Consider the following 72,089-nt stretch of genomic DNA (forward strand, 5'->3'; position numbering starts at 1 on the left):
ATTTTTCTCTTGCAGCATTCAATCTTTTCTCTTTAGCTTTGGCTTTATGCAGTGTTGTTATAATGTGTCTCCATGTGATTTCCTTTGGTTTGATTTTATTTGGAGTTGAATGGACTTCTTGGAGGTATAAGTTAATGTTTTTTCTCAAATTTGAGAAACTTATAGCCATTATTTATGCAGATCTTTTCTCATGAATCTTTATGCTTATTGTTGTCATCTGGATTCATTTTAACATTCCTTCTGATCCTTATTATCTATTTAAATTGTGAAATCAGCTACATTTCTCTTTTAAAATAAACTTTTTAAACTATGGATAACCATAAATGATTTTCTCTATGTGAGCAAATCTTTTCAATCATACTTCCACAATTATGATAAACTTTTTTCTTTGCTTTAAAAATGAAATAAGGATAAAACTTACATTTAAAAAAATGAGACATTGAATTCCTAAACATAGTTCTTAATATTTACCCCAGGATTCAAATAGTTAGGCTTACCATCTCTTTCCATTCTCTCTGTTCGAAACAAATAAAGACATATTTTGCCTAGAGTAAAAATGAAAGTGAAGCTTTTGCTGTAGAATGACAATTATTGTCTAGGATGAGTCATGTAGTTTAAACAGCAAATTCATCCTTTTGGCTGTAGGCATAAATAAAAAAGATAATCACACACTATTAAAAAGCAGTAAATTTTTCCTGTGTTCAAGTTGAAGGACAGTTTATTGTAAAATAGATGAAAAGGGAGTTAGAATTATATCGTGGGAAAAAAATCCATGATTTATAAAGTAAAGACATCAATGTAATGACTGATTTAGGTTAATAAATGTGGCTCAAATTTAAATACAAATATTGTGTTTATATTTGCCATGGGACTTGATATCATGAAGATATAATAAATTCTGTCATTGGATCGCAACTTTTCTGAGCAATTTACTAAGAAATCAGTTAGTTCTCTGTGTAGTTCATTTTTAGATATGTAAACAAATGATTAGTGAATATTCCAGTGTTAAAGACAGAACATAATTATAATTTTCATATTATAATCATTTTATGTATTTAATGTCCATAAAAATCTATTTCATATTTATTATTATCATACCTTCATGATACAGATACTGAGTCACAGAGAAATTAAGTGACATAAAGAGAAGGTGTCAAGCTAGGATTTAAACTCAGCTTGTTTCCAGACCCTACACTCTCAGGCCTCTCTGCTTTAGTATACAAGAATTTTGAAAATTAATTGTAATATGAGCATGAAGATGTCTTCACAACAACATTAACTCTTGTTAATGCTAATAATGTATATGATTTTTCATTTTTAATAACAACTTACCTGTATTCACCAATTATATTTAATTGTTTAATGTAGTTGATAATTCTGTTTTAAAATTGTGAAATGGGAGGAGGACATTCAGGAATCATATATTCAAGCTCACTTTTCACTATTGAATTATTTAAATTTATTCATTTGCAAATGTATTGATTGTGCTAGTCACTGGAGATACAACAGTAATGAGGATTAAAAAATGTTGCCTTTATGAATCTTAAATTCTGATGGCAAAATCAGAATAAAACATGTAAACCTACATGTTTCTGCTACAAAGAAGAAAGCTACAGATTTTAATAGAGTCTTTTCAGGATGATTAAAGGGTGATATGAAAGACCACACAGGGGGAGGATGCTAATTTCAACAGAGTAATTTACCTGTGAAATTTCAGCATGCAGAAAAAGATCCCCCCTGATCCCCTAGGTTAAGTGTGGCAATAAGCATAGAAGGACATATACCAGTTAGAAGAAACAAGTGAAAAGCCCACAGCTGAGAAAATAGTTGCATATGGTTAAGAAACTGGGAGACCAGAATATCTGCAGAATGGTGCGACTTGGAAACTATGATACAAGGTGAGATAGTGGTCAGAAAAAGACTCAAGGATATGTATTAGAAGAAACCAGTATGTAATTGCTGGAAAAGTCTGCCGTATTCACAATAATGGCTTCCTCTCATATTCCTGATTTTGGACCTGGTCTCCCAGAACCAATTGATGGGTTCACCTTGAACATTCATATTTACCTTTCTAGGAATTAAGATTAAAAATACAGCGCACAACATCTGGGCATCACAGAGAGCTGAGCCATATCATCAATGGCATCCATTCCATGAGCCTCTTCAGCTGAGAACCCTGGAACAGGTGGAAGTATGATTTTTGGATTTTAGGCATTAAAAGGAAGTTAGGAGGAAATAACATGATAATTAATTTCCCTCCCAAAGCCCTCACACTGAAAATATCAAGATAGTTTCCAGTTATATTTTTAAATGAGATTATAATAATTCATAAGGCATCTGAGAATAAGTATATTCTCCCCCTTAAGATTCTTTTCTGGTAACTTCCAGACATATGGAATGGATGTCTTCTAGATATGATATATTTATGTAAATTAATAGCATTACTTTTACTCTTCTCATAATTTAACTATAATTTTTAGAGTGCTTATGACTCAGGTATTGGCTATTTTGCCATACAAATTATATTTATCACTACTTTTTATCTATTATTACCTTATAACTCATCTCATTTCTTTTACATCATTCTTGTATCACATCACATTTTTAAAAATCATTAGCTACACTCCTTAAACTTATTTCGTAGAGTAAGAAGAAATTAATTTTCTACCTTAAGCTGACAACTTTTGTAAAGAACATTTTGTTTCTAAATATCTAGAGATAGAGCAAAGTTAGCTTTGGAGTTAGAATAGTTACACAGCAGGCAAGTTCCCAGGTTTTATGCAATGCTTTATACAAGAAAATTTAAATAAAAGGAGGTAAGACCACTGGACTTGGGATAAATCCATTGCCTTTAGGTTTTCATGCTCAGGATATATATTTTATTTGTTAATGATTCCAATCCTAAAGATTAGCACAAATGAACAGTCCTGGATAAGGATGATTGATTTTATGTTTGGTATTCTAATTATTATTTCCTTGCCTAGGCATTCAAACTCAATTAAAATATGCTCTTACAAAAAAATAACCAGAGCCCTGTGCATGCAATTATTTCTATTAATCTTAAAATAAGAATTCCCAGTACATCAAATGGGCAGTGACTTTATATGTATAGAAAAACCACCATAAAAGTTAACGGTGCCTCATGAAATAATAATAGTACTTATTAAACTATAAACAGAGAATTACACACATTTATATAGTCATTTAAAGCTTTGCTTATATCGTTTTATTATGGCTGGAGAGAAAACTAAATGTTTTTTTTTTAATTTTTAAACAGTGGCAAGTTTTACAACCTTTCATACTTTAAGTGCACAAATTATTTGACCACATCAATAGTGCAGAAACTATAAGATATACAGTAGCATTTACAGTTAGAACTTCAGTCAAGAAATATTTCTTAAACTAGATATTATACTAGGCATGTGATATATAAAGAAAAATTTTAAAATAAGTAATCCTTTTCTCTCAAGGAGTTTATTATACAACAGAAAGTGTGTGGGGGGGGATGTATATCATACATAAAGCATATGTATATGATGATATACTTGTTAGATTCAACTCTGCTTAATTTTAAGCACTATTGTCTTCTTAAATAGAAATAGATATGTATGTATACACACAATTATATATGCAAAAATGGCATCGAATTTTATTTTCTGAATCAGATAATTTAAGTACATTTCTTCATAGAAAAATTATAAGAAGGAAAATCCCTTTGAGCTGAAAATAGGGATTGATACTAATCATTTAGCATATTTTTGTAGAATTTCTTCTAGACATAATGCATATTGAATACATGCAGGATGCAGGATTGTATAGTCTTCTTTAGGTGGGGCATAATGAAATATTTCTAACCATTCTGACATGCATAAATATTGTTCAAAGCAAGCCTCATAGTCATATCTGATTTGAGGAGAGTAAAGGAGTGTAATTCTACAATTGCAGAGAAAGAAGCCATAATTATTTAATTGAAACTCTGATGTATATAACATATACACAAGAAATATAAATATAGGTAAGAAGGAAAAAAATGATCATTACTCATCAAAAAAATTGATTTACTAAGCACAAAGCATAGAAAGATGAAAACCACTGGAAAATTCTGAGATTTAGTAAGGTGGTCAGTTGCACCAATAAATGTGAGAGAAGAAATATTTTTCTTAAATTTTAATAGCACATAGCAAGTATAATTATTTTTAAATTCCCACTTACATTTTTAAAACATAAAATCTAGAAGTATAAACTTCTTTAGAAATGTATAGAACTTATATAAATAAAATTATAAAATTCTATTTTAAGACCTAGGATAAAATTGGTTTATTTTCAATTTTGTGAAGAATTTTAATGTCTCTAAATGTATCCATATATGTAGTGTAATCACAATACAAATATTAGAACAATATTTTTTAGAGATGGAAAAATGCTCTAAAAGGTGTCATGAATATAGCTAGGAAATTTTATCTAGAGAAAAATTGAATAATTGTAAAGAATTGGTCTCGTGTACTATCCAAAATACATGGCTTGGGCTTTAGCGTTCTGAGTAGACACAGGAACTAAACCATAAAACTAGAGCAGAGTTCTGGACACTTCCTACCATGCTAAGTTTCAGTCCTCTAATTTTTGGATCACAAGAAAATCTAGAGGTCCTGAGAGAGGAAAAGGGAGCATATCAGGACTTGGAGTAGTGACCAACCAGTATAGAAGTATTGAAATTCAACATTTACACAAGTGGTTTAGATGTACAAGACAATAGCTATATACCAGCCCTGACTGTGGTTTTGGTGCCATATCTAAAATGCACAGGTGGAATTTGCTAAAACGTATAGAAACTCATCAAGTTTTTTTAAGATGCATGACAAATATGACTTCTTATAATCAGATGGATTATGAAATAACCAACTTCCTAATCAACCCCCCCATCATTATAGTAATAATCATGAATTGCAAAGGGATCAAAGAATTACCTTGTTCATCAGCCACATACATTCAATCTATCATTTTAAATCTCTCTGTTGTACGCTCAGATTGTATTTTTAATCTATGTTTTTAATCTAATTCACTTTCTCTTCACCTCCCCAATCAGCAAAATTCCAATCAACCACCCATGAAAGCAACTTTTCCCTGCTTATCTTCTGCTAGTTTCATACTCCCTTCTCCATTTAGTACAGAATGACTTTATTTTTAAAATTTTAAATCATATTTCCTTACAAAAAATCCAGTAGATTTTTCTTTCTCATACTTAAAAGTCTAAATTCCATACCATAGAGATAAGGATATTTATGATCTGATCCCTGTTGAGCTTTCCCCTTCATCTCATGCTAGTTTCTCATCATAATCTGGTCACACTGGTCTCTATAGTCTGTCTTTGCATAGTTTGTTCATTCTGCATGGAAAACATTCCATCAAAGTGTAGCAAAGTGACTTTGTCTCATCGTCATATCTGTACTTAAATGTTACGCTCTCCAGTAGGCTGTCTCTGAACATTGCATGAAGGAGGGGCATACCTTCATAATATTTGTGTATTTCCCCAATGGCATTCATCTCAATACGTACTTAACTTTCTTTTTTAGGGGATCGTTAATGTTTTAATGACTCTAATTTAAATTTTTCAATTGAGTTATAATTGACATGCAATAAACCATGTATATTTAAAGTGCACAATTTGATAAATGTTTGACATATGTACATGCCAGTGAAACTATTACCACAGTCAAGACAGTAAACATGCACAACTCCCTCAAGAGTTCCACCACACCCCCTTGCAATCCCTCCCTCCTGCATCCGCCACCTCCAGGCAACTATGGCCTGCTGTCTGTGACTCCATCAGTTTGTGTTTTATAGAATTTTGTGCAATTGGAATTTTATAGTATATATATATATTTTTTCCAGTCTGGCTCAGCAAGAAAGAGCCAGAGCTAGGCATTCACACAGCAACATGGATGAGTCCCAAAATAAATATAGCGCTTACTTTATACGTTCATGTCTTTTGTATTTATTTGTCTGTGTCTCAAACTGGAATACTAACTGTTGACTGGTAATAATATGTTTAGATTCAAATAAATGAACAAGATAGGGAATAGCTTGGTCAAAGATTGTTTACAGAAGGAAATGTCACCTATTCTGCTTGCTACCTTTTATGCTTAAAATTATGAAAGATTATAAAATGAGACCATAACTATGAACTTATTCATCAATAATGTACCTGGGTGAAAAAATATGATCAGAAAATGAAATATTTGAGATTCCAGTATACTAAATGAGTTTGTATGTTTCCAGTATGAGTACTAGATGGTAGACTGCTAAGCATTGCCATGTTTTATAATGAATATAAGTAGATACCTATATTTTTATATATATGCTCCAATTCAAGTTGAGAAACATGTGTAAACAGTTATGAGAATAATAATTTCACATGACTAGTTTTGGATTCGACTCTAACTTTGATGACCATTATATACTGGACCAAAAAATAAAATGGTTATTTGATGGAATTGGAATGACCTAAATCACACAGAATCTGGAAGAGTTCAGTCCTTGAAAGAAGTGAACTGCAGAGGGTGAAGTCCACATTTATGTGGCTTGGCCCCTAACACCACTCTCCAGTTGATTAGCAAGGGGTGGTAAGAGCTCTCTGGGAAATCTTCACTGTCACTGGCTTAAGGTGTCAGAGGGATTCAGAGCTGTCACCGGGGGGAGAAACCTGGAAAGGAAGGTGTCATATAATGTGAATACAAAAGCTCTGAGTATAAACCCCCTCACATCCTTGGCTGGATGTGCATGTGCACAGGATACTCCAGTGAGCCCAGGGTAGAACAGCTGAGGTCCCACTCCCTGTGCTTTGATCTGGGATTCTTCCAGGCAATAAACTGAGACAGACACTGGGCTCCACTTGCTTATTTTCGCTCTCTCAGTGATCACTGCCTTGTGCTGCTTGTTACCTTGTTTCTAAAAACAATTTTTCCATATATTTTTCCTGGATTTTTAGTTATTTCAGGCAAGAATTGTTACTTCATTGTGGCTGGAAGTGGCAGTCCTCCACATTATGCCTTTAACATTGCATAAGAAAGAGTTTTAGGAAGTTTTTGAGTAAATTTCATAATATTCTCCACCTATGTTATAGGTTATTTTAAAACTACATTCAACATATTATACACATACCAGGAGAGTTTATATCATGTAAGCAAAGAAGATGCATACTTTTACAAGATCAAAAGTAAAGTGATTCTTTTTATTCTTTTATTTCAGAGTTTTGTTAAAATAATGAACTTTTTACTTTTTGGAAACTAGTTTGGGATCATTTCCTAAGTAACACTTTTATATTATTTTTACTGGAGCCAAACAGATCAACAAGTGGTTATTGTGTAGCATGAAAATTTATCTCTAATTCCCTTCCAAATGACCTTGCTGAGGTTATGGACAAGAATTTACAGAGTACAAGCATATATGAAACTGGGACCATTGAATGGAAGACTGTCAGGTTAAATTACAAAAGTATATACATAATAACCTGCCAAAAATGAGTCCAGTGATATTCTTGTTGCCTAGGGGATACCTAAATTTTAACATATTTTCTCAGCCCTCAAAGTGAAATAGATTAGAAGGGAAAAAGTCAGAAAAAAGATTATAACATATTCATCTACCACTGGAAATAGATGGAATGAATAGTGCCTCCCCAGGTAGCCTGGAAGGGTTCCCCTTTTACCTTTGTTTCTGAGCTGTTTGGAAAGTCCTGACTACCCAGGCAGGGATGCCTTTTGTTCCTTCAGCATCTTGAAGTGAAAGCTCTGGAAGACTCCCTTAGTTTCTATGGATTATCACAGAATTGAACGCCAAACATCAGAGACACTGGGGATGTGTTTAAGATACATGTTTCAGCTTCTAAGGAATCAGTGATTTCACTTGCTCTAAGTAAAGAGTAAATCAAGGGCTTCACTATCACCTTCCAGGGATCAGCAATTCACAAGAGTCGTGGGCCTTGTCTCTCTCTGAAACATGCAGGAATCATTCAAAAATTAGTGAAAGTAGACTGCATTGCCTCTGAGTTCCCTCTTCTGACAAACAACATTTATTGGCTCTCCAGACCAGTGTTCTAATTTTCTTTTGTTTTCTCTCCTTCTGGGAGGTTGTTTCACATCTTTCTTCCAATATTTCTACTAAGTATTAGTTACTGCCATCATACTTTTAACTTCCTTTTTTTTTTGGTAAATAATTATTACAGCATTTTTTTCTTTTATTAGGGATACTCAAAAGGCTAAAAATATTACTGGTGATCTTTTTTTTTTTTTTTTTTTTTTTTTTTTTTGTGATACGCGGGCCTCTCACCGCTGTGGCCTCTCCCGCTGTGGAGCACAGGCTCCGGACGCGCAGGCTCAGCGGCCATGGCTCACGGGCCCAGCCGCTCCGCGGCACGTGGGATCCCCCCGGACCGGGTCACGAACCCGCGTCCCCTGCATCGGCAGGCGGACCCCCAACCACTGCGCCACCAGGGAAGCCCTACTGGTGATCTTTTAAGTTTGATTACTCCAGCTTTATCTAAGCTGTTTCCTTCAATTTACATTTGTTTCTTGTTTTTCTTTTGTTTCTGCATTTAATTTTAGATAATTTTCTTAAGATATTTTCCTTAGATTATTTTTTTCTTAAATGTGTGGTGATCCTTACGGGTCACTTTGTATTTGTGATAGAAAACTAAGAATCTGATTGAAAAAGACCATTCCCCATCAATTCAACATACACACACTCCATTAGAATATCTTTGTGAATTTTCTTTTGGGTTCATCACATTTCAGAGAGGAGACTATTCCAATATCATATATGGATTGTAAACCACCTGGTTACCAATTTTGTGCCTAGCACATGGGGAAAGTAAGTAGTGGTCTATACATTCTGTAAACAGTCCTTTAATGTCCAGTCTGGGTCCTTCATTGTGCCTGATGTCCAGAAATATTTTCTCTCACCTTCTGCAGAGATTAAATCTCCAGACTTCTCCCAAAGGGTAGAGGAACATTAGGGTTCAACACAGGGTTGTAGAATTAACCTGGTAGATACATTGGTCTTTTTCTTAAAAGACTGCCACATAATCCTATCATGCTTAATCCTCCATCACATCTCCCCACTCATATCTTCTTCAATCTTCTGACGTATTTATGATATAAATTGGTTTTCTTTTTTTGAGATTTTGAGATTTGAGATTAGAGATTTTTTGAGATTTTTAGAGATTTTTTGAGATTTTGAGATTTGAGATTAGAGATTTTGGTTCAGGTAAGCCCAGTTTCCATTCATCTAACGTCAAACCAGATCTCAAGATATATACTGCTGTTCTTTCCTTTGTTATGTCCTTGTGGGAAATACCTTTAAAAACTCCATTATGGTCATTTGGGGATTTGCAGACATAGTGGAACTTAATGTTCAATTCACTGATTTTAATCAGAAGTTTTACTTTTCTTAAGTACTTTTGATTTTCATGTTACACTAAGTAAAAATAATTCAAATGTGGTAAAAAAAAAAAAAAAAGAGAAGTGTAACACTTTATAGCTATAGCATAACTACTACACATATGCATATAAAGGAATACATTATGAAAATGACTCTCAGACACACTATAAGCTCATCCAGCTATAAGAAGTCCGCTAAATGGAAGGTTAAATATAAAATTTTTTTGTTATTTTCATAGCATATTTTTAGCACAGTGGGTCAATTTGTAGTAGTATCTTACCAGCATAGATTTAAAAATAAAAAGAACAATGTGCAGGGCTTCCCTGGTGGTGCAGTGGTTTAGAGTCCGCCTGCCGATGCAGGGGACACGGGTTCGTGCCCCGGTCCGGGAAGATCCCACATACTGTGGAGCGGCTGGGCCTGGGCGTCTGGAGCCTGTGCTCCACAGCGGGAGAGGCCACAGCAGTGAGAGGCCCGCGTACTGCAAAAAAAAAAAAAGAACAATGTGCTGAAATATAAAATGGAGGGTCCCTATTTATTTTCCAACAATATACAGTAAAAAACTTATTTTAAATGTGTTGTTATATTTTCACTGTTATTATTCTGAGACAATCATTACAAAGAGCCAAAGGATACATATATATTTCTGGAAGTTTACATTTTCTTTGTAAAGAACTGCCCGATTTTATGCTTACCATTTACTAGACACAGGCACTATATCCTGACTCTAGAAGAGAGAAGTAATTTATTATTAATAGAGCTTTATACAAACAAGCATTCATGACATCAATTTGCCCTTTTTAAGTGTACCTCTGGGCACCATGTGAATCGTTCATGAGGTAGCTGTATGTCACACGATTGAAAAGATTGCAAATTTACAAAGTATACCACGGCATACACACACACACACACACACACACACACACACATATTATGTGAATTTCTCTTCATGAGAAGCAGTTCCTCATTTGTATAAGAAAAAGTATTGCCCTATTAATAAGGAAAGGTTTTCCCAGTTAAATAGATTTTAGCCTAATAGCAGGGAGATAATTATATTGAGACATCATGATTGGTTATAGATTGTATTAATGATAAAATACTATAAGAGGCTTAATCGTTAAAAACAAGAAGAATGCTAGCAAAATATCAGATTATCAGACCCGACTATCATATGTCATGGATATAATGGAAAAAATCTGGAAGTATTAAATCAGGCAAGCCATTCTTACCAAATTTAGAACACTAAAAAATACATCAGTGACTACTATCTTGCCTCACCACACAATGTTTATTACACCTGACATAGGAATGCATCCTGTGAAGGAACAGCCACATGTTAATTGTTATAAAGTTGACTAAATATTAAGAACATATTTTATTTTAGAATTTTGTTTCTTTTTAATTCTATTCATGAACTTCAGATGTATATACAGAGCAAGGCATGTAACAGAATGAATCACACTGCTAGACTTCAGAACTCTGCTCAGCTAAGTCTTAACGTCATATATTGTTCATAATGTAATCTGGCAAAATACGATAATGGCAGTAGTAGATAACAGTAATTTAATACTCATTTCTGTCTGCTCTAAATGTGAGATATATTTGCTATACATGAAAACAACAGTTGTTTAGATTGACTAAATATATAATTAAGTCAATCTACATATCCTATCTCCCTCAGAAACTCTTTTTAAAATGTAATTTATCATTGCCAGTAAAAATAAATTTTTCTCATTAGATGTTTGCTGTCTTGAGAGAATATTACAATAATCATGTTTCTAGTTCTTTAGCAGGAGAATAATTTTAATGGAGACATCACAATAAAATATCTCATGAAAAAATAGAATGCATTGAAAAAGTTAACATTAATAATTCTTAAAATGAGCAAACAATGGCAGAACTATCTTCTAAATGATCCAATGTGAGGAACACTTTTTATGTCTAAGTATTTTCAGACAACCGCATGATACCGTTTATGCTCTAAGTATTCATTGATTTAGAATGTACTTAATTTAATGGAAACAATATGAATTTACTTTGAAAAAAATGATTAATCACAGCTAGCTCTACATATGAAAAATAGCAAAACAAATATCTGTAAGATTATTCAGAACATAGACAAAATTTTTCAATTATATAGCTTAAAAGCATTATAGTAATTCAATGGTCCCCTCGTTGTCCACTGCCCATAAAAGATCTCCCTTTCTTAGCCAATAAAAAATTCAAATTTTTTAGAAAGCTTAATTGACAATTAAAGTTTACCGGGATATTAAAATATGTAATTAATCAATATCACTAGATAATTTAATTAAGCCTATAATTAATACTTTTATGTTTATTAGAAATATAATTCTATAGAAGAAAAAATCATAGCAAATAAAACTACATGCATTAACATATAGTAAAAAATATAAGGGCATTTTTAAAATTAATTTATTTATTTATTTTTGGCTGTGTTGGGTCTTCGTTTCTGTGCGAAGGCTTTCTCTAGCTACGGCGAGTGGGGGCCACTCTTCATCATGGCGCGCGGGCCTCTCACTATTGCGGCCTCTCTTGTTGCGGAGCACAAGCTCCAGACGCGCAGGCTCAGTAGTTGTGGCTCACGGTGGGCCCAGTTGCTCCGCAGCATGTGGGATCCTCCCAGACCAGGGCTCGAACCCATGTCCCCTGCATTGGCAGGCAGACTCTCAACCACTGCGCCACCAGGGAAGCCCAAGGGCATTTTTAAGAGAAATTTATTTTGCATCAACTTTAAGTGAGAGAGATTTGTTTGATTTCTAAATAACGTTTCTGTTCAATTCAGCTTTTAAAATTGACACATTTTAAATATCTGAATTATGCATTAGGGCTTCATTGTTAAGATCGATCAAAAAAATTTGAGCAGGGGGCTTCCCTGGTGGCGGAGTGGTTGAGAGCTGCTTATGGCTAGTTGGGCCAGAGTGGGGTATTATCAGGGAAGTCCCAGCAGCTGCTGAAACTATTCGTTCCTGGGCTGCTCCCTGTCTCTCCCCTGCTCAGCACCAGCTGCCCATTTTCACTTTCAGTTGGTGGAGATGGGAACGTGCATTTGGATGAACTGACAAGCTCCAAGACCAGGTTTTCCCATTGGAGCATGCCCAGGCAGCCTCCTTCTATGGCCAGTTGATTCTGATGTGCATCTGCCATTGAGAATCATTTGTGGGCACCAGGCACCATTTGGGTAAGGGGTGCTCTTTTGGGCCAGTTGGTTCTGACGTGCATATGCCATTGAGAGACACTTGTATTTAAGGGAGTGTCTGATTAGGGCCTCTACTGGTCAACCTGTGATGGCTGTGAATGTGTACTTTGTGTTCTGTGTTGTGACTAAGTTTTTAAAGTGAAGCTATGAGACCTCTAGTTTTGTCTGTTTATATGTCAGTGTACACATTATACATATGCCATGTCTCTACCCCTGGAAAATATTATCAAAATTGAACTTATAAAAGAGCCCTATTTAATTGACTTAAAAATAAGCACTTACAAACTAAACTCTAAAAAATATAGGGGGAACTAGACAGAATGAGTTTCAGGTTTATGTGAACTGGGAAATATTCAATATTAAGTTAATACCTGGTATTAAAGTTAGTTTCTTGATCTAATTAATACAGACATGTCTTTAGAGACATCACTATTAAATATAATACTTTTATTGTACTTAGGTTTAGTAGAAGTCAAATAAGATCTTTTTATTTCTGTTACAAATTTGTCAGCAAGAAAAATAATTTGGTATGATGAAATTCTTATAAGTAAATTGAATGCAAATGAGATAAGAGCTTTTGGGACAAAATAATATGGATACAGAAAGTGATGGAAGCTTTGAGTTTGGTAACAAATATAATGTTGCAAAAAGAGCCAAAAAGCCTGATTGATTATTCCCCACGTGTTTTACTTTGTTTTTTTTTCAAAACATTAAAAGCACAGAAACTAATATTATAGACACAAGTTGTACACAGCACTCAAAATTAATGTGTATTTTTCCACTGCTCCAGCACCCATCAGATATTTCCAGGAAAAAAAAAAAGTATGTATTGTTCCAGTGCATATTTCTATATATTGAATATATGTATAGCCATAAACTTTATGATGATACTTTTTATGAACGTTTGTAATTCACATGAGTCCTGTCCTATTATCCTGCCTCATAGAAATTTGCTGTTTTCATTTAACATAATGAAAACACATCCATGTTGATACTTGTAGATCAAGGAATTTTTCTCTTTTTGCTCCACAGAATCTCATTATATGATTATGAGGAACTCTTCCTTTGATCATTGTTTTTTTTTTATAAATTGCTTGTCATAATTTTACACTGATTAATTTTATACCCATTTTTATACTCATACATCTTTTGCTTATTTGAACATTTAGAATGTCTTTTGTTTCACAAAATATTTAGTTTTAATATGGTAAAATTTATCAGTTATTTAATATACTTGCTTTTTGCTTTTTAAGATATATATCCATATACCAAGATAAGAAATTTTTCTCTAAGTTTTAACTGTTATCATGTTTATATAACTTTGAGTGATTTGAAATCTAATGTGTTCTTTTCATATATTTGGTTTTTCTAACTTTTGGAAAATTTACTAAGTAATCTTTTCTTGATTATTTATAAGGCTTCCTCTCTCAGATTAGAGCAAAATATATGTATATTTTGTCCTCCGACTCTGTAGTCTTGTCCACTAATCTATTTCCATAATTTTGTATAAAACTACTAAATTTTAATTAGTATATTTTATAATATGTCTTGATTTCTAGACAATGTGAAAAACTGCCTTCCATTCTTTGTGTTTCTCATAAGAGACTTAGCTTTGAATACCATTTGTTATAACACTATTGTGTTTTGTTTTGCTTCAAATGAAAATCTACTATGTCTTTCAATCATGCTTTTCAATTTTCTTTCAATTATGTTTTGTGTAATTTTTGTTAGATTCATTCTTAAATATCTTTTAATTTTGTTGCTATTTTAAGTGATGTCTCTACAGTCTTACTTTATTTTGGAATAAGTTATTATTGTTTTTCTTGTATTACTACTTCCTTCTCCCATCCTTTTCTTCCTTCTTATCCTTGCACTATCTCTCTCCCCCTCTGTCTTTCTCTTATCTTATTGCCTCTGAGATTCAATAGTGTAGTGATGGTGGGCAAATTGTCTTGGTGGCAATATTCTTGTGATTGGGATCTCTCTTTTTTTCTTCCTACTTCACCTCACTCGACTCCACATCAAGAGAGTTTACTGTGTTTTAAGAGCTTATGTAATTATATTGGACTCATCTTGATAATCTATGATCTTCTACCTATTTTAAGAGCCTTAACCTTAATCTCAACTGCAAATTTTTTTTTGCCATGTAAGGTAACATATTCACAGCTTCCAGTGATTAGGGCATTGACAGTTCTAAGGGGAATTCTGCCCACTGCACATAGCATAAGAGAGGGAATCATAGCTCTTGACTCACAATATAAGGTACAGAAGTTTATACTTGAATGTTTCATAAGAAGTTGATAAGGATTTGAAAAAATAATATTACAACACTTAAATAACACTACTGTGAAATACACTGTTGAAAACATTTCATTTTTAAAAATTATAATTGTGTGAAGTATGATTGGTGTCCCAGTTTTATACATGAGTAAACTGAGGCACAGAGTGTTAACATACACAGCACAAAAAAGGAAGAAAGAGAGAGAAGGAAGGAAGGAAAGAAGGAAGAAAGGAAGGGAGAAAGAAAGGAAGGGAGGGAGGATGAGGGAGGAAGGGAGAAAAAGAGAGAAAGAGAAAGAAAGAAAAAGAAAAAAGAAAGAAAGAAAAAAGAAAGAAAGAAAGAAAAGAGGAAGGAAGGAAGAAAAAGTTGGTTTTGATTTTGCTGAAAGAGATGACAAAAATAAATTGTTTCATAAACTGTATGGTTCAGCTCTTTAGTATCTGTCTACCTTCAAGAGACAATATGTCTCAAATTGATATAATTTCTCTAGCAAGGTTACATTTATAATCTCCAGTACTATTCATTTTCATCTATACTGGGTTGCAGACAATTCCCTTTCACCAATGATGCTTATCAATAAAACAGGCAGATGTGGAAGAAATTGCTGTCTTAAATTGGAGGAAACTGTCATGAAGGATTATTTTTCACATGCATGAGCCCTCAAAAGGCTGTGCAAGATCATTCTGAGTGACAGGAGACATCCTATCAGACATCCTATCGGTACGAAATATCACAAAAGCTATGATAATAACTTTGTGCTACAGCAGACTACTGCACTTGAATTAGGTACACAGTGTATCGGGGGGGAAATATTATTTAAATATTATATAATTCTTGACTAAATAGATTATTTTTAAAACATAAATTCATTACAAAAGTGGAAAATTAGCATAGGAATTTCTAAAGCAATATCTTTTGAGAATGCAAAGCTAGTCTTTCTTGACTTATATTTTCCGATTTTTCTATCAGTGATTCATAGTTGAATTTATTCCTTACAAAGGAATAAATATTAGATAGGAAATTCTCACCATATTTCTTGGTATATGGTATCTAATTTTTCCTTTAATGCTTTTTGGGTCAAAATTAAATTTAACCCTCTAGATGTTTATATGTTATTTAGAATGCCTTCCTCTCTATGTTTGAATTCATTATATATCTGTCTTCCCATCCAAATAGTAAGTTCTTTGGGAATAAGTGTTTTATTATCATTTGCAAAGTGCTGACACACAGGAGCCATTTAATACATGCTTGTTGGCTGACTGAATAAATCAATGGAAATTTATTACCTTCTCTATTATGAAGAGAAAATGAGACAGAATGAGCAGTTGAGTAGACAGTATTTGGATAAGAAGGTGTCCAAAAGGAAATGGTCAACATTGCTAAATCCTACAAAAATGATTAAGGAGAACAAAGACCAAGAGGATATAGCTGCCAGATTATAATGAGAAAGAGTGTGAAAGCAAGGTAAAGAGAGAGCAGTAGTAGGCGTAAAAAGCAAAATAATATATCTTGTCGAAAATAGAAGTAAAAAACTGGTTATAGATACAGTGCACAGCAAGGGCAAATAAGTTTGTTTGTGAGAGAGGGACTTAGTTTAATGCAAAAGGAAGGAAATAGTACATATGCAGTCAGCATGGAAATAAATAGAAAGAACTTGTTAAATTTAATTTTATGGCAATTCTGTGAAGTATTCTTATACTTTAATTATGTTCTTTATAAAGTGGCATTCTCCTAATTGAATCAATAATTTTATAAAAATTGGCACTGCATATGTTTAAAAAGGAAGGAAAAAACATTTATAAATTAAATTTAGTGATCAATTTTTTGTTGTTTGTTTATTATGCATCATTTCACAAAGCAATTCAGATGGTCAGCCACAGCTAATAAGGACACATCATATTTCTCTTTATAAAATATTTTACATGAATGATATTTTGATCTAGTGAAAGGTTATCAATGTTAGAAGCAAGTAAAAGAAAACTATTTTGCAAACTGGAAGTCAGTTCAGGGCAGAAAATACATATGGAACATACTTTTTGATTGCAGACTCTATGCTAGGTAATATACTACAGAGGTGCCTAAGAATTCCTGTCCGGGATAAGCATATACTTTAATGAGAGAGACAAATGAATAAATGGGTCCACTCCAATATAGGCATTAAAATAAAAGCATGTATAGTGTGATATGATGACAAAGAGGGGAAGGGCATTTTAGAGAAATTTTCTAGAGGTGTCGATAATTGAATGGAAGTGGGAGGAGATGAAGAATTACAGGATAGACCCTGGGTTACAGATTCATGTACCTGGGATAAATTTTTGCCATTAAATTAACAGATATATGCCATTAAATATATATATGAAGTTTAAGTGATATCATAATAAGTATTCAGTTATAATTTGAACTGTATAAGCTTAAGACATCTTTGAGACATACAAACCTGACTTATAAGCAGGTAAATGGATGAGTTAGAAATGCAGGTTGAGGGCTAAAGAGAGGCATTGGGAATCATTAGCATATTGATGGAATATTCAGTCAGGAGAGTAAATTAAAACAAACAAAGAGAAAGAAAAAGAAACAGTGGACTAGTTTACAACTCCTTCGGAGATTCAGTGTTTAAGGGTCAAGTATAAAAGTGGATACAAAGGACTGGGGATGAAAAATCAGACAAAATAGTGTCATTAAACTAGAAGGAACAAAGAGTTTAAAAACTGACCATTAAACAGCATTAGAGAGTCTCAGTAAAATATGCATGCAGGGATCCATGTTAGAAAAACAGCTTTAATAGAGTGGAAGAAATAGAAGCTGTGTTAATATATTTGAGGGTGGGAAATGTGTAGTAAAGCAATGAGTGACTGGATAATTTTGATAATACTTGGCTGAGAGAGAAGTCAAAAATCTCAGAAAACCTAAAAGAAAAATGTAGGGAGGCTATAAAGAGACAATTTAGACAAGAACCCCAAATGACTCATGTATGTAATGGATGCACTGAATGAGTTGACTTTAATGGGGCACAAATAAGCAATGGCTTTATTTTTATTCTACTCCTGTGTTCAGTTAGACTCTGCCAGTTCTCTCACATCTCCTCTTTGATGATCTCAGTGAATCCCAGAGATTTCCTTTTATTTTTGTTTTGCAATTGGTCTAATTTTGGTGATTGCTATTTATCTTAAGATATTATAAAGTCCTGTCCAGTACTCTGTCAAACTTTAATCTCACAGCAAATACAACAACTTATTTTATTCTGGGCTCACAGTAGAACTGTGGCTTAGCATCCTTCCCAAGAGAAAGTATGGGAGCATGATTTATTCTTCTTCTTTATACTCTTTCAGTCATCTTCCCTTCCCTACCCTGAAGCTTGTGTTTCTTACAGAGTTGTATGATGGGTGTAGTTAATAGAAAATGGGAAAAAGCATTTCATTTACGTGGTGTAAGTAGTAGTTCTTTCTGTGGATATTGATGCTCTTTGTGAACAGGAAATACAATTTCCTGTGTGATACAATTTGAGGGCTCATTCAGATAAGCCTATAAGGTTCAGCAGATAATCAGCTAAGTCTCCTCTCTTCATAGTCATGGCAGACTTCACCAAGGATCTGTCTCGCAGACCCTGTGCGAGGCTTGCTTGAGTTGCCAGTAGCAAGAGCCCTGAGGGGTAGGATCACAAGAAGTCAACTTTCATGAAAATGCACTTCCCACATAAGGAATCTGTCTTGCTATGCCTTAATAAGGCCTCCCAAAAATGTAAATTGAAGAAGGGGATCCTAGAAACAGCAACATTTAAATGCCTGTGATAGAGCTCTCATTGAAGTCTAAATTAAAGTAGCGGCAGTCTTATAAGGACTTTACCTGTTAACATCATCCCTTAACCTTTCATCCCAACTTAACCTTTCATCCCACTAGTGTGGGAATGGATGGAGGCGGTGAGAGAGAAGGAATAACCAGAAAGCAGCTTGTGCTTCTCTTCCTGCTGCAGGTTCTTGAGCTTAAGATCAAGTTTCAAACTGGATTTGGAAGCTTTGAATTGGATGTGAGATTGATACCTTAAATTGAACTAGACTGAAAGTTTTAATGCTTGAGAATGTACTTAAATTATCAAATGAGACATTTAATAACAGAAAGTGACTAATGGGCTAAATACAGGATCAGACTTTTCAGTCAGCTAAAATCAGAGATCTCACTGGGTGTCAAGCTTTACTAAATAAATTCAAGGACATAGGCAAGCAAGAGGTGCAGTGAAGCAAAAAGAGGTCAGGGAAACTGAGGCAGTTCCCCAGGCCCTCACCTTTCCATGTCAGATATGCATCTCTGGCACAGGAGAGATGAGGTTCCTAATGAGTTTCTAGAGTGCTTGCTTGCTTCACACAGCAAGAATTTCAATTATGACACATCTCCATTTTATATCAGAGATTGCATAGCTTACACAGAATTCTCCAGGGTATCAAGTCTCAGAGAACCTAAGTTCTACTTAGTACAGGCTATTCTTAGGCAGAGTCATCCTATGAAGTGCATTTTAATGATAAGTTCTCTTCCCCTCAGCAGATATCTTTTTTTTTTTTCTATTTACTTGAGAATACATTTACAAGGAAACTAGTCTGGTTGACCTGTTTTATGTATTTTTTCCTCTGGAGGTGCTCCCCCTGTTTAACAGAATGAATGACATTCAGATAAGCTATTTTAGTTTCTCAACTGGAAAGCTCTGGAATCTTCCCAAGATGTCATTAAAAGGAAAAAAAAAAACACATTAACAACATAGTGTTGAATGAATAACAAGGGCTGAATAGCAAAATGCCATTCACATATACTTAACATGTGTAGTATACACATAAAACAGCAGTATGCATTTTGCAAGGGCACATCGTTTTTCAAATATATACATATGTGTTTAAGTAAATGCCAATGGAGATCAGAGTATCCACGGATATAAAAGGAATACAATTAATATTAAATATTATAACAAGAGGGGCATTCTACTGATGGTGATAAAGTGCTTTACACTAATGAAAATGGTTACTCAATCTTTTATTCCTGTGGTCTAAAAATAAATTTAGGGAGGAAGAGGAAGAGAACAATAGGATAGTCTATTCCAAAGTGTAGATGGTGAATCTGAGAACGGTTTTATTTTTGGAGTGTAGATATAATTGTTACCGTTTTGTTTTGTTTTCCTAAGGATGGGAAATATAATGACATGTTTAGAATGAGAGAAATGGACCAGTAGGGAAAGCAGTCACAGCGTAGAAAGTTTCTCAGAGAGCTAAAGTAGGTAAAAAGCTAATGATTGGACATATGAAAATGGAAACCCCAAAATTCTGACTTCAAATTCAGTATTTTTTGTAGCATATTTGTAATTTTGTACATGAAAATGTAAAATCATTCAATCTATTAGATACATAGAATTATCTCATGTTCAATCCTGATCTGTTTATAAGGTATCAATTTCTGTGTTTATTTTGACTTATTGTACAAGTTGAAATGTTTACTCAAATATGCTTTTAACATGTACATCAGGCTAATGTTATGACTATGCTGTGAAAACTCTGGAAAAGAGTATAGGTATATTGAAAAGTTGTATCAGATTTAAGGCTAGACATCTTCAGCAAAAATTTACGTTCGAGTCACCATATTTCAAATTATTTTTATGATATGTACTGACTTTTACTCAATTACGGCACATATTTTTATTTTTATGGTTAACTCACTGTATACATTAGACATTTTACAAACAGTTAAACAGAATTATAAAACCAGTATTAATTATTGCATGTGCTTTAATTTCTTTTATATTACTTAGCAACTTAGAAATATTATGTCTTCTTAATTCAGTAAAGACTTATTCTTGGTAGCATTTACTATTATGAAAGTGCATAGTTTGATATTCTATGGTATGAGTAAGCCTATCTCCAGTGTCTAAACTCTCAGATATGAAATTTTATTTTTAAATGAAGACTATCCCATAAAATGTTCATATTTTTCCATAACTACACTATAATAATCCCTATAATTTCACATTCAATCTGTAGTCAGTTTTCATAAATATACAATAATTATAATAGAAAATGCATCTATAATCTCAAATATCTATATTGACTTAAAGATAAATTCTAAATCCCTTCTTAAAATAAAAATTGAGTGATTGATCTTCATATAGTCATAGTTCAACTCTCTATATGAATATACAGGTAAGACTATCATCATTCCTAGAAAAACCTACAAGTAATCTTATTGGTGACATCCAAACATGTTTTAAGAAATTCTCCTTTCTTAGTATGACAAACGTGGTATAAAGATGATGAGTTTACTACAATGTATATCTTTCCTTCCTTCCTTCCATCTTCTCTAGTTTTAGTTTTCTTTTTTTTTTTCATCATTAAAACTGCTAACTGCTTAATGAATGATCAGAAGCAATGATATAAGAAATGAAGAAAGCAATAATGGTCAGAGAAGAAAATTATTTAAAGAAAAGTAGCATCATGTAAAGTTACTTTATCACTGAAGTGGACTTCTACTAAAAAAAAAAAAAGTGGGGGAAACAAAAGAGGTTTGATAACTGGATGCAATCAACTACAGATAAATGACCACAATGATCTGACTTGTTCACTTATGAGCTTCTGAGAAACAGTTAATCTCAATGAAGCCTGCTGGGTTTTTCTTTGCTTTTGGTCAAATCTTCATATAATTTATTCTTTCTTTGAACACAACTAGTAAAAGTGAACAAGAATACATATTAACCATTTAATAAAGAGTTTCCAGAAACACATACACAGGTAAACACTTCTTTTTTTCCTCGTTTTAATACAAGTATGTCATCATTGTACTGTTTTCTATATTAATGATTTTATATTTCTGATGTAGTTCTGTTTCCCTATCTATCTATCTATCTACCTACCTATCTAATAGAATTGCTGTCCATGTTATGAATATCTACTTTTAATCAAGTTTCTTTTCTTTTACTGCAGATAAATATTACCATTTAAAATTACTTTCTCAAACTAGTTACTATTTCATCCACATTAGTTCATCTGCTACTTTCCTGACTTTGTGCAAGTTTTACCATTTAAAAAGCCTTTCCCTACTTTTTCTCCTCTTCACCTTTGTATTCATTACATTATTGAGCCTTCTCAAAAAACTTCTAGATTAAATGTACCTTACCATGATTATGCCTTTTTTTTCTTTCTGTTTAGAATGTATGACCCATATAATTTATTACTTAGAATTATAGTATTTTAAATGTACTAATGCCAATCAAATGTGCTTATGTTGTTTAAAATATAGGTTTTAGGATTTTTGAAATCAAGGATCAACATTTCTGCTTTTTTCTATTAATTTTCTTTCTTCCCCCCGAATGCCTAGCCAACACCAAGAACACATTAAGGACATTCAATAATTGCTTATTAAATGAAAGAAAGAATGAATATTTGAGAATTGCCTAGAAAACTGTGAGAGTATCCTTTTGACCTAAAAACATTATACTAGCATCTTCCAGGAATGCCAGAGTTAAGAATATAATTACTAATATCAACAAAAATTCATTTTATCTGGATAATGTTTTGTTTTCTGAGCAAAATCTTGATGTACTTTGAAAGTTAGGCCTGATGTTAACCTCAAGAGTATATGATAGATAGAGAACCAAGTTCATGGAACCAAGTTTGAACCCAGGAACCCAAACTACCCATTCTTATGTCAGACCATCCTTTTTTATTTTTGAGTTCTTAACTCCCTTAGCTTTATCCCCCTTTTCTGTGAAATTAAGGGTTTGAGTAGACAATCTTTAAGGCCGCTTCTAGTTCTAAACTCTTATACTTTATTAACTACAACTTGTTGCCTCAGTTGGCTCAGAGGTTCAGCTTAAACGTCTACTGGGTACATTCTAGCTTTTAACACGGAGCAGAGGTAAAGGAAAAGGAAAAGTGGGTAGGCGTGTTAACAAAAGCAAGCTGAGAACAAGAAAAGGTAAGGGCAATTAAAACTTCCAGAATAATCACATGGTAGTTTGTTTCAGTTCAATTTCTTTTCTGTTGTATTTTGCTGGCAAATATGGCCGTTAATGAAACATAAAGACCAAGCTTTATTTTAATAGTTTTCCCCCTCTTTTCTCTCAAGTCTCTCTGTCTCTCTTTTATATACCATAGCTCAATCTAATATTCCACCCTCTTTTCTTCCCCTCTCTAAAAGGAGGCAAACTATACTGACAGAAGAAAAGATTAAAATGTTGCTAAGTGGAATGGTCAGAAAATTTACAATTACCTGAACATGTTAAGAAAGATGAAATTAGTTGTTGATACAGATGACATGAATTACAGATAATTCATTTGTCCAATACCTAAGCCCTATATAGGCATCCTGGATCTTGGCAGGTGAAAGGGGTGTTTATATCTCAGGAAGTCATAAGAGTGTCTAGTGCCTAGGAATATTAATTTTCTTCCTCTGACAAATATTTCCTCTGACAATAATGTTGTGAACTTTAGTTCAAATTATTTTCCTAACATTCATATACTCACTGCATTTTTTTGTTTTACTTCCAAAAAATATGAAAGTTGAATTGCTAAACAAAAGCAATGAGTTCCATTATACTTTTATATCAATGAGGGTCCAGTTAAGAGACAAAAAATACACTAGTAATTTAAACAAGGAATCTTTAGTATAAAGAATCATTAACTTATACAAAGCCTTTAACTACTAAAAGAGATATAAGGAACTCTATGGAGTCCAGAATTTGCAAGTGCAAATAAACACGTTATACTATTACTAAGTTGAAGGATACTGGACAGTGAAAGAAACTTAGAAAGAGAAAGGACTTAGGAGAGGTTCCTCCACCCAAGGCTAAGATTTCAAACTCTTTGCAGAAGGCATGGCTAGAGAGAGACAAGCAGTCTTCCAGTGGCAACAAAGCTTTCTAGAGGGGATGCAGGCCAGTGCTGATCTACAGAAACGGTCTGCCATTGCCAGAGGAAGTGGGCAGATGTGAGCTGGTCTGTAGAAGTAAGTTACGTGTTGGTGAGGCAGTTGCCTGAGGTCTCAGCTGGACCTTCTTTAGAAGCAACCTCATAAAGGATAGTCAGTTGCTTGATGATGGATGAAGTTCATCTGTAAAAGCAGCCAGCCAGGTAGGAAGAGCATGGCTTAAAAGTAGGGGCACAGCTCCTGTGAAAGACAGTGAGGCTAGAAACTGTCTATAAAGTCTCATGAAGTGAGAGCCACCAAGCCTCACCTCCTGTACTGGATAAAATATGGAGGCAGCACCCAACCTGAAGGAAGTGGCTTCTTGTCACTGTCACCTCACTATGTCGCTCCAGCACTCGTTATTGGAACAAAAGCCCAACAGTGTACCAGCTAGAGAAATAGAAATACGTACAGGGTCCACAAAACTGGGAAAAAGAAGGTTGGGTTTGGAGCGGAGAGACTATAAATGATAGCTGGCCCAATCTTTTATCACTGAACACCTTGCCTTAAAAAAATTGAACTTATTATCCCTAGACCTTACCGGAGAGGGAATCTAGATCAGTGCTTTATTCTACCTTTACTTTGCCATTTATTGTACCTTTTATGTTCCTCATTTAAAGTAATCTGGAGGCATGCTAGCATCATTTCAATACCAAAACATATGATGACAATCTATTAGGTTGAAAGAAGAAACCTGTGTTTACTTGATTTCAACCAAATATTTTAATAAAATGCTTATTTTGGCAGGTTCAGGTACCTCACTAACCAATAAAATCTGTGCACGTGTGCCTTTCTAAATTTCTTCCCCAAAATATATGTTTATATTAGTGGGGACGTGAGATTAGAAATAGGAAAAACATATATATGTATACATATAAAACATATATACATGTATACATATAATGAAAAATCATTCCCAAATGTGATTTTAGCCTATATTTTGGTCTTATTCTCAAGAGATTAAAGTTAACGACATTACTGATTATAGAATTTCAGATATTGTTCATTGCATGTATTCAGTTAAAAGAAGATTTATCAATGTCCAGAGACACTTGTTCACTCCCTAATACTTCATAACTGGATAGTGGCAGATTGGTCTAGAACTAAAGTCTCATGCTTTAAATCTCAGTTCTTTCTTCATATTGTGTGCATTAGAAGAGCTAATAATATGTACAGAGTTTACCGTACCATCCTTTCAGAATTAAATAATACTGCCTCTCACCGGCAGGGATACAGTGACATAATAAAACATTACTTAAAGCTCCATATTATGTACATTTTACTTCACATAAAATAGTTTATTTTAATCTAAGTAATATAAAATCTCTAGCTCAGATTTCTTTAAAAATTAGCAGAACATGTAACCTGATGAGGAAACATTTAAAGGGGAAATAATATGTCAGGCCTATCTTCTAAAATTTAAGCCACTTCATTTTTCCTTTTTTTTTTTAAACTTTCTTTGCTAAATATAGGTTATTTGATCTTATTTTCACACTCCCTTGAGATCTTAAGAAAATAATTTTTCCTTTTCTTTGGTTCATGAAGAAATGGCAGGAGAAAATTAAGACTGATAGCACAATACATCAGAGGCTCAAGAAATTACCTGAGATATCTCTGCACAGCTGTGTGACAAATGCCACTCACCTCCCTTACCTCCTTTAAAATGTTTCTTTGTTTGATATAAATGATATAGTAGTCACTATGTAAGGACAGACTACAACCAGAAGTCAACTGCATTAATGTAGCAGACACTTTATTCCTAGGATATATGATTTACCTCTTCTAAAGAAAAAAAAAATGCCATATTCTGGCATACTTTAATCTGTCAGATTTCTGGGTCAGATGACTTCCTTAAAGTGTATGGGAACAATTTATTCATAGGAAGCCAGTGTACTGGACTTTAAGGTAGGGTGATCCATTCATATTTTTAAAAGTTTTAAAGTTACATTCAGATAGGAAAACGGCCAGCGTAGAGTATAGGAAAGACATTTCAGGTACGAATGTTAGAAAAAATTTTCTTCAGAGAATGTTGTACTTTCTCTCAAGAAAAAGCATACTTAAATATGAATCAAATATATAACCCAACTTCAGAGAAACATTATAAGATCATTGTCTATTCCCTACCAAGGCAACACTTCCAGGCACTGTAAGTGATGTCGGGATCATATAGCATCAATAATCACACTCTTTGGTTAATGTGAATTGGAGACTTTGAAGCTGAGAAAATTAAATAGGGTATATTGATTTAGTATTTTTGAGCCTATATTCCCCAGAATTTAGAGGAAGAATGGAGCCCATAACTTTTATTTGGTGCTACTTTTGGTCAGTATTTTATACACACACGCACACACACACACGTGTGTATATATATATATATATGTATGTATATATATATGTATGTATATGTATATATACAACCATAATATTCCAGGAATTGTGCCAATACTACAGACATTTATATAGAGAACTGTTCTTGTGTTAATACAATTGCCTATGAAAGGATCTTTAGGAAATGCTAGCTATAGGCAAAATACCATTTTTCCCCTTCTAATCCAAACAGGGTATTGGAACCTTCATATTTGAAACATTGACACTTACCTAGATACAGACTCATTAAAAGTCATTCTTAGTTCGGTCAAAGCTGTCAACATAGCATCTTACTCAAGAAGTATTTTTTGATCACTCATAGTGTAACCTTAAACACTTCAACAGAAAGTTACAGAAATAAAGCCAATAAGTTTGATTCATTCAATGCAGAATGCATTTAATGAAGCACTGTGATCATAAACTCTAGTTACTATCTACCTCTTCAAGTGGGTGAAAACTAATACAACTTTCACCCAATATGTGCCAAACAAAAGGTGCAATGAAAACTGGCATTGAAGTGTATGAGCTTTCTGACAACAGTATTAGTCACATCTTACACACTGACCTTTGTAGTGGCAGGGATATTCAGTAAGCTGTTACAAGGAGTTGGCATATTCAGATGTAATGAATCTCTTTAATGTCTGTCACCTGCTTAACAGGACTACCATCTCTTGACTGATGAGTTTCCAGTGATGTAAAAATCCACTCAACTGCTTTATGGATTTTGCCACTATTCAGAAGACACAGTGGCTATCTCAAAGAGTTAATAATGATATTATTTGCAGCCCCAAGACACAATTATCTGTAAGAAGACAATGGAAAGAAGTAATGATTGACTAAGTTAAACTCTTTAGGTATAAGTGCCAAAGGAACATGGCTATTATTCAGAACAAGTGCTTCATATGAATAAAACTTCATTCTCAGGGGGGCTCCAAAAGTTCAGAGGCTAGCATGTTTAAATTAGGCTCTCTCTCAGTTCAATGTCAGCTCCTAATCCTGTTTTTGATTGAAAGGTATATGGCTTTCAGTGTTCATCTTTATTCTGATTTATCTTAATATGCTCAAATTCTTGAATTTAATGAAATGGATTAATGGTGGACAATTGTGCTCTTCATTCCTCCTCTGGCTTATCTGAGCAACTATCCACAGTTTTCATTAAAACTTTTCTAAGTTGGAAATTAGGTTATAATATCTGACTGTGTTATCTAACATACCTCAATAGTAAGATGTGCTGTTTGTTAATTCACGTCCTTCTTTTGTATCAGTGCTTTAGCACAATATGGAATTAATGAAACCTCAATGTGATACATCCTTTCGCTCACCATAATAAGTTGCTCTAGCACATACTGACTGTATGAGAGATTGCAAAGTGATTTATTTTTATATTTCTTTACAATCATTCTTGGAAACCCAAAGATTAGGCATGTATGCACAGGTATTTGTAGATAACTATAGCTCAGAAGTAAAATTTGAAAGAAAAATACTATAGGTTCATTATATACACAAAAGAATGATTGCCAAATCAGAACGTGGTTTTTTAACATATTTTAAATTTATCACCATGTGTAGCACTCAAGCTTTGTTCATTTCTCCCAACACTACAAAATAAATAACAGTATAAATATATTTTTAGATGGGGGTCTAGGAAGGATAATTAAAATGCAAAATTTACAATTTATTTATGATGAGAACAATCCACCGATCTTTATATACATCATAACTTTTCATGTTATTTTAACTATTCATGGTTCTTGCTACTTTGATCTATTGTTAATTTAACAAAAAAAATCTTAAGGCTTGAAGAGACCTTAAGGATTTTCATAGGGGCTAACAAGTATATTTCCTAGATGAGGACTTTGTGGTTAATAGAGGCTACACAGCTTGTCTACAACAAAAGGAAAGCAGCATGTGCAGGCCAAAGACTAGAACCCAGACCTTCAAACTTTCCACTATTTCTTTTCCTCTGCATTACATCCTTTTCTGTGGAATGGTATGGAAGATATATTATGTTATTCTTTAGTCACTATGCTAAAGACTGAATATGTATGCCCCCTCCCCACTGCCCAAGTTCATATGTTGAAACCTGATACCCAATGTGATGGTATTTAGAGATGGGACCTCTGATTAGGTCATTAGATCCCATGTCAAAATACCATCACATTGAATGAGATCAAAAGACACTCTGAAGAGACTCTTACAAAAGAGATTCCAGAGAGTTCCCACTCCCCTGTTACCATGTGAGGACACAATGAAAAGACTGTGTATGAACCAAGAAGCTGGCTCTCACCAGGCATATTTGCTGGTACCTTGACCTTGGACTTGCCAGTCTCCAGAAGTATAAGAAATAAATTTATTTTGTTTAAAAGTTACCCAATCTATGATATTTTTGTTAGAGCAGCTGAAACAGACTAGAAATACACTATCAAACATTTAATTTTCATTTCGCTTATCTTGTTCTGTCCCATAAACCTAATATTTTTCTATTTACTGTGTACATATACAAACCTAACAAATGCTCTTAACTATTCCTCTCCTGATAAATGTGTTGACTGTGGGTTTGCATTCAGTAAGTCAAAGGAATAATTTGTGTATCAAGTAGTAATATTACCCTGGTCCCAACTTAATTCTGCGTCACAAAACCTTAACAAGAGATATAATAGGAAAATATGTTTTGTCACTATTGAAAATGTGTGTGATTTTTAGATTTTAAAATAGTATATATCTTTAAAAATATATCTTATGCTAAAGAAATTGCAGAACCTTAAAAACATAAATATGCTTAAAACGAAAAGAATTATAGGGCGATTGTCCTGGGGCACAGATGGAGGGAGCCACGGTTCGGCTGCTGTGTGGCAGTGCACTGTTAAGAAGAAACTTCCCAATTTGCCTGTCTTCCTGGAAAAATCCTCCTGATGTCTTAAAATCTTCCCAGCTTTGAGAAGCTGGACTCAAAGCAACAAATAATGGCCCACCCTATGCCCCTCTGCAAACATTTACAGATGAAGAGAGGATGATAAAGAGCACGGTTAAAAAATTTGTCCAGGAACAAATTGCTCCTTTGGTTTCAAAAATGGATGAAAATTCAAAAATGGAAAAACCAGTAATACGAGGATTATTTCAACAAGGGTTGATGGGTATTGAAATTGATACAAAATATGGAGGAACAGGAGCTTCATTTTTTCCTCTATCCTAGTGATAGAGGAATTAGCCAAAGTTGATGCGTCTTTGGCTCTGGTATGTGACATCCAGAACACAGTAATTAGCCAAAGTTGATGCATCTGTGGCTCTGGTATGTGACATCCAGAACACAGTAATTAGGAAAATATGGAACAGAAGAACAGAAGGCTATCTATTTGCCCAAGCTAGCTACGGAACAAATGGGAAGTTTCTGCCTTTCAGAGGCTGGAGCAGGTAGCGATTCATTTGCTTTGAAGACCAAACCTGATAAAAAGGGAAATTATTATGTCATCAATGGGTCAAAGATGTGGATTAGCAATGGCAAGGATACCAAGCTCTTCATGGTGATGGAAAATGTAGACCTTACTCTTGGGTATACAGGAATTACCTGCTTCTTGGTAGATTGTCATACTGAGGGCCTTCATATAGGGAAACCAGAGACCAAAATGGGAAGCAGAGCTTCTTTTACTTGCCCATTAACATTTGAAAATGTCAAGGTTCCAGAAGCCAATATCCTGGGACAAATTGGACATGGCTATAAGTAAACCATTGGGGGTCTTAATGAAAGTAGAATAGGAATGACTGCACAGATGCTGGGACTGGCTCAAGGATGTTTTGACTACACTATTCCATATATTAAAGAAAGGGAACAGTTTGGCAAAAGAATATTTGATTTTCAGGGATGCCAACACCAAGTGGCTCACATGGCCACCCAGCTAGAAGCTGCAAGATTACTCACATACAACGCTGCAAGGCTTTTAGAAGCTGGAAGGCCATTCATTAAAGAATCATCTATGGCCAAGTACTATGCATCAGAGATTGAGGGCCTAATAACTGGCAAATGTATCAAGTGGATGGGAGGAGTAGGCTACACCAAAAATTACCCTGTGGGAAAATACTTCCGAGATGTGAAGATTGGTACAAGATATGAAGGAACTTCAAACATCTAGCCGAACACCATCCCAAAGCACATTGATTCAGAATACTGACAGCCATGGGAGTGGGACCCCTCCCTGGTGTCACTGGTGTAAAATTTTAAACTATTGTGCCTGGTTGGGGGCTGTGTTGAATGATTTTATTTAGGCCCTTCACCTTGGATCTGGAGGTAGACCTTTCCTGTTTACTCTTTCCAATCTGCTTAACTTAGACGCAGAAGATCATTTTTAAAATTTGTTAAGAAATGCATCCATATTTTCTCCAAAACTACTTTTAAAACTCTATATGCATTATCATTCTAGCTTCAGGCTATACAGAATTTCACTCTATTAGAATTTGGAAAAATAAAGACAATATAAGTATTTCTTGCAGACATGGCTATTTTATATTCTTGTCATTGTGCATCAGTCAGAGAGATGTTTGTGCTAGTTGGCAATTCTATAGAAGAAATAGATTCAATTCTAAGTTACTAAACTAGGTGAAACTGATAAAAATTGATTTAGAAAAATCTAAAAGTTTTAGTTCTGAATATCTGAAAATGAGTGGATTATATAATCGAAGAAAACATTTCAACAAAGGAAAGCAATATAATTTGTTACTATAATTTACCAGTATGAAAGGTGCATTTCATTATGATTTAAGTAGGTCATTTTAAAAACAAGTCTCTACATTAGTTTTGAAGAATGAAGTTTAAATAATTTGGTTTAATAATTAGAATATACTCAATATTATAATATTCATTTCATCAATGATACAGTATTTTTCCGTCTTTAAATTGAATACTGTTTTCTCAAACTTAGTTATTGAGCCTTATCATGAATAGTAATTCAGAAATAATATTTTGGTTCAGTGATTCTCAAGAGGGGATGTCTCTTCCCCATAAAGGAGTGTATTAAAATCTCGTAAGGAATGAGGGATAGAAGGGAGCTGTAGAGTTCGAAAAGCATATTTGGTAATATAAAAAATGACGTTTCTGGGAAGGCAAAAATAAATCTGTTGTTTTACAGTCAAATTATGGAAAGGCAAAGCTCAGCAAATATACGGCTGGTGATGCCATTTCTTCAGTACCAGGGATTCTCAATCAGGAGAAGAGACCTTGTAGGGTAAAAATCCTCAGTCCCCTCAGGAGGGAGGAGGACAGTGAAGGGTGTTTTATATTTTCTGGAAGGGGGCACGGGTTAGAGATGTTGGAAAATGTTTCAAGGCTCATAGAGTTGCTTAAAGTAATCACTGCTGTCAAAGGGGAAGCACTTTAATGAAAGAATAATGTTTATTAAGAAAACGACATTTTCAAAGTAATTTTGCTTTGCACATTCATGTTCATCGAATTGGATTAATTTCTATAATGGATACTGTAGTTAAATATTCAGAACTGTGTAAATACAATTGAGATAGGAATTACATTAAAATATTAGGAAGAAATATGGACAAATTTATTACTTAGATTAAAAAGGATAAAGTCTACTTGATTTTCAGATAGGGAGCTGATGGAAGCCAGTCATTCAGTGTTTTAGAATAAAAAGACAGTAATCTGATAAGGAAAGTAGGAGATGGAGGAAATGCTCTAAAGGGGGGCTTGGACATCTTTAATTTCTGTGATTATATGAGAGAGCTGGGCTTTTCAGATAATGGAATAGAAGCCAATGTTAGTAAAAAGAATCCCAGCTTCCTCCTGTAGAGTTACAAACACGTGAAACTACAATAAGCCTCCTTCAGATTAGCAGCATGAGAGAGGCTCCCGTGTACATCTAGACTGTGAATTTATAGTTCATATTGATACAGTTCTAATTGTGTGTATATTTTTTGTGCAGGTTCACAAATAACAGTTGAAAACTATGTATTGTAGTTAATATCTGTACCTGCCTTCTTCTATTAGTGAATTGTGTTATTGTACCATTTACCAAAGAGGATGTTGTGGGTTTCCCACATAGTTCTTCCATTATAGCTTTTCTTAATAACCATGACTTTGGGGGTCTTGAGTTTGTGTCTAGTGGAGGACAAGCTTGTTTACCTCCTGAAGCTTGTCATTACTGTTTGTTAATTTGAGGATAGGGCTGTCATGGGGCTCAGAAGGAAGAGACTTGAACACAAGCAACAAGTTGTATTTGTGTGGTAGAGCTGGACTCAACCCAACTGCCAAGTTAGTATTGTTAGACATTTCACTTTACAACACAAAAATGAATCGGTGTCAAAGATTTTAGAATTATGGAAAGCTAAATCTATAAAGAGTTTAGAGAACCATCCAGCCAACTCTCTCATTTTAAGAGTGAATGATTCATATAGCCCAGAATACTTGCCCAAGGTCATCCATCCAGGGTCAAAGATAAGACAAGGATCCAAATGTACTAGCTCCCAATTCAGTGCTCTTCCTACTGTTTACTACTGTCCCTGTTCAACAAATTTTGGATTTCCTCCTTGTTATGTCTCAATACTCTTATTGATTTATTTTAAGTTTAACTGATAAAAAATTAACACTTCAGAAGTGTTAAGATTGATCAGTGTCATTATTTACATATTTTAATCACCTGCCAAACACACTGGCTCTGCTAGGATATAACTGGTATGTCAAATGTAAAGATTATTGTGTGTGATCACTTGGTTTTATGATTATGATGTGTTTTAGTAAATGCACTAGTTATATCCTTGCTGATGTATTTTTGCTGATCTTTCTTTTTTTTTTTATTAGCAAATCTCATTTTTAATTCCAATCACACATACCCATCATTTTGGCATTCAGTGCTACATATTTATTTTACATAAAAATCCCATTTCTTGAAGAGGATGAACAAATCCTTACATGCCTCTAGTAATATCATTTTCCACTAAAAGTTTGATGTCTTTTAAAGAACATTATTTTCCACTTGTTAAAAAAAAATATCTTGCAAAGCACTTTAAAAATACAAAAATTTTACATGTGTTAAGATGTTATAATTTATGGGGTTAAATAAATGCAGTGTACTCTTCAAAAAAACACTTAAAAAAAAACTTTAAAACTATTATAAGGAGAGAGGGCATTTTATAACAGCAAAGTCAGAAATTCCCCATCACTCAGATAATTTAAATTTATCCTAGGCACATAATAACGCAGCTCAAAACAACCTTAACAAAAACAGCCAAAACTTCTACTATCCCCTCCCCCTTCACTCGTATGTCCTAACAACTAAACTTTAACAAAAGGAGGGAAGGAAAAAGATCACGATCTCACAGTCCCAGAATTTTCCATTTCCCCCAAACTTAAAAGCCAACAGTAGCCATAAAAAAGTGAGAAAGTGAGGGGTTCTATATGAAGTTACAGATTAAACTGAATGACAGATGTAAAAAATAAACTGAAAAGTTTAACAATGCTTAAAATGAAATCTGCTTATTACAAAGGACAGACTTTAAAAACGTTTAACATCATTTTAGCTTCATCCTTATGAAGCAACCAAGTTAAAACAATGAAAACAATGACTCATTATATTTTTCCTTATTAAACTCCTGATCATTGTTGACTCCCATCCATTTCTAGTATTCAAATAATGATCTAAACACAGCTCAGATAGAAACAATGTACTTACATTGGCACAACAGGAGACGTCCCAATATTTTATATTTGAAATAACCATTTTTAATAAGCCTATTAAGAATTTTAAAACTAATGTTCACATTTTCAATTCAAAAGTCTGTGGGTTAGTTTGCTTTTTGGTTTGTTTGTTGGTTTTGGGGTGGAGGCATCAATAAGCAGCTTTTTATAGAAGGACTGAAAGAATTAAATAGAAGGCACAGTAGCACTGTAAAGCTTTTTCAGATCGTGGTAATCTTTTTGTGTGTATATATGGAACCCAAACTTTCTTTTTTGTTGTTAAAAATGTCTGATGAACAATCAGAAAATCCTTATTTGTCCTCTTTCCCTTTAGTTTTTCTGTATACCATCTCTCGAAAACTGGCCAGAATCTTGTTTTCTCTCTTTCGTCTCTCTTCTTGGTTAAAGGATGCAAGGGCTCTCTTCTCATCAGCACTATAGATCTGGTTCTCTTTTCGCAGTCGCACAGCCTCCATTCGGCGATGCCTGCTACCACTCATTACGTAACCCGAGCATTCAAACGATGCAATTTCTTCACTTGTCAAGCCAATTTCACCTCTTCGTGGGATACGTTTTCCAGCTTTTACATATTCAGCCATAGCTGCACCTTCACCAGGTAACAGAGCATGGCCATAGTTCAAAGGTTTATCATCTTGAGAGGCAAGTGTTTTGGGAGCCTCTGGACCGATCAAATCTGAGGGTTCTTCAGGCTTTGATCGATCCTTCCAGGGATTCTCCAGAAACTCTTCTTGGGACTCTTTAGAACATGAATCACTGGAATCTTTTCTGCTCTTCTTAGACTTATTTTTCTTATATTTCTTCGATCTGCGTTTCTTCTTCTTTTCCTTTTTCTTGGCTTTCTTTGCTCTCCTTTTTGTATCTTCATCACTGGAGTCTGTTTCAGAATCAGAGTCACTGTCACTATCATCAGAATACTTCTTGTGTTTTCTTTTAGATGACTTTTTCTTCCTCCTTTTCTTGGACCTTTCTTTTGAATGACTAGACTTCTTCTTTTCTTCTTCTGAAGTAGAAGCTGAAGTGGTGCTTTTCTTTGGCTCTTCGTCCTCTGCTGGTGTATGTTCATCAGAGTCTGGTTCTGGATTCTTTGGAGAAAGTCCCCATACTTCAGGAGCTCCTAATTCTCCAATCCTCTCTCTCTCACTTAATCTCTTCTGCCGCAGGCCCTCTTCCCTCTCCTTGTCCAGGAGGCTAGGCCATGGGTTGTCGCTCCCGCAGGGGCGTGAGTAGTCACTATAATAGGCGGACGAGGAGGCAGAAGCGAAAGGGGCGCCCCGCGGCGCGGAGGGCCGCTCTCGAGAGCGTGACCGCGAGCGGGAGCGGTAGGACTGGTTTTGGGAGCCTTGGCTGGGGCCACTCAGTTGATGGCTAAGGCCATTCCGGTCCCCGGACCGAGAGCAAGAGTGCGAGCGAGAGCGGCAGCCACGCAGGGAGCGAGAGGTTTTGCTGGGCTTAGGGCTCTTCGACGAACTGCGACGCTTCCCCCGGGAGCCCGAGACCTCCCACTCCGGGCTGCGGGAGCCAGATACCGGATCCATAGCTGTTGCTGGGTCCCCGAAGCCGTGGGAGAAGGGGGCGCTCTCGCGAGCTGGGAGGATCTCCGTTGCCTTGGCTCCCAGGACGAGCAGCCGCGACACAAACCCGAGCCCGAGAAAACCTTGGAAACAGTTCCGAGTACGTCGGCAAATTCCTTCCCCGGACCTAGGCGGTCCTGCCAATGGGACGGGATGTGTGTATCCATATCTGATCTTTCATAAAGTGAAACTTTTGTTGTAATGGTACATATCAGACTGTAATCAATGTTACAAAATCAGTATTCTATGGAGAATGAAAAAATAAAGCACTAACTGGAAAAAAAAAAAGAATTATAGAGCACTCCTGCTGCAGTATTTTATGACATATTTTGGAAAACCAGAAGCAGAGTCAGAATCAACTTTGAAGACTAAGAGAGAGAAAGCTTAGATTTTCAGAAGAACATACAGCCTACATCCTCCAATCCCCTCATTTTAATGCTAAAAATAAGGAAATGATCCTGATCCTAAATTGCTATGGTCATGATGCTGGACCCTGACATACATGCCAATCTTCCAAGAGTCAACAAAGTCAATAAAACTTCTTAAAGTGTTAAAAGTGTTCACATATTTTAGACTTGGTCTGACATTGGTATACTTATTTTGAATTTGGCTTTGATAAATTCATATTAAGTTTAAAAGACAATTATTTAGTTAAGTGGTCCAAAAGAAATCAACAATGATTAGTTTTTAAAAAGAAGGAAGGAAAACTGTTCTTTTGTTATTACATCTGAAATATATGGCAAATACGTAAATCTGGTACTTCAATAACTTTCTACCCTGATGTGAATTTCTTCACTTTCAATAGCACTTTACTACGTCATCTTTAAAATGAACATAAAATAAAATAGAAAGCAAGTTTTACAGGAGATCACAACATATTCCCATGAGACTCCAAATCCACATAGGCTACTGAAACACCTAAAACAAGTAAGAAAATAGAGAAAAATAAAAGGCACTCCACAAGTAGGCGATGATCTTGAACCAAATTGAAGCCCTCTGGGAGGCCTATACTAAAAATTAAATATTAAGCAATAATTTAAAATGAAGTTTGACTCCATTTGATTCTGATGTATTATTTCAAGTTTATTCCTCTTTTTCTAAATTGAATGTTCTTGATTCTATCATTACAGCTAATTCAATTAGTAAACCTAAAGTCAGGTAGTAAAGAGATACATGTAAGGGATGTTAAGTAGAAAAAAAAATTTGGTTGAATTGTTCATGGAAAAGCAGTATTAGTTGAAAGCCTTTTATTCTATGATGAAATTTGATGGGCTTAAAATTAATCCTAGCAGAAATCTGTTTCCTACAGAGATCTCCTCAGAACCATATACCCAGTATATAAATCCTCAAGAGCAACATCTAATAATTCAATTTTAAAAAAACAAAAAACAGAACAAAGCAAAGCACAACACTGTAATATCTGCTTTCAATCCAGCCATTATGGCTAAAAGAGGATGGGCCAGTTTTCCATCCTAAAATCAGCAAAATAGAAGGAAAGAAATATGAGTGTGTCTGTGTGTGAGTGTGTGATACAAACTTTGCACTGCAAAGATTGAAAGTTAAGCAACTCTAAACATAATTAAGAATTATATCTGCTATGATTCAAGTCATTTACACACCAACGGATATTCAGAAATCAATATTGGCAGTGCACATCACACACTTGAAACACATGAACAGACATGAGAAAAGAAGGAGCAAGACACCAACATCATCCCAAACAGTCCGCAGTAACCTCTGTCTAGGAGGAGTAAAAAAGAGACCGATAATCAACACTAAAAAACAATTGTAATTATAATGGCTATATATGTAGCAATTTGATTAAATGTAGGTCTATATTATTCTTTATGAATGTACAGAAAATTTTGAATTTTGTTGATTCAGAGGTCCTTTATTTTGGTATACTTTTCCATGATGTAAATATTTATAATAATCCAAATATTTAATTCTACACTTATCATATGAGTGAATAGATACATATTTATTTATATGATTTAGGTTTACCTTTCCTATCAAAAAGTAATCATCTTGAGGGAAAAAACTCTCCTATTCATCTTGTTTTAGTACTTAGTAAAATGTCTGACATATATAGTATGTGTTAAGTGAATGTGAAATATTAATGGAATCCATTATATAATACAAGATTGTATAACATACTTATATCCATTTTATATAAATCATTACCTAATATGGAATCTGTTCTTTTCACCTAATCAATTTTTTTCATAAATAAAAAGAAGTAAGAATCATCATTTTTGCAGGTTGTTGCCTGTACATTATCTATCCATTTAAAGCATTGCATTTACTCGCTTAATCAGGCCATCCTCTGCACTAATAATCATAATAATCATTGTTGTGTATTTATCATATTTTAATTTTCACACTGGTTTTAACAACTTCTAGTAAATCAATTCTAAATATCCCTTCTTTGGGAAAAAACATTATTTAGTGTGCTACATTAGTGTTGGTACATCCACTTTCAAAATCTTGACATTTTAATAATATTTTAAATACAACATCAGCATAGCAAACTTTCTAGCAAGAACAAATACTGCTGTTTCTACAAAGCAATTAAAATCAGTACTCAAAAACATGTTGCCACAAATATTTCTTTCACAGAATAAAAAATTATATTTTTGAAAGAAGCATTTAGAAAATTATTTCTGTCCAAATTTGAACTTACATTTTAGTAATGCCCTAATTAGATACAGTTGCCTAATGTTAGGTTTAAACTGCTCCTTCAACTCTTCCTGCTACATTTCAAATTTTGAGCACACACCTGAGTTAAAAGCTCTATCATAGTCATCTTTGCTTCTACTTTCAACAGTTCTTTAAAATAATTTAGCTTTTTGTCAATATGGTTATTAAATCAGGGTCATACTAAAGGCTAATCTAGCCCCAGGAAACATTCGAATGTACTAGATTCAAAGCTGCGTAATTCATGTGTCCTTGTGGAATTTTTAATTGATAAGAAAAAAATCCAGTCTCAGGTATTAGTTTCAATATTATTTAATATATTTATATATCACATTATCATTAACTGTCAATTGGGGTCATATACAATTTGACATGAATTATTACTATATTAAGTATCATGTAACAAATGATTAAAGATAGGTTTTTGATAATCATTGCTTATAGGCTGCCTTTCTTAAAATAATTTATCCTCCCTGAGAAATTGTTGAAATCAAAAGCATGTACTAAACATGATACACTGTGTGATTAAATCTTTACATTTATCTATGTCTGAAAGTTAATAAAACTCTAGAGAAATAATAAGGTTGCTTTCATTAAAAGTAGAGACTTCAGCCATTTCCGCAGAAGCCAAATAATCGGTCATACTGCAAATAAGAGGAGCACAATTAGCAGCAGAGGAGTCCTATAGGCTTTATGCAGAGTGTGCTTTGTTCAATGACAGAAAGGAAAAACTACAGCTTCTCCTAGACAGACGCTCCATATTCATTCCTATAGGGCATGCCAATTGAGAAACACATTTCTGACCTTTCTCACTCTTAACTCTGCCTTGCCACCTCTGGAACCTACTTTATTTGGGGTATATATCACATATAAATTATAAATACTCTATGCACATAATCATTCACTAGTGTTTTTTTTTATTACTATTTTTGTCATGGCCTGGGTCTCTAAGAAAACTTCATTGCTTGACAACTAAAGTTTAACTGTTTAAAAGCCACTTCTTAAATATAAACATTTTAAGGGAAATATATTTAAATTATTAGATTTCTCTGGTTCTTTTTTTTTTGGATTCTGTGTTCATTTTCATTTTTTTTAATATCTTTATTGGAGTATAATTGCTTTACAATTATGCTTTACAATGGTGTGTTAGTTTCTGCTTTATAACAAAGTGATAAGCTATACATATACATATATTCCCATATCTCCTCCTTCTTGCATCTCCCTCCCACCCTCCCTACCCCACCCCTCTAGGTGGTCACAAAGCACCGAGCTGATCTCCCTGTGTTAGGCGGATGCTTCCCACTAGCTATCTATTTTACATTTGGTTGTGTATATATGTCCATGCCACTCTCTCACTTTGTCCCAGCTAACCCTTCCCCATCCCCATATCCTCAAGTCCATTCTCTGTGTCTGCGTCTTTATTCCTGTTCTGCCCCTAGGTTCTTCAGAACCTTTTTTTTTCTTTTCATTTTAGATTCCATATATATGTGTTAGTATACGATATTTGTTTTTCTCTTTATTCTGTATGACAGACTGTAGGTCCATCCACCTCATTACAAATAGCTCAATTTCATTTCTTTTTATGGCTGAGTAATATTCCATTTATATATGTGCCACATCTTCTTTATCCATTCATCTGTCAGTGGACATTTAGGTTGCTTCCATGTTCTGGCTATTGTAAATAGAGCTGAAATGAACATTGTGGTACAAGACTCTTTTTGAAAGATGGTTTTCTCAGGGTATATGCACAGTAGTGGGATTGCTGGGTCATATGGTAGTTCTAATTTTAATTTTTTAAGGAACCTCCATGCTGTTCTCCATAGTGGCTGTATCAATTTACAATCCCACCAAGAGTGCGAGAGGGTTCCCTTTTCCCCACACCCTCTCCAGCATTTATTGTTTCTGGATTTTTTGATGATGGCTATTCTGACCGGTGTGAGATGATACCTCATTGTAGTTTTGATTTGCATGTCTCTAAGGATTAGTGATGTTGAGCATTCTTTCATGTGTTTGTTGGCGATCTGTATATCTTCCTTGGAGAAATGTCTATTTAGGTTTTCTGGCCATTTTTGGATTGGGTTATTTGTTTTTTGATATTGAGCTGCATGAGCTGCTTGTAAGTTTTGGAGATTAATCCTTTGTCAGTTGCTTCGTTTGCCAGTATTTTCTCCCATTCTGAGGGTTGTCTATTCGTCTTGTTTATGGTTTCTTTTGCTGTGCAAAAGCTTTGAAGTTTCATTAGGTCCCATTTGGTTATTTTTTTCTTTTTTCCATTTCTCTAGGAGGTGGGTCAAAAAGGATCTTGCTGTGATTTATGTCATAGAGAGTTCTGCCTATGTTTTCCTCTAAGAGTTTGATAGTTTCTGGCCTTACATTTAGGTCTTTAATCCATTTAGAGTTTATTTTTGTATATGGCATTAGGGGTGTTCTAATTTCATTCTTTTACATGTAACTGTCCAGTTTTCCCAGCACCACTTATTGAGGAGGCTGTCTTTTCTCCATTGTATATTCTTGCCTCCTTTATCAAAGATAAGGTGACCATATGTGCGTGGGTTTATCTCTGGGCTTTCTATCCTGTTCCATTCATCTATATTTCTGTTTTTGTGCCAGTACCATACTCTCTTGATTACTGTAGCTTTATAGTATAGTCTGAAGTCAGGGAGCCTGATTCCTCCAGCTCCATTTTTCTTTCTCAAGATTGCTTTGGCTATTTGGGGTCTTTTGTGTTTCCATACAAATTGTGAAAAAATTATTTCTAGTTCTGTGAAAAGTGCCATTGGTAGTCTGACAGGGATTGCACTGAATTTGTAGATTGCTTTGGGTAGTCTAGTCATTTTCACAATGTTGATTCTTCCAATCCAAGGACATAGTATATCTCTCCATCTGTTTCTATCATCTTTAATTTCTTTCATCAGTGTCTTATAATTTTCTGCATACAGGTCTTTTGTCTCCTTAGGTAGGTTTATTCCTAGGTATTTTATTCTTTTTCTTGTTATTGTAAATGGGATTGTTTCCTTAATTTCACTTTCAGATTTTTCATCAGTAGTGTATAGGAATGCAAGAGATTTCTGTGTATTAATTTTGTATCCTGCTACTTTACCAAATTCATTGATTAGCTCTAGTAGTTTTCTGGTAGCATCTTTAGGATTCTCTATGTATAGTATCATGTCATCTGCAAACAGTGACAGCTTTACTTCTTCTTTTCTGATTTGGATTCCTTTTATTTCTTTTTCTTCTCTAATTGCTGTGGTTGAAACTTCCAAAACTATGTTGAATAACTTTTCTGTTTCTTAAACAGAGTGTGTGGAACTTAATTTAGTCTTTCCTTATTACTCCACTACTATGTAAGAAAATCGCTGCAGATTTAATAATCTCTTGTGGGATACGTATTTAGTGGGGTCATACTATGAATCTTGGATTCCTGAAAAATCCCCTAATGATGGCTTCTTTATCTGTTTTACTTGCTTCCCGTTCACAAAGGTGAATTTCACTTCTTGGTAATAGAACATAGAACTTCTCCTAGATCTATGACTAAATCAAATATCATATCAATGTCTTACCCTCCAGGAAATCTTTTTCACTATTTCTATTACTTTTAAAACTTGAGACTAGCATTTAAAACTTCACATTTTTTTCATGAAGAATTTAATGAAATACAAACACCCCTTCAACTTACTTTAACTAGAATTGTTCCAAGTTTTGTTTTGTTTTTGTTATTATCAGAGCAAAAACATCTGGACCTAAATTTAACTGAAAGCCCAACATTGAAAGCTTTGGAGTTAATGGTATCCAAGATGCAATCTGATATCAATATTTTGATTATTGCACTATTTCTATTGTCTTGATTTCTATTTTCTTGATCAAAAGAGGTCATATTTCGATATGGTGAGGCCTAGAATCCACCTCAGTTACTGTGGAGTATAAGAAGCCAAGGTTTTCACCATGTAGTGACTGATAAAGAAGCAAGCAGATGCAGTCCATAATTGATAACTATGTCTGTTGATAGCAAATAAAGTGGACTAAAACCACAGTGCTTTTAATCAGACCAAAGGCTTACACTGATCTCAGCAGAAATTTCATTTACAATATCTAGACTGCTGGGTTTCAATTTTGGCAAATCTGTATAGTTTAAAAGGATTGGAGAGCAAATTATTCTGAACAGTATTTGAGACATAGGAGATCAGTTAAATGGCTGCTTTCCTATTGTTTTCTTTTTGGTATTACTTAAAGGAAATCATAAAATCCTTTGCTTTTCTCAATAAATCAGTGTGTGGAAAACAGATGTTTATGTGGACAAGGTAAACCATCTGGCCAAGAGTTTTCATTGTGGGAAAGATTTAATTAGGAATTAAATTATATTAGGGCCATAATGGTAATCAAACTTCCTATTTCTTCTTGAGTCACTTTGGGTAATTTCTTTCTTTCAAGGAAGTTGTCCATTTGTAATAGAGAGGCTAACACTAATTTGGTCTAATAACTTATAAAACTCAACCCTCTCACTTTGCTTTCTGCCCCATATCTATGCAAGTTGATATGAAAGCTCAGATGAAAGCTGGATTTTGTTGACATTATCTACTATTTCTGTTTCATTGATTTCCATTATTATCTGTACTATTTCCTTTTTTTTCCTTATTTAAGGGTTAATTTGTCTCCTTCTTCTGACATATTAAGATGGGTGTTTACACAATGTATTTAATAATTTTATCTCTCTAATTTGAAAGCATTTGAATAAGAGTAATAATTTGTGGCATTTGAAGTAACTAATCTTCCCTGAAAACCACTTTAGCTGCATCCCTAAATTTGAATAGGTTATGTGTTCATTTTTATTCAGTTTCAAAATACTTTCTAATCTCCCTGTGATTTTGCAATTAAAAGTTATGGTTGTGGTGGTGGTAAAGGTTTATTTATTTTAAAATGTCTCGGGTTTTTCTAGAGATTTTGTAATTAAATAACATTATGGAGAGAAACATCCTTTAGATGACTTTTTAAATGTTTAAAATTTGTTGATACATGTTTTATGACTCATTTTATGGTTTAATTTGTTGAATGCTCTATTAATATTTGAAAATAATGTTAGCTTTTTTAATGGAGTGTTCTATAAATCATTTTAATTAATTTTTTCCATTATTTTATATTTATTAACATACTCAACATGTCCAATCATCATTTATTTGTGTCAATCTCTATTTCTATCTGGTATCATTTCCCTTTGGCCTGAGAATCTTTTTTTTTTTTCAACATTTATTATTAAAAAAATCTTAAAATCCTACTTTTCCTTAACATATATTGAATTGCAGAACTATTGGTGACAAATTCTCTTTGCTTTTATTTTTGGAAATATTTTTCTTTGCTTTAAAGGATATTCTCTGGATATAATATTCTCTGTTGACAGTATTTTTTGTTTTTCTTTCTTTCATCACTCTAAGGAACTTGTTGTATTGTCTTCTGGTTTGCATAGTCTGGAGTCATCCCTATATGTGTTCCTCTGTACAAAAAAAAAATCTATTTTTCATTTCTTTAAAGACTTTATCACTTGTTTTTAAAGCAATTTTATTGTGATAGGTTTTATTGCAGAATTTTTTAATTTCTTTTTTGAATGAGTTCCTTGATATTTATGTATTTGTGGACATATTTTTCAATGAATTTGGGAAAGTATCACTCAGTATTTTTTTTTTTTTTTTTTTTTTTTTTGTGGTACGCATGCCTCTCACTGTTGTGGCCTCTCCCATTGCGGAGCACAGGCTCCGGATGCGCAGGCTTAGCAGCCATGGCTCATGGGCCTAGCTGCTCTGCGGCATGTGAGATCTTCCCAGACCGGGGCATGAACCCATGTCCCCTGCATCGGCAGGTGGACTCTCAACCACTGCGCCACCAGGGAAGCCCTCACTATTTTTATAAGCACCTACACTCATATGTTAGATCACTCAAAATCACTGAGGCTCTTTTTTTAAAAGCTTTTTTTTTCAGTCATTTTTCTTTCTCTGTTTCAATCTGAATACATTTCATTGCTATGTTTTTAAATGCCCCGATACTTTCTTTATGCAGTGTTTAATCCACTGTCATATGCAGTAAGATTTTAAATTCAGATATCATATTTTTTACCTCTAGGAGTTTTACTTGAGTCTTGTTTTATATTTTCCATTTATTTGCTCATTATGTTCATTTTTTCCTTTAAGTACTTGTAAATAGTTTTTAACAGCAGTTTTAACATCTGTGTCTGCTAATTTCTTATTCCTAGTTTTCTAAGGACTGAATTTTATCTTGATGATTTTTCTTTTTGTTATATCTATTGATATTTGATTAGATGCTAGAGTCTGTAATTTTGATTTTCTGAATGTCTTTATCAATGTATTGATAAATTTTTTTTAATCTGTATTATTTGTTAGGTTAAATAAGAATAACCCATTTAAAAAATATTTCCACTACTTCCTATTAATACAAAGATGAGAATAAAAACAAATTCATCATATCAAAATATCCCTCACAGTGTGAGATTTTTCTACCAAGTAAACAAGTTGTGCCATTTTCTAGGAGTTTACTATTACAAGTTTATTTAATTGCTAAGAAGTGAAGTTTCATTTCTCAGTAAGGAGCAGTTCAGGGCCACCTGGACATACAAATCAGTTATTATTGTTTTCTGTAAAGCTCAATTTCTCTAACAAGTTGCAGGGAGTCATTGCCCGAAAATTGTCAGAACCACCACTGCAACTTCTAGGCCAGGAAATTAGGTAATTCTCTCCTAGAGGATTTTTTTTTTTTAAATGCAAGGCAATACATGAAGACTTATAGGAATTTCTCACAAAACACATTAGAAAGTTTGAGTCTTGTACAGGAGATACCTTCTCAGGGAGTGTTGGAGAAAGGAATACTCTCAGTTTTTGAACATGCAAGTGGGAGACTTATCCCTCTAGTGAAGTTGGTGGAATAAGAACAAGGGAGGCCTAGAATATAGCTCTTATCCAAACTCTGTGAACCCAGTTGGATATATGGATTGAGACCTGTGTATCACTCATTAGGAGACATTAGTAACTGAAGTACACCAAAGTGAGAATTCCTAGCATTGTAACATCTTGAAAATTTTTACTGCATTTATTCTGCATAACATTTGTGGGTAAAATTTGATCAAAAACCTCACATTTTTTCTTCTGGAGCCTTTCATCTACTATGTATACTTCCTCACAACCTATCCTAAACGCCTACTCTTTGCCGTTTCAGAGGAGAAAAACCTCATTCTCTCCCTGACTTTGATGACATTTTAGCTACTGTATAAAGCAGAAAAGGGGCATGGGGCATGCCACATATTAATGGACTTAATTTAGTTGGAGCGAAGGCAATATTATGGCAGGAGAGAAGGATGTTAAGATGGGTACAAACATAGGTAAATATCCCTCATCTCACTGCTTCTTTAAATTAGGTCTTACATAAATAATGTTTTTTGTAAATTCAGAGGTTCGATTATCTATTGGGAATAAGGAGAAAAGGGGAAATTTAGTAAATAAAATTTGAAATAGATGTTATGGAAAATGGGAGATTAAACTAAATGAGAAATATAGTAGGATTGCCAAACATTTTTGATAGTCTATTGGAGTCGTTAATCATTAATTTAGAGTAGAACCAATTTTCCTCGTATATTACTTTCTCTCAGTGTTCTCTCATCTTCTCAAGTAAACTGTCCAATACAATGACACAAAGACACAGCAAATGAATATTGAAATATGGGTTAAAATTGACTTCTTTTCATTCTAGCCCATATGTTTAACAATTTTGTACTAAAATATATGTGTATATAACATATATGTGTATATACTTAGAATTACAGCCCTTATAGTGAAGAGTATTATTCAAGTATGTTAATCTTATATCAATTAATAAAAAAAACCTAGACACATTTAGAAACTCTCACCATCCATCAAGTTTTCTTTAGTACACCTTCCTTTATATACATTAAATACAAAAAAGGCTTTTTACAAAAACAAAATATTTTATAATTCTTCTTACCTTTAAGGTTTAATGTTTACTATTGGAGTTACAGAAAAATTATGAAAATGCTTGAAACTTTGCACCAAAGGCAATGGCTGCAAAAGCTTGTTATTGAAATGGAGCAATGGGTTGCAAAAAAAAACGAATTGAAAATCAATCAGCATCTCTTTCTCTCCACCTTCCCCCAGGCTTGTAGAAGATAGAGTTTGAGAATTACCTACCCTTTCTTTAACATGTTTTGTATAGCACGTATGAAAAGAAATCATCTGAATATCATTATGAATTATTTATTCTCTCTAATCCAAATTTAAACTGAGACCAACTATAATTTACCTAAAAATACTAAGAACTCGTGAGTCATAAATTACACAAAAATCCCATGTAAATGTGAATACTTTTAAAAAAGAAACCTATGGGGGGGCACTGTGGAAAAGACTTCTAAACAAATGTCAGCAAATTTTTGACTAGAGGAGGGATTGATAAAAATGGAATACTCAAAAGCAGTTTCCAAAAGCAGATGGAGATTCAAATTAATAAAAACCAAAACTATCTATTAATTAGAACTCTACAATAGAAAATAACTTGCTTTGCAGAATTCATACTCCCAGCTAACAAAAATATTCATGCAGAAGCCAGAGAAACTGGCTGGAACCTTTAAAGTAGATACCTGCTTTAGATAAGAGTTGAGAATAGAAAATTAACACTAATACTTCATGCCTTTCTAAATTGACTTTTCAGTAATGAAAAATGATTCTGGAATATCAATGTCTGTGTAGGGTATAGAAAAAAACTTTAAGAGGAAAAGACTTACAGCAGGAAAACCAACAAAAGTGCTCATTGTTATTTAAATTAATTATTAAGTCATTAAAAATAATCATGTCCCCTGATTTGGAAATCTGAATTGTGATCACAGCTTTGTGAAAATCAGTCATGTTAGTGTATTATTGATGGTTCGAACTCCCAATTATGAAAGACTCAGAAGACAGCTAATGGCTCCTATCACATGAATTTGTAGAGAAAATTAAATATATTACTTAATGAAGCATAGAGGCTATTAGTGCTATTACCTGTAAACACTTGCAGAAAATGAAAAAGAGGATTAGTTTTGTGTTGCTCCAAACCCTCAAGTGGCATATAGCAAGGTCAACTGGAAAGGATGAGGAAATATTAGAATGTTGTGGACAGACAGTAATAGAGTTGAATTGTAAACAGAAACAACCCTTAAAAAGAAGGAAATATAATTCTACTTAGGACATTCTTTTTAAAGAGAGTACATATTCAAAGATTACCATGAATATTTCCATCATTTCAGACATAAGAAAAAAATAGCATCATGACTTTAATTTTATCTTGGGTCATTCTAAACTTTATGTTACTTAAAGAAGGTAAAATGGATAGTATATTAGTCAAGATTCTCCTGAGAAACAGAACCAATAGGAGATATACAGATCTTCCTTGACTTATGATGGGGTTACATCCTAATAAGGCCATCATAAATTGAAAATATTGTAAGTCAAAAATGCATTTAATACACCTAACCTACTGAACATTATAGCTTAGCCTAACCTACCTTAAACGTGCTCAGAACATTTCCATTAGCCTACCGTCAGGCAAAATCATCTAGCACAAAGCCTATTTCATAGAAAAGAATATCTCATATAATTTATTGGATACTGTACTGAAAGTGAAAAACAATGGTTATATGGGTACAGAATGGGTTTGAGTGTATCATTTGTTTACTATTGCAATCACATTGCTGACTGGTAGCTGCAGCTCACTGCCAGTACCCAGCATCATGAGAGTAGCATAATGCATATTGCTAGCCCAGGAAAACATCAAATTCAAAGTACAGTTTCTGCTAAATGCATATCATTTTTGCATCTTCATAACGTTGAAAGATCATTAAGTCAGGGATCATCTGTCTAGATATCTCCAAGTATTAATAAATATATTTATTTATAATTGGCTCACACAATTATGAAGACCAAGAAGTTTCATGATCTGCAGTCTTCGAGCTGGAGAACCAGGAAAGCCAGTGGTGTAATTAAATCTGAGACCATAGTCTTGAGAACCAAGATGCCTATGTCTGAAGGCAGGGGAAGATGTCTCTACTCAAAGAAAGATCGAATTTGCCCTTCTATCACCTTTTGTTCTATTCAGACCCTGAATGGATTGTTTGATGCCCATCCACATTGGTCAGAGTGATCTCTTTACTTAGTTTACCAATTCAAATGCTAATCTCTTCCAGAAACCCCCTCACAGACACATTCAGAAATGTTTTACCAGCTATCTGGGTGCCTCTCAGTCCAGTCAGGTTGACGCATAAAATCACATCATAGGTAGTTAAGTCAGAACATAGACTTTTAATCTGGATCAACCTGAATCGAACTCATGTCCTGGTACTGGGATGCTGGCCAGTTGAATACATCTCAATAGATCACTTTTAAACAATAATGATGGTAGCTTCTATAAAATGAGAATAATAAAATGTTTGAACTGACACCTTTATTGAAGAGATAATAAAGAGACTATAAAAGTCATCTCAGCAATAAATAACAAGTTTCATCTTTATTGGGAACTCTAAATAATTGATACTGATGGCCCAGAGCATTGTATGGAAAGTTTGAGTCACTATTGAAACTTAACAATGAAAAATATAATCATCAATTAACAGTGTCTGTCCTGGACACAGGATAGGAAGGTGTGTGTACTATGGATTTACCAATCCCAATCTCTTGTAAGGGTCTCTCTCCTTTGAAACTTCTCACCTCTGTCTTAGAAAACAAAAAACTGAAACCTAGAGAGATCATATGTCTGATAAGAAGGAATGTGGGACTAGCTGTTAATCTTTCTATTATTATCATAGTTTATTCCATTTTTGTTGCTACTTCTTGGATTCTTAAAGTAATAAAATAAATTTATTTTTGTATGTATGCCTCTAGAATTCAATCTTATCGCTCAATTTCTCTCTATTCCAGTATTATCAATTTAAATTGAGTAAGCACATTTTATTTATTATTATGCTATTGTAAAAAAAAGAAATATAACTACTAAGGGTTGAATGTTTAAGTTAAAACGCTTATGTTTAGTAATAATGTCAATAAGGCACTATGATTATAAGAACACTTAAAAATCAAATGGAGAGATGAGACATAATCAAGAGACTTGAACTTATCTTTTTAAAAATATTTGATATTTACAACAAGCTAACAAGAAACAATTTCATTTTGACAAAATCACATTATTTCAACCTATATTTAATTTGAGTAACTCCTTTGAGTTAGCTACCATTCCAACAAATTTAAATTCATGATATGGTGTCCCACAGATAGAGCATAACTATAACACATTGGTTATTTCACCTTTTCCTAGGATCAGTCTATGGGTGCCTTCTGCTCTTGCTTTATTGGCAAGTACACTATCCCTTGAAATCCAATAGGAACCATATCTCCTTATGGGCCAAGTGGCTGATTTTTAAAGTGTTAAGTGGCAACTTCTTTCATCATATCCTGAATGACAACCTGTGTTTCCCTTCTCTTATTCCATAATATTCCCTCTGTTCTTAAACACATATGTTTTCTTGTGTTATCCCAGTCTTTTCTGTGGATCTTCTACCATGTATATTGTGAAGTCATAAGGAACCCTCCCTTTTGCCAAACAGTTAAAGCAGTGATATCTGGGGGGAGATTGGAAAAAAATAATAATTTTTAATTTTGACTTTGTTTTATATAATTTATATACTTATATTATTTTAAAATAATATAGTATATTTACTTTTAGAAAAATGGAATCTTTTTATAAAGTTTGCCTTTGTACTTTAAATTTCTATGCAGTTTTTCTTGGCTCTTTATGTAAATATTAATGAAGCATCACAATGAATGGTACATAATATTATTCATGAGATTCTAATGAAAAGCATGATATATCTATTACTTATTTGATATTAAAAAGATATTTTATAGACTTATATTCAGAGCTTAACATAATTTTGTTATTTCATTTTCATATCTCTTAGCTTTACACTTAGGCAATTTCTTTTAGATTTTGCTCTCAGAATCATAATATGCATCCTTAATTTATCATAATATATTTAACGTTAGTACTGTACTATTTCATGTAAAATGTAAGAAACTTGCAAAAGCAGTTTTAATATGCTCTATTCATAGTACTTTGTCATACATATTACATCAACATATGTTACAAACCTAATACAATATTATAATTCTTTCTGAAAGCAGTACTATATTTTTAAGAATAGAGAAAAAATCTACATTATGCATATCGCTATGTAATATTTACCATTTTGGGTGTTCTTTACTTTTTCTTATAGATCTGAGTTTTCATCTGGCTATTTTCTTTTAGCCGAAATCCCTTCATTTAGTACTTCTTATGTGCAGATTTGCCAGCAAAGAATTATCTCACTTTTCTTTATAGGAAAACGCCTTTATTTTACCTTCATTTCCAAAGGATATGTTTGCAGGATATAGAATTTTTCAATGACAGGAGTCTGATCCCTTTCAACACATTAAAGTTGTGATTCTACCATTTTCTGTTATACATGTTCTCTAGTGAAAATTCAGCCATTATCTTTACGTCCTCTATGTAATGTCTTTTTGTCTCTGGTTGCTTTTAAGATTTTTACTTTTTAATCTTCAGTTTTATATTACTTGACTATGATGTGCCCAGGTATGATTTTCTTTGTTTTTATTCTGTAATGGTGCCTTGAAAATCTCAGATCACAAGTTGTAGTCTTTGAATAATTTATGTAGAACTTTTTCTTTAGGTTTAGAGGTTACTTGTCTTCTGTACATGGAAGACAAAATAATACCCTAACTCCATACCTACCATTCACACTCTGTTTTCTAAGGTAACCATCACCTGGTGAATATATTTTCTAACTTTTTTTTTATGCTCATAAACACACATATGCTTGTTTTAAAAAATTAATATTACACTTATTGCTCTGTACTTGGTGCTCATCATTTAATGAAATATTATAACTAACATTCCAAGTAAATAGTTAATACTTAAGAAATGTCTAGACCATTTTACTAAATAGTGGCATGCTGTTCCATACTAGATAATTAGCATAATTAATTAAACCATTCCTTTATGAATATTCAAGTGGTTTCCAGTTTGTTACCACTTTGTTTAATTATAAGTAAAGGTATGACTATACTTGTGTTTTAAAAAGACCACTCCATATCCAGAAGACAGGAAATCTTAAACAAGGAAAAGTCAGCTGTATAAAAATTATTTACAAAGTGGCTTAAAGATTTGAAGAAATCATTTGGAAGGAAATAATATGTACAGTAAGACTAGCTGGGACAGAAAGGCAAAGGAACATTCTAGAAAAATACTTCTGTATGGGCACATTTGTGTGGGTGAGTACAAACAGTTCATTATTGAAAACTTGAAACTGGAGACAAGAAATGATAGAAGATGACATCTAACTAATATTCATGGTCCAGACAGTAAAAGTCCCACAAGTGAGTTTGTTCCATGGACTACAGTTTTTTGCTGACTTTTTCTGTTTCAAATATATCAAAATAATACTGTTATTTAAACTTGTATGTTTTCATTTTTTTCCTTAGTCTGTGAAAGGAGCATAATTCAACTCAGTTTTACTTTTCTTCAGATTCCTAAGGGTATTCTCATTTATAAAGCAGAAAAGAAAATGAATGTGGGTTAAATAATAATCATTTAATGTGAAATACAACTATCAATTACAGAAATTCATTAATTAAAGTAAATATTTGCCAACAGTTCTATATCCTTGCATTATTTTCAAGATTTTCTATCAAAACACACTCATTAAATTTTGTATGTTAATCAGAATGTTTACTGTTTAATTTTGCCCATCATTGCTTTATATTTAGATTTTGAAATCTTTTTCCACTATAATTTTGAAGCAATTAGCTCACAAGAAAAAAAAATAATTTGCAGGTTTGTGTAACTGCACAGATGTTAGTCTGCTACACTAGGAAGAAAACAATAGCAGGATTCTAAGATTTTGCTTCAAAGAGAAAATAAAGAGACAAGAACATGCACACATTAAGTTGTTCTTCACTTGATAATTCCTATAAATCTATTTAAAAGTTGCATACAGTAGATTGAGCTTAATAAAAGTGTGGTACTGAAAATTGTTTCTGAGCTCCTGAGATTAGTCTAAGCAACTTTTCAAAAACTAATTAGTATATGGGAAAAAATGTAATTAAAAGAGACATACTAAGCCATTGTGGATGATTTACTCTTTTTATTTCTTACTCTTACATGAACTTAAAGACAGAAAATCAAAAATAAATTATTTTTCATTCAGCTGTACCAAAGTATAAGAACTTAAATTTGAAACAGCTTTATCAGTTGACTTTTCTCTGTTGAGAGGGTTTTAAATAAGTTCAGTTGTGAAGACCATTACAAAGGTGGACATAAACCTCAAATTTTATACAAATATTTAATTACTCCTAACGAAACTGCCCCTCAACTTGTTCTGAAACATTCTTATGCAAAGGATACTGTAAATTACGTATATACATTTATATTAGAGAGAGGCTCCATTAAATATTTTAATTTAATATTCATTGAAATTATCTGCATGTATATAATTAAATAATTTTTAGTGTGTATATTATTTTATTATTCTGCATATCTGCTCTTCCAAGTACTGATCTACTGACATTATTGGTCTGTACACATAAAAATATCAATTCTGTTGACAAAATTACATTTAACTAATTGGTATCATTATTACTTTATCTAATAAATAGTTTTGAAATGTACTAGATGAATTGCATGACCTTATACTACCTAGTCATTATTAAGACATCTTCACACTTCTTTCCATCATTGATTCTTAAGGAGTTTTCCTCTCAGCCTGCTCTTATGTCATATTTTTAATAAAGTGGCGAATACATGACCTTATTCATCCTTGACTGTGAGGTACAATGGCAAACCAGGATTTCCACTGGGATGCTATGGCTGGCATCTTCACAAGTAAGGTCAGATTACCAATGATGGAGCTTTAGAAGTTTCAGAATTCAAGTTCACCCTGGATAAGTTTGGATGCTTATCTGAAGCTTATTCAAACCTTCTGAATCAGTAAAATTGAGCTGTAAATGTCACAAAGCAGACTTTCTCATGAGATTTACTATACTTTAACTTCTTTTCCAAACCAGGGAAACCAAGAGGATATTTTCTCTTGCAATGTCCTTGTGGCTCTTTTTCAATCCATAAATCAAAGGGTGAGAATGGAAATGCAAGGGAAAAAACAGACAGAATCTAAATTTACTTTCATATATATATATATATATGTGTGTGTGTGTGTGTGTGTGTGTGTGTGCGTGTGTATTTACATGTATGGAGATTATAAAATGCAGTTGGCAAAATTGGAAAACATTCTATTCTTATTGAATTTTTCAAACCTAAAATTTGTCTGGGTCCAGTTTTCTCATTCAATGAGTATGTGGAATTAATAGAATTTATGTCATTAATGGATTTTCAAGATCAGTCAGAGAATCAGTCTATGAAACTGCACTTCTAATCTCTAAAAAGCCATCCCACCAATGTGGATATTGAGCAAATCTAGAAGGAACATTTAATACCTAAGCTCCTTCAAATCTTATGCCAAGAAGAAATAATATAAATTCAGGACCAATGTCATATGTCTATAATTTTAGTTATCTATCTACATAAAGTTTACACTTTTACATATTTTTATTTCAAATACTGGTAATTAAGTGGAATGCTTGGCATAGTGACTGATAGTAGTAACATAAAGGTAAGTAAATCAGCTAGTGGGCACACTTCCTGCATTTGCCTGTCAAGTTTGTCACTTTTTTGCCCTTGTATCTTGGCAGCCAACAGAATCTAAGAGCCTCTGGTTCCTAATCTGTAAATACAGATAATGATAACACTTAATTCATTAGTGTTGGTGAATTTAAGAGATAAGCGCTAATCTCCTAGCACAGTGCCAAGCATAAAATTAGTATTAATGTCATTATTATTATTTATCTAAACTTATTTCTCTATGCTTATATTAAATATTGTACCCTATGTGTCATGAAGTGTAGAGTAGGGCTTATAATATTTTAGCTTCCTACATTCAGAATATTACATTTTCTACAAAATATCTTTCTTTGAGAGTCTTGTCATCTCTCTACTACTCTCTACTATTCCACTTTTCTGTCTTTCAATATCCTTCCAGTTATTCCCTACTCATTCATCAAGGACATAAACTTGTGTACCAATTCATACATAAATTCTTACAGATACCCTGTGAAATGTGTCAGCAACAGGAACTCTCCCAATTTTGAAATAAATGCTAATTGTATATGGTGAGCAATTCCTTCTCAAACTAGGTACGGAAAGATAACCTAAGAATGGGTTAAATTAGAGTAGCTTATTTCCCTCTATTGTGAAAATTAAAATGTAAGCCTCATTTGTTAAAAAAAAAAAAATCAGGAAATGTGTTATTATTTTCCAGGAGTACTACTGCTAAGTTTTACTATTCTATTTGATATTTTGTAAATAACCCCACAGTATCTATAGGCAAAGTTCCATAACCTGAGGAGAACTGCAATATAGTAGATACCTATATGACCGGAAGAAGACTACCTAAAAACTTAGAAATGTATAACATGTGGCGTAGAACTTTCTATATTATGAGTACTTCCTGACCCAGAACCATTCAGTTGTGTGTCCAGGGTACAATAACTTACCCTTGAAGGAATCACTAGGATGAGTCACAAAGAATTGGACTCAAAAGGCTAGAAAGACTAAGAGGACTCTTTTTATTAAAGGGCTTATTTTAGTACTATTTACTTCCTGCTGATCTTTTATAAATCTTCCTAGTCTCATAAATCTTTAGTCTCCTCTCAATCTCTTTTTCATATGTTAATATATTTTAAGAAAGGGAAACTGATGCCAATTTTCTTCTGATATTATTGCCTTAAGGAACAAGAAGAGAACACTCCAGCTTTAGGAAAATGAATGCTCATACAATGAATTGCATTAGTAAAGTAACACCACACTCTATACCTACAATTAGAGCAACAGTTATTTCTGTATTCCTATACAAATTGATAGAGTTAGTATATTTATGAATTTACTATCCCAAATGCTTTTTTTCACAGTCATTTTTTATCATGAGAAAATATGGGTAATTCCCAAAAACTCTTAAATAACATTTAATAAGTGAATAAATAGAGCCAAATGCACAGCTTCCACGTTTTAGTCATTGAACAATTTTTTTTTTTGCTAGTTTGAGGTTATCTGAGGGTGAACTGAAAGGAAAAAGAGAAAAGAATTAAGAATAGAATACTCACTTCTCAGTACCGTGACCTTCCTCCATTTGAGAGCCTCAGCACTTCTCCATTGCCTCATGTTGGGTTCCATCTGTGGGTTCCAAAATTCTAATAACTCTTACTATAAAAATTTACTCCTTCAGATCTCTCAATTCTTACTTTCATTTAACCTCCTTTCAACTCAGTAAATGTCCTAATGCATGGCCTTTCCTTTCTCTTTGAGTCTCACTTGCACAGCACTAGCTACTAGTCTCAACTTACTCTGAATAAACTACCTTATTTTGCCATCAATTCAATTCTCTCACACTGATAACTTCAAATACCTAAGCTTCTTGTTCATCCACACTAGTGGGTGGCCTTATTTCCTCAGAATCCAATCAATGCCCGTTCTTATTCTATTTAGGGGAAAAAAAAAAAAAGTACATTAGTTTCTCATGCCTGTTTTAACAAATTACCACAAAGCTTGGTATCTAAAACAGCATACTTCTCTTGAAAACAATCACACTTTTTAGGGTCATCCAAAATCAGTTTTCCTGGTCTGAAATCAAAGTGACAGGAGGGCCAGTTTCCCTCTAGGGAGTCTGAGAAGATCAATTCATTGTCTTTTCCAGCTTTCAGCTACATTTTTTACATTTCTTGGCTCGTGGCTCTTTTCATCACCTTCAAAGACAGCAGCATAGTATCTTGCTTCAATTCCTACATTGTCTTCTGTCTCTGTAGTCAAATCACCCTCAGCTTCTCTCTTATGAAAACATTCTTGATTATATTTATGGCCCACCTCGATAATTCAGGATTATCTCACCATCTCAAGAGCCTTAATTTAATCACATCTGCAAAATTCCTTTTGCTACAAGATTCCAGGGGTTAGGACCTGGATATTTTGGGAGGCCATTAGTCATCCTACCAAAATCCAGGTAGTTTTCACTGCTGGAGAAAAATTATGATTGTGTTGGTGGGTGCTATTACAAATCCTTGGTCTTCAGTTTCATTTAAATCTCCAACCACTGCCATTCATTCTACTTTATGGTGAATTAAGAGTCCCAAGGTTCACTGTACCATTTCCTACCTCAGTTGCACTGGATGACTTATCCATAGGGTTACTTTAGTAAAATCTCTGCAGCCAGTACCTCATATTCTGCTCTAATTCTTGGATTAGGATTATTTAGTCAAGCATACAAACAGAATTTTGGACCTGTCCCGATCTCTTGTATTCCCTCTACCCTACTCTTCTGTAAGATTTCAGTGTTCCATATTTCAGAAAAAATGAGAATATCTGAAACATATTATGCTCTTTCATACTTTTTCACTTGTGATTTCTTCTTTCAGCAACTTCTCTTTGCATCTCACTTAAATGATTCTACCTTGATTAGTTCCAAGTCATAATCTGATATTTCCAGTTTTTGATTAAATACTTATAAGTTAAAAATTAACATAGACTATTACCCAATAACATGTGACACCTCAGCCTTTTTTATTAAACAGTAATATTACCAAAGTATGACATAAGTTTTTATGTACTCCACCATGCTCAAGCAGAGTACTCAAAATCATTTCTACTTCCATGAAGCTTCATGCTGCAAGCCATACATCTCAATAAGAAAAATCTTCAGTCATATTTTTAAAGAGGTAATATGTTTAATTAATTTAAAAAGAAGAAGAAGTTGTGTATAGTTTGGGAGGATGAATTAAATCATCTATGCTCTAGATAAAGCAAAGATTTGCTTTGCTAAAAAAAACAAAAAAAAAACAAAATCTATACCTAAGGATAATGGGAAATAATGTTAAGATGACGTCTGCAGAGAGAGCCTTCACAGTAAGCTATAAAAATTTGAAACAGAAGACAGTAAGAGCCAACCTACAGCATGGGAAAATTTTCATAGTATTTATATTGACCAGAGAGAAAATTTTATTGAATAAAAATAGGTAAATATATTAGTTTATATACTATATATAACAAATATTTTTAAGTGTTTTTAAAACTATACCTGCTATGACTTTTTTTTAAGCAAAGGCAGGGGAACAAAAGAATCCATAAAAAGAAAAACTACTGGCCAGGGATATGAAAATAAGGAAGTATATTTAAGGTACTTGGAGGTAGAAGTAGGAGAATAACTTGGCAATAAAACATATTTAAAATACAACCAGACTTCACATTCTTGCATAAGATACACCAGGAAAGCTTGATGTAAATCTGTATGGCGAGGAACCCCACTTCAATATTTGGCTTCAGGAAGACTATAGATAGATATCAGGAATCTGTTTTTGTATTGTTTTGCTTTGTTGTGCTTTTTTTTTTTTAACAAGTCCGTATTATGACTCTGATGCACAACGAAGTTTGGAAGACTTTTTAGTAGTTTAGTTTTGTAGGGTTTAAAAGGATGAGAAGGGGCTAGAGGGAAAGGTATTTTAGATAGTAATAAAAATAGCAATTATTTGAGCACATATTTTTTGAATACACTTCTTCAAAATCTTTATATATACTATCCCATTTATTTGTAACAATGCAATATAGTATGCTCTTTATCACACCCATTTTATTGATATATAAACAGAGAATCAAAAATATGAAGTAAATTGTCTTGAGTGATAATGTTGAATCAGCACTCAATTCTGGACATTAATACCAGAGTCATCACTTAATAAATGTGGGACAATGTTTTGCTGGTGACCTCAGATAACCAGCCCCAAAGGAAGTTTTAGAAAGGAGTAATGCAAGAGAGATGTATAGGAAGGTTACCTGTACATTCTTTCCAAGAACACACATCTCTAATGTGATTACATGCATGACACAAATGCATAATCATTCAAAGTCCAAATTTGCTAAAACAGTGCAATAATGTAGTTTCTCTGTTGAGATGAAGAAATATGTATAAAAGTATCCACAAGTATTCACCCCCCAATGCCATCATCCTATATTTATAGTCTACCACCTGAGTAAAAGAGCTAAAACCCAAAAATGACATGAATAAAGTACCTAAATAAGACTTCACACTTAAAATGGATTTTATCAATCTGTCCAGTTTGTGCTCCTAGTCAACAGCTTCAGAACAAATGCCTTTTAATTTTCTAATTTTTGATATGGGATTTAAACAACAGATTTAACAGTTGAGACTACTGATAGATTGGAGTAAAGAAAATTAACTTTGCAGTTGCAGATTTTAGAAATATATGTATATGTATGTGTTTATCTCTCTCTCTCTTTCTCCCCCTAGGATGCAATGAGCACTGAAATCTAGAGAAAGAAAATACTGTAAAAGTTTACAGGATCCATTGAGACCTCACACATGAAAGCATTCATTTTTCAATCCCCATGGCTATTTGTTTGCTCTCATAGATGTTTTTGAAGCTTTAAGAGATTATGATTAAATAAGATTTTACCAAGTGAAATTTCAGCTTTTAGCTTCAAAAGTCATCATGAAAATACTATCCTAGCTGCCAAATTCAGTTGGCACTACTGAACAGTGCTTTCACTTTCAAAATTTCAATTTCACTGTTAAGAAAAACAGATGACACAAATTTCCTATTTTACAGTAAAGCAAAAGATTGCCTAAAACAGTCTTTCCCAAACTGTATGCCAAGGAGCATGGTTACACAGGCTTTTAACACCAGAAAACAGATTTTTTTTTTTAGGCAAATACATTTAGGAAATTCTAGGTAAAAAGACTAAATAAATTGCTTTTCTGTATTACTTAGCAGAACCATATGAAGAGGTTTTGTTAATCACTAAAGGAGTGGGGAGTAAAACATGCAGTCTTTTCCAAACATATTTTTATACAGAATTCTTGCTATTCTACAACATCTCAAAAGAGCATTTCCTCAGAAGCCACATTTTAATTTCCTACAATTTCAATTGATACACAATATCAGGTAGTATACTTACTTTACTGCCTTTGATTTCAAGATTTATAAAACTATTACAGGGATTTTTCCCCCAAAATTGTGAATAGAAGATGATAACTATTCTCACAAATACATATCAATAACCATTACTAAATATTTCAGTAGGCTTCTAATGTCCCTATCTGCCCTTTTGCCCTATACTGCTTTTATCCACTCTTGAGGGAAACTACTTATTCCCTACTAAAATTATATGTAAGTATTGAGAACTTTAAGTGCAGTTCTTCTTTAAGTACCATTGTGTGGTTATACAACCTACTGATGACCTATCATAGTACCACATCAGTCATTCACACTGATGGTTGCATATGTATTAGGCAGTCATGGGGTAGAGGAAGAGAATATCAGTTGTTCTGCCCAGCATAGTATTCATCCTATCATCACTTTGTTGGTGGGAATTACTTGTCTGAATAAGAATCATGTGATATATTAGGGCTAACTCAACCCACCTGATCATATAACTGGAACCAATTCCCTATAGTCTAAGTATGATTATGTAAAAAATTGTGGGGTCAGAGTTGAGAAAGAGAGAGAGAATTAATCTTGGCTCTAAAATTTATTTGAATAAGAAACTCAAAGCCATATTGCATAAAGTTTCAATGGTGAACAGAGATAATTAATTGGGCACTGTACTGTCAGGGTCAAGAACTGGTTTATAATCTGGTCATTAGTAATTTCTTCCAACTCTCTAGTGAGCTTTTTTGCAGAACACACGTGTGATTGTCATTTCGTTGTGTTCTTGATGACAATAAAATATGTATCTTCTGTGCTATTTGACAACAAATATTTCCAGGAGCTCTTTGTATTTTTTGCTCCAAACATAATTGTTATGATCAGTTTCATAAACTTTTCAAGAAAAATGTGACTTTTAACACCTTTCCATATCATACTTGAATGATAATACTATGGTGAAACAATTTACAACAAAGTTAAACAATTTAATATTGGAAAGCAATATTTTATGTGTATTCTGGAGAAAAACTCATTTGACTTCTTAAAAAGGGCACTCTATGCCTTATATGAAAAATGACTCAACATTTTGATGACTACTAGAGATAATTTCGTAACACAAGAGATGATGTTTAAATGGATTACATTTCTTAAAAATATTTATTTTCATGTTGTTGACATTTTTCTTTTTTATATCTTTCCGTTTTTAGTTGCTGATAAGACTTCTTATCATTAGCATATAAAAATTCATATTTTAGTTACAGGTTTCTGTTCAAGAATGGTTCACTTAATCTTTTCCATTCATTGAACAATTTTAACCTCAAAACTCATTTGATTTGCTTCTCCATTTTATTCGGTCTTTTCTTCAAATATTACCTTTACTTAGATATCTTCCAATGATCACCTTACTTAATCATTCTCTATCACTCACCATCTTTTTACCTTGCTTTACATTTCTCTACAGTAAATACTATGTGAGATGTTGTTGCATATTTATTTATTTAACTAGTTATTGTGTTTCTTCCCACTAGAATATAAGGTTCTTGAATTTGGAAACTTTGTCTTGTTCACTGTTGAATATTTACCTCTGGGAACACACTAAGTTCTCCATTAATTTTACTTTCTTAATGGCTAAATTGTAGTATTCATAACTACTCAATGAAGAAATGTATTTTTATTTTTAATTGAACACCTTTGGAGTGGTTTAAATATTTTGTGAATTGAGAAGCTAGAGCAACACAATAGTATACATGAAAAGTGGTAATTTAAAAAGTGTAAACTCTAGCATGAAAATGCTATGAAACTGTATTGGTTAAGATGAACTGTATCTTATTGATGAAATGTCAACAGATACATTCAATTATTGTAGCATATGTTCCACTTTTAAAAGCATAAATATTAAGATAAGTCTTACATATCAAATTTGTAAAACAACTGCCTTTACTTGCCTTTCCTCTTAAACTAAGCTGCCTATGAGCCACTTCAGAGACCAATAGGGACCACCTGATTTTCATTGTCCACCTTTTGGAAAATATTTCCTCAAAACCAAAAAGTGGTTCTTTCTCATCTTTGCCTCCTCGGTATCTATAACAGTTTTCAGCACATATTAAGTGTACTTTAATGTTTCTTTTCAATAAATTAAGAAAGTAATAAACTAAAGAATATATGAGGGCTTCCCTGGTGGCACAGTGGTTAAGAATCCGCCTGCCAATTCAGGGACACGGGTTCGAGCCCTGGTCCGGAAAGATCCAACATGCCGTGGAGCAACTAAGCCCATGCACCACAACTACTGAGCCTGTGCTCTAGAGCCCACGAGCCACAACTACTGAGCCTGTGTGCCACAACTACTGAAGCCAGCCTGCCTAGAGCCTGTGCTCTGCAACAAAAAAAGCCACCGCAGTGAGAAGCCTGCGCACTGCAACGAAGAGTAACCCCTGCTCACCACAACTAAAGAAAGCCCCTGCTCAGCAACGAAGACCCAACACAGCCAAAAATAAATTAATTAAATAAAATTTTAAAATATATATGTATATATACATACTTGTGAGGAAAATAGGTTGATTATAGAATAGATTCCCTTTTGTTAATCCTAGTGGCAGAGTCACCATCTGCTTCTGATTTTTTCCCTTATCACTGCCCAGTTCTCAACAATGGAGGGGAGTCTAGGCAGGAGTATCATGATAATAACTAGATTCTCCATTTTCTATGTATATCTCTATTGTTAGAATATAATCTCAAAGGTCCAAATCGTGATTAAAGAAACTTCCTATTTTTCATCACCTTAAATAACATATACTATACATATGCTAATGATAATCGTTTCTCTTATGTCAGTTTTCTGATTGCCAAATAATGGTGATACTCTTAGGCTATTACAGTTTATAGCAGATATCACTGCTTTCAGAATGTATTTTGAGAAGAGTGACCCCAAGTAGAGAAGACTAGCTTACTTTAAATGTTTGTTGGGAATATAGTTCTAGCTGTAATATTTGAAGCTGATACTTTTTTGTAGGTAAATTTGCTCCGTGTAATGTCAGAAGTTAGTACTTTCCTCCTCTTTTTCTTAACCATCTTTTCTTATGGTTCCCATAAACCTTTTCTTCTATCTGTCAATATATCAAGAAAAATTATGATAGTATTTATTAACTCCTTATAGGAAGTTTATATAAATTTGATAATTTTCCTAGGAAAAATTTTGTTGTTGAATGTACTTATAATTTAATGAGTAGGCAAAGGCTTACCATGTGAAACTATTTTTTATTTTTAACATACAGCCTACACTGGGGACCAACTATGCCTGAACCAGCCCTCAACAGAAAAAAAAAAAAAATCATCCTTTTCATTTCCATTAAACAGAAAAGAAAGGGAAATAATCTAAATATTTTCCTATAAAATTATAGTTTGAAAAGGATGCTGATTAACATATATGCTCTAATTTCACATTAATTCAGTTTAATATAATAGTATGCATAATTTATTAATATGTCTTGTTCTGTTCAATAAATAGAGCAACTTCCTCTCTATCAGTTGTAAGTGTACTCAGTTTTACTTTTATTTAGAATAAATTTAATGCCTTATTCATTCCTTTAATTGTTTTTAATTGGCTATAGGTTTATGCTGACTTCTATCTTATTCACTTATTTCCATCGTTAAATTCTATTTGGATTGCAAAATATCAGTCATGAGGCAATTATCTTTGAACTAAGTGAGTTATCCCTTACAGTCTCTTAGTTAATTTATTTTCTTTCCCTCATAGCTAAATAAGCCTTCAGAAATTGAGCCTTTTAATTTAATGAGGAAAGGATCATAAAGAAGTTGATAAGAGTAGTGAGAAGAGTTGAAGACTGACCCATGCATTTTTTCAATCTTAGTGCTTACCCATTTATATAGGAAAGACCTGGAAGAAAATACCCCTCTCACCAACACAGGATTATCTGCCAGTAGATTGATTAGTTTAGTTTAGCCTTTTCATAAAGAAATAATAACTAGCTTAACCAGCGAGTGCTTTGGAGTGAGGGACTAAATATGGAAAAAAAGTGGGAGCGCAGTCAAGGAGGTACTAAGGCACTTGAATTTTTCCTGTGCAAAATTTATTATAACTCAGAATTCTCAAGAGACCCCTGGGAAATATCATGCTCTGCATGATAATCCCTCTCTGATATATCCTCGTGGGTATCTTCAGCGGAGTAGAGTATTCCCTCTGGTTGAATTTATTTACAAACATCTTCATTTATCCATAACACATAAGAAAGTGTTATCCATATTACACAGCAAACAGTTAAGAATTTAATGACTATAATTAACCATTTTAAATTAAGGTTTTGTTACAAAGCTCTCCAAATTTTCATGCAGATATTCACTACAAAAATAATGACAGCAAATTTGTCTAAGTAGGTAGAGAAGTCATTAATTTAGTGTTCCTTCCATTATCTTAGTACTTCCTAAGAGTGGATTCTCCCCACATAGCTCTCTCCTTTTGGAGACTGACTTTATATTTCAGAAATGTAAGTAATAAATATGTATTGGTCACTTAATATATGGAACATACATGCTAGGAAGAATAGTAGTCAAAATAAGTATATTTTGATCTCAGAGAGGCTACAAACTAGTACAAAACACACACACACACACACACACACACAATGAGAATTCTATCTAATACGTGATAGGTACCACTATTTACTATGGACCATTTCGCAAAGAAGGAATCATTTTGCTATGGGATTAGTGGGTGGTTTATTTTTTTCAGAGGTCTTGAGAAAAGAGTATGTTTTCAACTGACAAAATGGAAGCAGATCTAGAATGCACAAATGAAAAATAATTTTATGTTTCAGCCATGTTTCTACTGCTTTTGAAAATGATTTAAGTTCCCTGACTTTTTTATTTATCTTTTAGTGATTAAAATAGCTTTTTAACTTCTAAGTTATTGTCTGAATTAAAATAGGTATATGAGATATGCAAAGGATTTTAAATAATTTAGGTTCTCAGTAAATATAAAATAATGTTGAACTATAATAAGAAAATGACTGTTAATTATTGGGTGTGACTATGTGCTAGACCCATGTTGTTTTTACATCACTGATCTGAATCCTCACAAAAATTATGAGGAAATTAATTAAATTATCCTTATTATTCTGATAAGGAAACACTTCTGAGAGGCTAACCAACTTTCCCAAGTCACTCAAATAAGAGTTAACTAATAGTTTCTCTTTGAATAAAGCAGAAAATTTTTAATTGCACTTTAAAAAGTAAAACTGGAGACATGTCTGAATTTTAGCATCTTATTTAATATAAACTCATTTTTGAATAGAAATATAAATAGTTTATAGCACAGGGAACTCTGCTCAATACTTCGTAATAAGCTAAATGGGAAAAGAATTTGAAAAATAATAGAAACATGTATATGTATAACTGAATCACGTTTCTGTACACCTGAAACTAACACAACATTGTTAATAAATTATACTCCAATATAAAATAAAAATTTTTTAAAAAGAAATATAAATAGTAAAACAGCCAAACAACTAAATGAAAAAATTATATTATGAATCAAAGATTGATTTTATACTATACTATTGAATAGAGATTCTGTGTTTTATATTTTCTATCTCATTCAAGTATATTGTGTTTGCAAGTACATTTTATAGCAAACAACAAAACACTGGTCACTGCATAAATGAAAAAAACAATCAAATGAGTAAAGCTTTCATAGAATTTAATTGTTAATTATCATCAATTATCAATATTATAATATAATAATAGTTGATGTTATAATTATTTTAATTATTCTCTAAATTTTAACAAAAAGCTATAGTGTTTACTTAAATACATTTTAAATATGTCACATCTCTCAATCTGGATTTCACAAAAAGTGTGTGTTGCTTATAAACCCGAAACTTTTTGTTAGAAAAAAATGATACTAAAGAGTACTTCTTGAGAAGCAAAAAAAAAAAGATGTGTGTGTGTTAGAAAAGGCTGTCATAAAGAATACAATAAAAATGTACCCTATCTAACAAATAATGGTAATTTATGCTTTTCTTGTATTATAGGAATGAAAGAGTGAGCAGTTCCTCCTCCACACAGTTTTCTTCAAGGACTTAAACTAAGGTAATCTTTTCCAAATTCTACATATGACTTCCAGTGTTATGCTGGACACCAATATGCAGGTGACTCAAAGGAAGAGAAAAAAAGGAGTGGAAGCTTATAACAATGGCTCCCAAATTATTCGATACTTATATCAAAATATGAGGTTTATGTCCTACCCCATAAATCTGGGTGGAGGGCTTCCCTGGTGGCGCAGTGGTTGAGAGTCCGCCTGCTGATGCAGGGGACATGGGTTCGTGCCCCGGTCCGGTAAGATCCCACATGCCGTGGAGCGGCTGGGCCCGTGAGCCATGGCCGCTGAGCCTGCGCGTCCGGAGGCTGTGCTCCACAATGGGAGAGGCCACAACAGTGAGAGGCCCGTGTACCGCAAAAAAAAAAAAAAAAAAAAAATCTGGGTGGAATTCAGTTAATCCAGTGTGTTATGTGTAATGCTATGTGACTTCCGAGGCTGGTTCAGAAAAGGAGATGATAATTTTGCCTGGTGTTCTCAAGGTGTTTACTCTCAGAGAAGGCAGATACCATTTAAAAATTCCCACTACCCTGAGTCCATCTTACTGGAATGTCCCATGTAGATGCTCCAGTCACAATTCTTGGCTGAACAGAAAGTCTAATTGACAGCCGGCATCAACATCTAGCCACGTGAATGACTTAATATCTCCATGAAGTCAAGGGGATCCTTCAGGTGATTGCAATTTCATGAAAGACTCTACCCAAGAACAGCCAAACCAATCCTTTCTCAAATTTCTGACCACCCCACCCCCCGCAGAATTTGAGAAAAATAAAGTGGTTATTTTAAACTGCTAAGTTTTGCAGTAATAATGTCCATTAGAAAAACACAAGAGGTTTGTATGACCTATGTCTGAAAAAGGCACATTTAACATCTGTTAACATATTGTTTTAGTCTGTTGGGACCAGTATAACAGATTAATACAGAATAATACAGATTGGGTGGCTCATAAACAACAAACACTTATTTCTCATAATTCTGGGAGAATTGGAAAGTCTAAGATCAGGATACCCGCAGATTCAGTGCCTAGTGAGGGCCCACTTCCTGATTCATAGACAACTGTCTTTTTTCTGTGTCTGTACATGGTGGAAGAGGTGAAGGAAATCTCTAGGGTCTCTTGTATAAGGGCACTAATCTGACTAATGAGGGCTCCACACTCATGACCTAGTTGCCTCTCAAAGGCCCCACTTCCAAATATCATCACATTGGGGATAAGGTTTTAATATGTGAATTTTGGAGGATACATTCATCCTACAGCACATATCATTGGCTAGAACTCAGGAACATAGCCACACATGACTGCAAGGGGAGATTGGACAATGCAGTCTATATGCTCAAGAATGTTAAAGAGGAATGTGAATTTGGCAAGCATCTCTTAATGGACATGTGATAGAATATTTGTGTTGGGAATGAGAAAGGAGAAATAAGCAAGAGAGAGATTATACACCGCCCATCATTTATTGGTTTCAATTCTTCTTCTTTAATGCTTTGAGGAAGGGGATAAGGCATAGAAATGCAAGTCAAAGTTTATGAAGTATTTTTCATAGCAAATTTTTATAACCACCTCAAATACTTTTCTGTAGTCTAGTTTGAATGTCCTGGAATTAAGCTTTTGGTAGAAATTCCAAATTGCCACAACTAGTTTAGTTATTTTATTCCCTGTCTCTTTACTTTTCTAATAATTTAATTTCCATTTGTCAATCTATTCAATAGTCTTTGGGCTACCTTCCTGATTTTCATATAGCACCACATATACAGCAGTTACTCAATAAGTGGAAATAGAAGAAAAGTAATAATTATTGAAAACTCACAAAATGTCATGCACAGTGTTAGTTACTATACTGGGGTTATTTCTTTTAAATGTAAAACAATCCTTCGGGAAATTTATTATCATACTCTGTTTCACAGATGAATGTATTATTTCACTGAGTTTCACTGAACAACTTTACCATTGTTATCTATTTCTGCGTAAAGTCATGTCTTTGAATTTTATCAGTAATGTGAAGATTATCATAAATATATAATCTTAAGAGTTTTAATTATTATTTATATTTTATGAGCAGCATTAGGGGAGTAACCAAAGAGATATTTCAAACTCATTTCACTTTTGCCAAAATGAATGTATCGCAAAAGCTTTTTTATATTGCAACATTTTTCAAATACCTCGTACAAAATAATGCTCAAAATCATATACAGCTAGGTTAAAAATTTACTTTTGATTCATAAAAGGTAAAGAAAACACTGAAATTAGAAACTGACTATAGAAGTCTAGGAGGAAATAAACTATGTCTCCAGCCAATAAAATTATCCAGATCAAATCAATATGATTTTTAAATGCCATTCTTGTCAACTTGATTGTAGACTCTGCAATGGCAGGGTTTTCCTAGTCTCATTCCTTATATCTCAAATGGTTAGTGTATTGACTAGTCCGTACTACCTGCTCAGTAGACAAATAGACCAAAATGTTAGGCCTGACCAGACATCAAATGCAGCACTACCCTTCGGCACAGAGTAGACTTCACCTAATCAGATTAGTCTCTGAACAGTAACACTCACTCCAGATATTTTTAAGCTTCTCATATTTTAAGCACCTTACACACTTTAAAGATCTAGTTAGTGAATAAAATCCAACCATGTCTGACACCAAATTCCATTTCCTTTCTACTACATCTTTCTGCCACAATGTAATATTTGAAATTTTACTATATATGTGAATTAGATATTTTTATTCAGTGGACTCTATTCAGAATTATTTTGTGTACTTTTGTTTCATACATTAAATAAGGGAAGGTTTTGTCCCCAGGTACCAAGTGCTACAATTTAACAAATTGATTTTAAGTTATATTTTATGTATATAATTGCTAATGAGATTGCTTTTTCCATGTCATACATACCCTAAAATTTAAAGTTTCAGCTAACTAATTGTATTGATTCTAGAGGAAAACAAACCAAAACAAAATTCCATTTTAAATAGATGACCCTCTGTATAGCTTAAGTAACTACTATTGGAATGAGTGGAAACACATTTTTTTATACAACTCTCACTAGCTAACAATGTTGGAAAGATGGCAGATTCAACATATCCCTGTGGCTATCCTCTCCCAGTGCCTATCAAAATATTTACTGTTTCTGTTGAAGCAAACAGACCAAACATGAAGTTTGAAGGTTGTAAGGCCTAGGACCCAGATGAGCAGAATATTTCCCTCTTGAGAGCCTGTGAACAAGCATTGGAAAGTATCAAACAGCATGAATTCTGGGGAAACCTTGGCCTTGTGGTCTCTCCAGAGTACTCCAAGACAAATTATTCAATAAAGAAAATGACCAATTTTCCCAAAATGAAAGTTCCCCAAATCAAAGAATCTCAAATGTAGATTGTTCTTCAACAATCCATCTTTCTTTCAGATACACAGACTAACAAGTAAATCACATCAGTCAAATAGGTCTGTTCCTGACTTCTAAGAATTTTCAGAAAAGGGGATCCATGCAGATAATTTTGTGAACAAAGACACAAGTCTTCAGAATCTATCATAAATTTTAGTGAAGTAAACAGTAGACATAATAGAAAGTTTTAGAGGAACATCAGGAATTAGTACTTGATTAATGTCATGGGGATGATACACTTGCAGTGTTTTGTGGGATGACCAAAAATAATCTATTTCTCTATTCATGAAGTTAAAAAAAAAATTTAGTATATACCCAAAGCCATGTTTAGCCCCTCTAGTAAAAGTTTCACTAGATACATTTTTCAGAACTTTTAACAGAGTTAAATCCATGGAAAGTCTGTGAATTTCAATAATTCATGACCCATGGATAATAGAGACTTGATTTAAATTGACCATAGAAAATATTTATACTAATGATACTAAAATGGACTGGTTTGAGGACAAAATTACATCCTGTAGTTTATCATGTTTTGCATGTACACGCCTCCTTACTTAGAGGAAAAAGGAAAAAGGACATTATCATATTTAAAAGTCATTATAAAAAACTTACATACTAAAGGGGAAATATAGAAGCTGTCTTTTTTTGAATTAAGTTAAACTCTATCCCTTCTGGTCTACAAACTTTATTGCCACTTTTACTTTATAAGTTCTCTTTATACAGAGTCTTTTGGGTATTAAACTGCTTTTTCTGCAAGTCTAGTTGCTTCTTATAAAACCTTTTGCTCTTGGTTCATTGACAGCTCATCAACCAACAAATCTCAGTAGTGACAAACTCTAATGACTGGAGCACATATCTTCATTTCTCTCAGAATCTCAATATATTTCTGATTCAATACTGACTTTACCATTATTAGCTCATCCCCTCTCTTACTGTCTTCTTTCATCCATCAAGGATAAACTACATGTCAGGCCCATAATCATTTGAACCAAGAAAAGAGAAAGGAATAAAATAACATTAGTTCACTGTAACCTTGCTATCATTCAATTTGGCTTACTCTAAAATTTATTTCTCAATAATTATGTCCAATAAGAAACTACACTTTTCCACTTTACTAATAAATGCCAGAAAATTGAAATTATTTCTCATTTGATAACAACAAAAGATATGTTCAGTTTTTCTTTGGTATGCCTCAAACTACCAAGTTCAGAAGAAATCTCTATAATAAAATGTCATATTACAGGTATCATCTGGTGATGATTCCAATTAGCATATCAAGCTAAGCTTGTATTTCAAAGTATTGTGATGCTTCAATTGACTGAATAGTACACAGTGTGTATGTGTCATGAGCCATGTCTATTAAGGAAAATTTGAATTTCATTACAAAATTATTCCCTTTTTTCATCATCTAACAGTTTATGCTTAGCAATCAGAGCAACAATTTCTATAGTCTAAATAAATTCAGTGCTGAATTTAGGCTCTAGGAATATATAATAATATTTTCATTAATTTAAAATAATAAAACAAAGTTATAAAACATTACATAGATCATGATAAAATTATTTTATATCCATATATATGACTTACATTTACATATATCCTACATTTATATATATAATATATAAATATATATTCACAGATATATTCACAGATGGGATTTTGTTCCACTGTAAAATAAACCTAGCAAGGAAAATAATTGTGGAGTAAATATTTCCCATTTTATACAGTATCATGTGTGTGTTTGTAGTAGGCAGAATAATGACACTCCTCCCCACCAAAAGTGTCTACCTCATATCTGTAATCTGTGAATAGATTAGGTAACCAAAGGAGGTTAAGGTTGCAGATGGAATTAAGTTTGCTAATAACCTGATATAAAAGAGCCTAGAACATAAAAGTAGCCTAGATTTTCCAGGTGATTACATTAGGTTATACTCACTTTTACATTAGATAACCTAATGTACAATAGGTTACACTCACTTTTACTTTATATAAACTAATGTAATCACAAGGGTCCTTAAAAGTGAGTGTCAAAAGATTCAGTGGGAGAGTGATGCCATATGAGAAGGACTCTCCCTGCTTTAGTTTGCTTGAATATGGAGGAAGAGGTCCATGAGCTAGGAATACAAGTGGCCTCTAGAAGCTGAAAAAGGCAAGGAAACAGATTCTGCCCTAGAGACTCCAGAAGAAATGCAGCCCTACCAACACCTTGATTTTAGCCTAGTAAAACTTGTATTGAATTATAACATAAAAAAATGTAAGATATTCAGTTAGAATTGTCTCAAGCAACTAAGTTTGTGATATTTTATTTTAGCAGCAATAGAAACTAATGTTATGCAATAGGAAATTAGTATGCTAAATTTCAAAATATTTTTATTTAAATTATATCAGTAACTTATTCAATTTATACAATTTAAGAATAATTATACTATTTATTGTTTACCTTAAGATTAAATCTTTTTACCTATTTATAGTTAAAACTTTTTCAGATATGATTTACTTAAGGAAAACAAATTACTACCAAATAATACCTAAAGCAGAATAATTTTTTCCTAATTATAAAAGTATATGGTATCTATGCATGTGAGTGTTAAAGGAGAAGTAAAATTATTTGTTCACTTTAATATAGCAAGTGAATGTATAGCTCTTTCATAGTCCTGCCCAAAGAGACATATGGCCCAAAAGGACTAACTCATACTGGGGAGATAGAAATACCCAGATCTTTGGGAGCTTTGGATAGAGAGTCTTATTTGAGACGAAGCAACTAACATCAAGTGACTGAGAAACCAAAGCTTCCCATTATTAGCTCAGTTTGGGCAGAGACACTAAGTCAAATAAGTAATTGGGCAGCCTCAGAAGATTATATCACTGGAAATGGTATATTCAGAATTACCCTCTAGGAAAACCAAAGAACACAAATAAGTTGCATAAATAGGTCGTCTCTACCTACAAATCACCTATCACTATTGCATCAATGCCTCTCCCTCAACCTATACCTATGGTCTCATGAGTGGTTCCCTATAAAGAGCTAGAAGAGGAGAAAAATGCTGAGCCTAGTTCCCAGATGGGTTGACTCAGTTGGAGTAAGGCACAGATAAAATGCTGCTGCACTAGAGATCTACTCAAAGATATCCCTAAAAGACGGAAGATTATGAGAAAAGAACAGTTGAAGAGCTCTGGGCAGTGGATCTGGTCAGTCATTTTGTGGACAGTGAGAAGCATTCTGATGTAAAAGTACAATTGGATCCCTGGATGATGGTGAATGGACTGACTTTT

The 72,089-nt window shown here is 33.5% G+C and overlaps 1 protein-coding gene and 1 pseudogene across 1 annotated transcript; one reads left to right on the forward strand and one right to left on the reverse strand.

Moving 5' to 3' along the window:
* Positions 1-29,052: 29,052 nt before the first annotated feature.
* On the forward strand, positions 29,053-30,397 carry LOC116754616 (annotated as a pseudogene).
* A 3,749-nt stretch (positions 30,398-34,146) lies between these two features.
* On the reverse strand, positions 34,147-35,462 carry LOC116754322 (NF-kappa-B-activating protein-like). Its single transcript, XM_032632851.1, has one exon. The coding sequence runs from the start codon at positions 35,460-35,462 to the stop codon at positions 34,218-34,220; it is 1,245 nt and encodes a 414-aa protein (XP_032488742.1). The 3' UTR covers positions 34,147-34,217.
* Between the last annotated feature and the right edge of the window lie 36,627 nt (positions 35,463-72,089).

This window comes from Phocoena sinus, chromosome 5 (genome assembly GCF_008692025.1).
Source record: "Phocoena sinus isolate mPhoSin1 chromosome 5, mPhoSin1.pri, whole genome shotgun sequence".
NCBI lineage: Eukaryota > Metazoa > Chordata > Mammalia > Artiodactyla > Phocoenidae > Phocoena > Phocoena sinus.

What these genes read in the sequence shown, in the direction of transcription:
- LOC116754322 (XM_032632851.1), bottom strand. Translation starts at nt 35,462, where the DNA reads ATGGATCCGGTATCTGGCTCCCGCAGCCCGGAGTGGGAGGTCTCGGGC.